We start from the raw sequence: 72,089 nt of genomic DNA, 5'->3' as shown, positions 1-72,089 counted from the left end.
TCCATGCATGCACAACTGAAAAATATTCATCCTACCAATGCACTCCATTTTCTGATAGTGCTCCTTCAAAAAAAGTGTCCATCAACACAAGAAGTAGGGACTTATTGTGATGAATTTAATGAAATGTCTATTAACAGACTCACTGAAGCTTCATGCTAGCAGAGTTGGGAGTTAAATATATTGCTTTGAGAGAGACATAGCCACAGCTTGCTACCTCAAGTCATCCTGGACTTAATCATACAATATGTATTTCAGCTTTAAGACGAGCAAAATGTTGTTCATATCACACCTTCAAATGTCAAAGATGTTAGTTGTGTCAGAGCGGTTCAGGCATAACCTGACACACCAGATAGACTGTTATATCAATTACATGGATATATTTTATGTTAATCTGGAAAGCTGCCCATACAAAGCATTCAGGAAGGACTTTTTCCAAAAATTCTTGGCAGATAGTTAGAGTGGAGTGCTCTGTCTGTCACATTCATTACGGGACAATCAGAGCGACAAGATAAATGAGGTAGTAGGCATGTGCAGCTCTGGTAAGTAATGTGAACTCGAAGTCAGTAGGCATGCGCTGTCATAGATTATGAATGGTGGAGTTTGTTGGTGGATAAAACCCCATGCCAAGGCTGGTCAGGAGAAGTACAAAATCATTGTTTCTGCCAAGAAACACTTTGGGTTTGGTTCTTGGCTCCTGTTTTAACTCTCTGAGCCCTATTTTTCAGCCATTGTGGCTTGTCTAGACTTTTTGTCTTAAAACACTTGTAAGACATCAATTCTGTAGTACACAGTCGAGCTCTAAACATCCTTTTATTTAGGACAACCTGGGCTTTAAGAATATGTGTGCTGCAGTAATGTCACTTAAATTTATAAAAAGTGATGGGACTATTAATACAAAAGAAAAAATCTAATCAGAAATTAAAACACAAAGATTTTTATGTATTAAACATAGGAAACATTAATGACTACACAAACTTGTTTTCCATCTCTTTGGGACCAAAGATTTAGAAAATAATCATTCTGTGACAAAAGTCCTCAAAATATTCTCATTTTTACATAAAAAAGTCCTTGCATTTTTAGGACTTTCAGTCATTATTTGAATCAGATCCTGTCTGCAGTGACACTGAGGGCCACATAATAGCCTCTCTATATTGCGTGACAATGGAACAGCCTGCCATTGGTTGCCACAGCCCAGTCACAATGCATTCTGGAGTACTGGCAGACAATATGGCGGTGGGCTAACCTTCTAGCTGTTTAAACGATCGAAAAATGAATTACAAATGGATTAAAAGACATCCAATATCAGAGTTACTGGTATGGATTTAATCTTTAAATACCCCAGAAATATGGCCAAGTTCTGGGCTCACTGGAAAAAATGTTCTATAAATGCTATGAAGGTTTGGATATTGTCATTCAAACAGCACAACTTAAGTTTTCAGAGGAATAGCAGGTAAAGTTATTTAATTTTGAATAACACGTCTCTTCTTGTCATACATGACAATGTCGGTCTCAAACAGCTAATTACAAAATGTGGCCCAGCTCAGATAAAACTTAACCTGACACGCCAAACGGATTTGTTTCACATGTCCATCTGGGAAAGCTTCAATAGGAAACGTTTGAGAAAAGGCAGAGGCTTTTAAAAAAACTTGGAGTGTGATTGGATGAACGTTCTGTCTGTCACATCTCTACGGGCCAATAAGAGCAACAAAACATGTGACGTAGCTGCTATCGAGCTCCGTGTGCGCAGCTAGTGAGGAATAATGCAAAACATGGTGACTATAGACATGTAAGTACTCAACTTTTGTCATTTTTTAAAAAAAACAACTCGCTGCTGTTCTTTGTTCTTCTTTTAACAAAAACATGTTGTCAAGTTCTGATAAAACTGGCGCTTTAGCAGCATCCACGCTGATCTCTTCCTCCATAACTGCACCAGCTCTTGCTGCTGTTTGTTTACGTAACAACACATAGTTCAGATGGGAGCTTAACAAGATGGATTCGCCAGTGAAAAACAAGGAAACGGGCGAATCCATCTGCTTTGCAAGGTTAGATAAAACTGCCACTTTACAATAGCTAGATCCGAGCTAATTGCTACACTGGCGGCAACCATTGCTATCGGCTTCCAGTACAACGAAACCCTAACTGTGGCGACCGTCTCGTTCTCCTCAAATGACACTGATAGGTCGGTCTGTTCTCAGACCTGGCACAGGCTCTAGCTTTGCAAGATGGATCTGCTTGGTGACAGACATGGAATCTGACCAATCCATCTGCTTTGCAAGGAAAGGAGAGACAGTAGTTCAGGATTAAAGTCACTTTGTCACAAATCCCCTGTTATGTTAGTTTTCATAACCTCCCCGCCATTGAAGCAGGTAGGTTGAGTAAAGTCACCTGACACTGAACAAAAACACAGCATGTGTTTGAGAGCTGATTTCCGACTCTGGCATGAAAATACAGTTGGCAAACCAAACAGTGGACCTTATGATAATTAAGAGTTCAGTGCTTTATGTCATTGTAGCAGTAGGAAGCGGTGTAATGCAGTTGTGGCACCAGTACGTCACTGAGCAACACACTCACCCCAAAAGTGGAGGAAACCATTCTAAGAGTCTAAAGTCATAATTCAGTCACATATACAGTAGCTCCAAATCTTTCCATTCTTACAACTTTATTCCAATATACAGTTGAAACCAGAAGTTTACATACACTATATAAAAAGGCACATCAACTTTTTTTCTCACCGTCTAACATTAAATCAGATGAAACTTTTCCTGTTTTGGTCAATTAGGATTACCAAAATTATTTCTACTTGCTAAATGCCAGAATAATGAGAAAAGGATTTTTTTTAGACAATTTTTATTACTTTCTTCAAAGTCAGAAGTTTACATACACTAAGATTAGTATGCCTTTAAACAATTTGGAAAAGCCCAGGTGATGATGTCATGTCTTTGGAAGCCTCTGATAGGTTTATTGACAACATTTGAGTTAATCAGAGGCACACCTGTGGATGTATTTTAAGGCACACTTGAAACACACTGCTTCTTTGTGTAACATCATGGGAAAATCAAAAGAAATCAGCCAAGATATCAGGAAGAGAATTGTGGACTTGCACAACTCTGGTTCATCCTTGGGTGCAATTTCCAGATGCCTGAAGGTGCCACGTTCATCTGTTCAAACAGTTATACGCAAGTATAAACACCATGGGAATGTCCAGCCATCATACTGCTCAGGAAGGAGACAGGTTCTGTGTCCCAGAGATGAACGTGCTTTGGTCCGAAAAGTGCATCTCAACCCAAGAACAAAAGCAAAAGACCTTGTGAAGATGCTGGCTGAAGCTGGTAAGAGTGTGTCATGATCAACAGTCAAACGAGTCCTGTACCGACATGGGCTGAAAGGCCACTCTCCCAGGAAGAAGCCATTACTCCAAATGAAACATAAAAAAGCCAGATTACAGTTTTCAAATGCACACAGGGACAAAGACCTTAATTTTTGGAGACATGCTCTGTGGTCTGATGAAACTAAAATTGAACTTTTTGGCCATAATGACCATCGTTACATTTGGAGAGAAAAGGGGGAAGCTTGCAAGCCTGAGAACACCATCCCAACTGTGAAACATGGGGGTGGCAGCATCATATTGTGGGGTTGTTTTGCTGCAGGTGGGACTGGTGCACTTCACAAAATAGATGGCATCATGAGGAAAGAACATTATGTGGAAATACTGAAGCAACATCTCAAGACATCAGCCAGGAAGTTAAAGCTTGGGCGCAAATGGGTTTTCCAAATGGACAGTGACCCTAAGCATACTGCCAAACTGGTTACAAAGTGGCTTAAGGATAACAAAGTCAATGTTTTGGAGTGGCCATCGCAAAGCCCTGATCTCAATCCCATTGAAAATTTATGGGCAGAGCTGAAAAGGCATGTGCGAGCAAGGCGGCCTACAAATTTGGCTCAGTTACACCAGTTCAGCCAGGAGGAATGGGCCAAAATTCTTGCAAACTATTGTGTGAAACTTGTCGAAGCATATCCCAAACGTTTGACCCAAGTCATACAGTTTAAAGGTAATGCTACTAAATACTAATGAAATGTATGTAAACTTCTGACTCTCAAGAAAATAATAAAAAAATGTCTAAAAAATGATCTCTCATTATTCTGGCATTTAGCAAATAGAAATAATTTTGGTAATCCTAATTGACCAAAAACAGGAAAAGTTTCATCTGATTTAATGTTAGACGATGAGAAAAAAAAGTTGATGTGCCTTTTTATATAGTGTATGTAAACTTCTGGTTTCAACTGTATCTGATGTGTTTAGAGATTAATTTCTGTTTTTTTTGTGCATGCACTTTAATTTTCTATTACTGCCATTAAAAATGGCCCTGACTTGACTTTATAGTGCAGTTATCATGCACATGCTTTATAAACAGTAGAAAAGCTCTCATTATAGAGGCACCGATAATGATTGATGGCCTTTATGTGAAAAACTGTGTTTCTCCACTCAGACTCTTTCATGGGATGTTGCTTTCAGTGCTGCTGTTCACCCCTCACAACAGCTGACATTGTTTATTTATCAGATAAAGCAGCTGGGTCAGCTCGTCGATTAAATCCCGTGACCCTCCTGAGCTCTTCACACAGCAATGCCTCGGTGTCACCACTTCCCACTGACCCCGCTGATCAGCTAACCGGCTCGGTCAAGCTTCCTGCCCCGCTCTCCATTAATTCTTCCACAGCTTTTCTTCTTATACTGCAACAAACTGTATATTCAGGCTGGCCTTCCCTGTTTTCTTTCCTCACAGTGTGAACTTAAGGAGATATACCAGCTGATAAATGACTATATCCCAGTATTGCTCCACTGTGGTCTGCTGAGTTATTATTTCAAAGGGACTAGCATTTAAACTGAAGAAAATAAATCACCTGTTTAGAGATTTTACACCAGCACAAGAATGAGGTACATTTCTGAGTGATGTAATCTCTGTTTACAGATTCTACATGGAGGAATAGAATCTGCACACATTGGTCTGGATTGTCTGAATCACATCAGAAATCATCGATCAGGTACCCATTCAACAATCAATTTAATTTGACAAAGCTGACATACTTGTTTCAGGCCTGCATCACGAACTTGTTCAGCAAATGTAATTCCACTTAATTTCAAATAAATGATGAGATTTTTTGGCTAATATTAATACTGAAATGAAGCAGACTGCTGTGTAACTGATTTTACTGCTGAACTGAGGCTTATCACTGTTGTCAAAAGTGTATTGTCTATGGATATCCTGGTTAAAGTAAATTAAATAAACAGAAGAAAGGGTGTTACACACTGCAGACCCTAAAACTATATGGGAAGTTTTACCTGAAAGTCTTTTAACACTACATCTAGCTTTAAAGGGATTACATCGATATCATATCTAGTCATATGTAATCTATTATATGATGGCAGACTATAGCCCAAAACACACTGACAACAACTGACACGCGTCAGAATGATTGCCTTCTTTTTTTTTTTTTTTTCTGTGAACAAACCTACACCACCCGTGGCCATGGACACACCATGGCACTTTACACTGTACTGCTCTATTCTCCAAGGCTGGCGGAGTGTTTTCCTATGAGAACAGCTTTGTTGTCCTTCTCGGCTGCTGTAGTGGCAGCTCTGTTTGAGAAGGGCTTTGCATTTGTTGGATGAGCAGCAGAGCTGAGTGTGTGTGTTGAAGAAAAATGTGCTTAATCTTCTGTGCTAATGCCAGACAGGTTATTTTGCTGTTGCTACTGACACTTGTTTTGAGCTTCTGCTGATTTTCAATCAGGTGCCAGATTGTCAATCCCATATCTCCACAGTCTAAGCCTCCAAGATGACAACACTCACCTCCCACGGAGCGAGGTTTATCAGGGACTACCTCCAGAATTTAGGAGTGGAGGATGGCCTGTTTCAAATATCCATTGCATAGATATATATTTCACATCCATCTGGGAAAGATCTCATAGAAGGCATTCAGGAAGGGTAGGACTTTTCAAAAAGTTCTCCTAAGATGATTGTAGGAACATTCTGTCACAGTCATGATGAGCCAATCAGAGCAACAAGACAAAATGACATTGTTCGCATTCTGCCGCTTCTGTAGATTGTTAATGGCGGAGCTTCTCTGTGAACAAAATTAACCAAGGCTAGTCGGGGGGGGCATGAAAAAACATCTTCGCTACCAAGACGAGCTTTCGTTGAGGTTCATTGGGCTTGTTTTAAAAAGAAATGTGGACCAGTTCTGGTTAAACTACCGCTTTCCTACAGCTAACAGCTACCGCAGTAACAGCCATTGGCTATGACAGAGATGGTGTTTGGCAAATCCATCTGCTTTTCTATTTTACTTGACCTCAGCCACCATTGACCCCTTGTAGGACCAGCTTTGGTGTGCTGTTCATGCCAGAGTGACAAACACAAACACACTGGCTGACTTGAAGAACGGGATGCCATTTCACAGCAGTGTGTGACCAGGCTGGTGACCAGCATAAGGTGGAGGTGCCAGGCTGTTGTGGTTGTGTATGGTGTTCCACCCTCTACTGAGGCCCCTGTTTGTTAAAAGAATAAATTGTCAAATTGACAATCCGTCTTGTTTCTTTAGACTTCAATCATTCGATCAACCAAACAAGAGTCAATGGCAGAATCATCTGTTAGGCAGTGGAAGAGAAAATTTGGCAAATTTTTAATGGGTGCAACCCACATACTCAGCTCTTCTGCTCATCCCACAAATGCATGCTCTTTATAAATCTGGCACTATTTGAAAGGGAAATGAATTATACAACAGTATATAATTTATTGCCAAGAAGCATTGTTACAATAAAGAATTAATCTATGAAACACAAATATCCTTACTTTTTGTGCTGGGTTTAGTCAAATGTCTGATCAATTAACAAGCATATATGCAGTATTATAAATGTTTCTCCACATGGTGTTCATTACCCACTGAGACAAACTTAATTGGAGTAAGTGGACTGGGCAGCCATTGGCTAATCATTCCATTTCTTAGCAGAAAACCTTCTGTACCATGCAAGCAGGTTTGCAATTGGTTATCCTGCAGTTCTTAAAGGTTTACAATTTAGCATTCCTACATTAAACAATGTTAATAGTGTAGTGTGTTTTAACATGTTTAGCATTTAATCAAAAAATACACGCCACCAGATAAATGTGCTGTTTTCTTAATGGCACTGAAGATTTTTTTTGGCTGTTTTCAGGGTTAAGAAGTCAACGGATCTGTTGACTTCTTAACATCTTTCAGTAGCTCCAATACATGAGACTTATTTTGTTAGGATGAAAAGACATGAAGGGTATTCACTGGAACAAAAGATAATGAATTTGGCTTTGGTACATTTATCGTCTTCATGTACTGTGTTACCTCGACTAAGTTATGTTAGATAGATTTAAATCATCCAAGGTGATTTTTGAACAAAGAAAACAAAAACTACCACCATCTCATCCTACTTCACTTTGTACTCTAGTCAAGCCTTCTACCCATGCCTTTGATTAAGACACCCATCAAGCTGAAATTATATACCATGCTTGACAGGTAAAGAAAGAAAGTGGTATTGATCTTCCCATTTAACTCTCCAAAAAATATTTGTCCCAAAATGTCAAACTTTAGCTTAAAGCGTCAATCGATAGCCTTTATTTATACTACATTTTCCTCCTTTTGTGCACCGCTTGCACAACTTAAACACTGCTGCTTTTCTTCAGGGCACCTTCATGAGATGTTATAAGAAATGCTGTGAGAGAGATCACCGTTTCTCATCCTGCTCATGGATTTTCCATCATGAATGTTGGAGGTCAAACTTTCAGTCAGAAACCAGGTCAGACTGCAGCCTCTTCCACCATCCTCTCCTCAAGGGAGCTTTAATGGATAATAAGCACGTTTTAAGAGAAGCTGAATAAAAAATGACAATTCAAAGTCAGATGACTATTAAATTGAATTAGATAATATTACATAACTAAATAAGGTGTAAAAGAGAATTGCACCGTGACAGGGGTTTTGGTCACAGTAATCATCTGCAGCTGGATAATAGTACTTTTATTCATTTTAATGATACAGTCCTGCCTTTTTATGAGCACGTTTTCACTGGCTCTTAGATAAGTTAATTGAAATATAGTGGAGTGGTGATAGCAGCACTCAGAATGGAAAAATAACCACTCTCACATTTATCAATCACGACAGGTTTACAACCAGGTCGAGTGAAGGGTGATAAACTGCAGTGTGTTTTTCACATTGATCAGCAGTTCTTTTAAAATCCTTGGACAGGAAATTTAAGGTCATAATGAATGGATGGTGACAAATGCATTAAGAAAGGTACTTCTTCCTGTCAGCAGTATGACCACATTTCCAAACCCCCAAATCAACACACTTTGATTTTGCCTAATTCATTTTTGAAGTAGAAGTGAACACAAAACACAGGGATTGCATCAGTTTTAAAGAGCATGTTTGTTCATTGAGTTGGTTGTTTTGCAGGTGGTGCAGTGCACTTAGTCCTGCTACCTCACACCAGTCAAACAGCAATATCTCTGTGGAGTTTGCATGTTCTCCGTGGATTTTTTTCAGGTTCTCTTCCTTCCTCCCACAGTCCAGCCATGCTTGTAAGGTTAATTGATGAGTCTAAATTGCTCGTAGGTGTGAGTGTAAGTGTAAGTGTAATTGTTGTCTCTGTTTAGCATCCCTTTGATGGACAGGCAACCAGTCCAGGGTGTATCCGGGGTGGGGGTGGGGGTCAGTTTTGCAAAGTGCTTTGTAGCCTCAAAAACACTATGCTAAAAGATGTAAATGAAACAAAAAAAAAAATAATGCAGATAAATGACTCATTAAAACACAATCAATGTGAGCATTAAAACACGTATCAAAATGTCAAGCACAAATACATGAGTCTTCAGCATGGATTTAAAGTAATCCAATAGATTGAGCAGCTCTAATGTACTACTGCCTTACTACTTTAAATATGGATCTTCATGTTGACATTTCCACCATAAGTGTCTGTAAAATAGACATTTGCAGTGTGTAAGAAACAGCTTATTTTTGCCTGGTACTTCTGGAGGGAAGCTGAACCTCTCCTGCAGACCTGTAGAAAATGTTGAATCTCTTTATGGCATGGAAGCTGGCTCACCCTATGTTATGTTTCTGTCAGTATGATAGGCTGGGCAAGCTGAAAGCAGCAGCCACTTTTTGAGATTGACATGTACAGAAAGATAAAAGGCTGGAAAAGTAAGCAGTACTACTGAAAAACAACTGTAGAGTTTTTTTTTTTTTTGTTGTTGTTTTTTAACTAGTTAGGTTAATTGGCAACAGGTCAGTAACATGACTGGGTCTAAAAGAAGCATTTAGGAGAGGTTGAGTCTAGAGTCAGATGGGCAGAGGTTTATCAATCTGCAAAAAAATACGTCAGAAAATTATGCAAGAAATTCAAAAACATGTCTCTTAATGTAAAATTGTGAAGACATTGAATTGAGGATTTCTGCACTGCATGGGTAGAGAATGAAGTGTTCTGAGACCTGGACTTACATGCTCACATTTGACGGCCCTGGTCATATCAGGACATGTGGTCGCCCTGAACTGTAGGTTTGTAGATAATCTGTTCAAAAGGCTTGGTTATTAAATGCAACCACTATGTCATTGTGTTCAAGCTGATAAATATCTTTAACAGAATGAATCAGCTGATATATAAAAGTCAGAGTTAACTGTCCCAGATATGCAGAGTATAATATGAATCTCTGAATTATCTAGAGTGTTGAGCTCTTTTTCTGCTGCTTATTTAGTGCCTGATTTTCATATTTTTGCATATTTTGATGGTCCTTTTTTGGTTTAATGTCACCTTCAAATAGAACCATCAGAATTTAACTTTGATGAAAGCCTTTGTGGAGTTGTCAGCTGGAGCCAGAGCTCCTGCAGGGTTTACTCATGGGGGCTGAGATTGGACTTCAGAGCGCAGAGGAAAAAAAGATGAGCAACACAGGCAGAGCTAAGGTTACACATTCACCTCAGCCATGTGTGCCTTTTTCACTTTTACTGTTGCCCTGTGTGTCTTTAAAGATCTGGATGCCAGCAGTCAATGCAAAAAAATGTGGACACAAGCAAAGAAACTCACAAATGGTATGTGACACCTTTTCTTCCACTGTGACACATGTTTCCTTGTATTGTCTCCCTGCAGACGCTGTCATGTGCTGCTGCAGAGCATGAAAGTCTGTCAATCACCTGCTACATCAGAGGAAATGTCACAGGGAAAAAAACTGGTAAAATATTTCTTGAAAAACATTCCTCATGATTCAGAATGACATTTTGATAACAATAATAGAATTTGCACAAATTATCTACCTAAAGGATGCTTAAAAGGGAAATTAGGAAATGGGCATGCTGAAATATTAGAAAAACAGCAAACTTATTTCTACAAAATTCATAATAGTCATCTTAAAATCCGTAGTTACTGAATAAAACTCTTAAGGGGCCAGCAGGACAGCAGGAGGAACAAGTGGAGCAGTATTAAGGATTGAACTTGCTGTTCAGACTTGCACATTAAACCCTGCATGCATCCTGTTGTCTGTCTGCTCTATGCTGCCCCCCTTGGTCATTTTGGATTCAGCACCCACTAAGGCAGTGGTTCCCAGACTTTTTTCTTCAAGGCCCCCCTTAGGTAGATAAAAAAATATATGTCAAAGTTACCACCCGTTGGCTGCAGCGGGTGCACAGTCTTTCCTCTTTAGGGATCCAGCTCTGTCTCCCTCTGGCGTCCTCGAATAATCTGGTAATCTTGGTTTATGTTACTTTGTACATGGCACTTGGGGTGGAGGCATGATGGGGCACCCCACCCCCCTCCAATGTCCAAATATTAATAAAAGTGCAATGAAAAGGCCTTTTTAGATGTCTTTTTGGTAGATAAAATGGTGTGCCTTCTTTGGTGACCTCTGAGTTGACAAAATCTGACAAAGTACCCTATGGTGCCTTCTGAGTGGGGAAAAAAATCAACAATGTGCCCTCTTAGGTGCCCTCTTAGTAGACTTGATAGTACAAAAGGCCTTCTTTACCCTGTAAGTGGACAAATTTGAAAATTGCCCTCTTTGATGCCCTGTAAAAGGACACATTTGACAAAGGGCCCACTTTGGTGACCTCTGAGTGGACAAAATCTGATAAAGGGCCCTCTGGTGCCTTCCGATTGGGGAAATGTTCGACAATGTGCCCTCTTAGGTGCCCTCCAAGTAGACGTGATATTACAAAGGGCCCTATTTACCCTGTAAGTGGACAAATTTGACAACGTGCCCTCTTTGATGCCCTGTTAGTGGACAAATTTGACAAAGGGCCCTCTTTGGCCCATTTACAGGTCTAAGTGAATAAACACAAAAACTAGCCATTTGTTTCTTTGCGTTGTGTTAACATTGTTACAACTGTATTACAGCCTTTTTTGGGTGCCCATCACATGCAGTAGGTGCTCTTTTTTATTATTTTTGCCCCTGTCCCTCAAACATCTTGAGTCTACCATGGCATATGCTCTGTTAGATAGTAAGACAGAATACTACCAGTGCTTTTACTAGCATGCATTCAGTAACCAGGGATTCAATCTTAGTTTTCAGTAGTACTATTATGTTGTTGTTGTTTTTTTCCTTAATTAGTAGCTGATAGAAAAAATCTGATCCAGCTGCATTCATATCTGCTTGATTCATAATGTTCATGTAATGATAATAATGAGATGCGTATTTGATTCCACATCACCATCATATGCTTTTAGCTCACTCCATTACCCAGAGTGACTTGCAGCACAATGACTTAAAGGGCTAAATTAGCCTAAATGTCGTCATCTTCAACATCACAGGTGGTGAAGAAGAAGTAGTCTCAAAGGTGAGAGTCAGGGTGCCCTGATAAAAGAGAGAACAAAATATTACCCAGCCCTAAAAGTGATCATGAATAATCACCTTGTTGTTGTCTGGCTCTCACACACTTCACACACGTAGCTCCAACCTTTTGAAGTTTAATGTATGAAAATGACTTTCTGCAGCAGCCCTTATCTCGCTCTGTGTTTTGTTTATCTGCTTTCCATTTATCAGCTGCTCTGGCGTTCCCGTTAAAGGCTCCCCGCTGCTCGTCTCTCGACAATGATGGACACAGGTGGTCAGGCCGAGTGTCCATATGGCTGAGACCAGAGCGCTGTCCTGGGGCTCTGGCGCTGGCCTCCAAGGCTTATCATCTCTCCACAGAAGTGCTCTTTCATGCTTTTGATCTCGTGTAAATTAGTTTCTCTGGCTTTCTGTTAAAGCAATTTTCTTCCCCGCCCCTGTCACCGGGAATCCCAGTGGCGATGGGTACGATCAGAAACTTATGGGAGTGTCATTTCTGCGGCTCACGTGTCTGAGAATGTGAATTTCACTGAGAATCTTAAGGAGGGAAAACCATGATAAAGCATCAAAACCATCAATAAGAAAAGTATTTTTAAAAAATAACAATTTAGTCATTAAATGAGTTCAATCCGCCACCATTTAACTTTCAGCTGTTTATTTGAATATAATTTAAATTACCTTTTTTATATCCTCCTGAGACCTGAGATCTAGCTTGAAATGCATTTTCAGTTTTTTTTCCACTTGTTTGGGATAAATAGAACCTGTTTAGTTAAAAACCTCAGCCGAGTCTTTGCACAGGATTTCTTTTAAATAAAAAATGATGTCTGAAAATCTCTGGAGGGTTCTTTCTCTGCAGAAAACAAAGCATCAGATAGAGGGGCATGGTGTTGTGATTTTTCTTGTTATTTTGATGATGGATCACAACAACATGAACGAAATTTCCTCTAATGAGGTCCAGAATTTCCCTCAAAATTTCCTTTCCAAGATCCAAGTAAATCACTGAAAGTTTCTGTGAAAAATTTTCAACTGATTTTTTAATGTATCCTGTAAAAATCACCCTAAAATTTCTTGGAATTTTCCCAAAATGTTTCAGGGAAATTCTATCATAAACATTACAAAATAAATTCCCTAGAAAACATCCATAAAACTTGATGAAAATTTTTTGAACAAAGTCACACATAAAATTCGCATTAAATACACCCTAAATTTTCTAATCAAATACCTCAAACTATATGAATATATTCACCATAATTCCATGAAAATGATGGGGAAATTCCCTCAAACATCCAAACAAGTTCCCTACATTTCTGCAAAATTTTTTGAAAACTTTAAAGAAAATCAACCTGAAATTTTCTTATTACATACCCCTATTTTTTTTTTTTAAATCAAATACCTTCTAAATTTTCTTTTTGAAATCCTATTGAAGTCATGGGGAAATTCCACCAACCATCCAAACAAATTCCCAAGATTTCTATGAAAATTTAGAAAATTTCGAAGAAAATTCACCATAGATTTTCTCATCAAATTCCCACCATTTACAAATGTATTCCCCAAATTTCCTTTTAATTGATAAGATAATTACACCCCCCCCCCCCCCCACAGCTAATTCCCTGAAATTTCAATGAAAATTTTTGAAAATTGTAAACACTCACCCTTTTTTTAAATCATTTTTAGAAATCAAATTACCCTAAATATCAGAACAAAAATATTCCCCAAAATTTTATATAAATACTAGGGGAATTCCCTCCAACATCACAAATTCCCTGAAATTTCCATAAAATTCCCAAAAATAACAAATACATCTTCCTTTAGTTGAAAATGCTTGGAATTAAAGAAAATATTACCTAATCATCCAAAAAAAAAAAAAAAAAAAAAAAAATTGAAATTTTCATGAAAATTCCTGAAAATTTGAAGGAAATTACCATAAACTAAACTTTCTAATTCTGTGAAATTTCCATAAAGTTCTTGAAAATTTCAAAGCAAGTTCTGGCCCCATGAATTACGAGTGCATTATCTGAATTTCCTTAGAAACAAAATATAAATTCTTTTTAAACATCCAAACAACTTTCCCATATTCACATGAAAATGCCTAAAATTTTCAAAGCGAATTTTCCCCAAAACTTCCAGTTAAACTGTCCAAAGTATACAAACATGTCCCTTAAATTTCCATGAAAAAATCTGAAAATTTTAAAGCAAATTCTCCCCCAAAATTTCTGATTGAATTCCTAAAATTACAAATACATCTCACAAATTTCTATGAAAACACAAAACAAATTAAAAAAGGAGATCCCTAAAACAACTATGCAGATTTCCCAAATCCTCATGAAAATGCCAAAAAAATCAAAGCAAATTTTCCCCAAAATGTCAAATGAAACTCTCCAAAATATGCAAACCTTTCTCCCACAATCACATAAAAATACTTCCAGACATGTCCCCTGGTGTGACTTAAACTTCTAGGAAAATTCCAGACAATTATCTCAAAATTCTAAAAGCAGAAATTATGAGTAACCTGCAAAAGATTCCTTAAAATAGGTTTTAATGTTTGAGGAACTCTTTAAAGCAGGTTTAAGAAAGTTCACCTTTAGACCAGACCAACTGAGCCACAGTCACCTCAATCATGAAGAACCACTTAATTCACCATTTCTCATCCAAAATGTGAAGGATTGCACTCATCTGCAGCAGTTTAGATGAATTATGCATTAAAAATATGAGATCTCAAGAGAGTCTGAAAATTTTACTGGAATTATTAGTTTGTTGCTGCTTTGTTTATCCATCCATCCAACATGACTATAAAACACTGAAATTAATTTATTCAGGCCTGTGGAGACAAGTTAGTGCTGCCAACATAAACAGGTTAATTTTATTTAATAAAAGAACGAATCACACAGTAAGAAATGTTTGCAGATTACTGTCAGATTGCACTCAGACATCATGACATAGATGCCAAAAATTCACAGTGCTGTTAATTTCTACCATTTTTTCAAGAGATCAGTTCAACCCTTGATCAATTAAGGGAAGAGTCTGCCCATGGCATTTCTTCATGCCTTGCTTGTCTTGAGAAAAGCACATGTTCCCCTAAAGACAGAGAGATGCTGAGTTCATTCAAACTAGAAATACCTCTAATTACAGGTGATCTCTCCATTGAATATAAATGTAATATTTAGATTTCATTCTTGTATTCAGTCTGAGAGCTATGGTGGATCCCCTATGCTCCCCTAAACCATCGCCAGCAAACATTTCACTTTACTTTCTCAAAGAGTCATCCTAGTATCTAATACATGAATAATTGTCAAATTGTATTCTGATTGGTCATTGCTCCACTGTCAACCCTGAGAGCTTTCCAGACTCACATAAATTAAGTTGACTTGACTTGATAGTCAAGTATAGATTCATATTTTTAGGTTTGATCAAGTAATGTTTAATTGCAGAGTGCCAGAAACCATTTAACTGTTGTTTCAAGTGAAGTCAACGTAAAGTAAAAACGTTTCAAATCACTGTCCAGCAGGTGGTGGTAACCAGGTTAAAGCATCACTCTAACAAGCAGAGCTATCTGAGTGTGCCAAAGCTGTGTACAGAAGCGAGGACAATAGAAAATTCCAGTGTTTCTAACTTTTGTGCAGCTCTATTGATGTTTTTGAAATTTTATCGTAAGGCCTAGGTACTGTAAGACGTAGAACTGTATATTTGCTCTGATTCTAAGAAGTCTGCTGCTTTGTAATATGTTCAAATCCTAAAAAATGCATTTATCTTTGCACACTTTTATATGGAGGACTGAAGGTGCCAAAATGAAATATATAAATATATAAATATATAAATATATAATCTGGTCACTTTCTAACCGGGCCCAAACTGTTCAAATTGGAGCTTTGCAAGATGGATTCACCTGTGAGAAACACGGAAACGGGTGTATCCATCTGCTTTGCAAGGTTAGTTTTGAGTTGGATTTTTAAGTGGAGTAAAGTTTCCACAGTATAATTTAGTTAAGTTAACCCATCATAAATGTACAAGTAAAACTAATTGATATAACTAGAAATGGCTAAGTACCTGCTATAAGTTGATTTTACTTGAAGTGCCTACTAGTATGAAATGGTTATTGCCTGTTTTCTTCACTTGGTCATTTGGACATCTTACTTAATTTATCAAGTGTTAATTACAAAGTAACTTCAGTTACGTAACATCAAATGCGCAACGCTAAAAAAGCTTTTGCAAACGTGATATCTAGTTTACTGAGGTCAAAAAGTTATTTGTACTTAGCTTCTTTAAGGCCATCAGTTTGCATGATTTTGTTGAGTAAGGTTTACTAATTTGATTTTACAGTGTAGTGAAATTAACTGTCTTGCATTTTCATGTGCAGTGAATTATATTTTTCCATATTTTTTCCTACAACCACACAGCACCTGAGTCCCTTATAGGGTGTCTTCTTTACATGAAGGATCAACCTCCAAAGGCCCAAAACAGAAACATATCCTTATCCATATCCCAAACCGTTCACCTCATTACTTCGGAGAATCTACACGGTTACATTTAAATTTACCATAACAAACTATTTAGTGTTTAAACTTGCGTGTGATTGACTTGACAGGAAATACTGACAAAGGAAGGCATTTTATTAAACACAAATCCTCGTGGATGATGCAGTTATCATGAGAGCTGATGCAATCATGTCAGGACACATTGCTTCCATCCAAAAATTAGTCACTGGTACAATACAAAAGAGTTGTCTCTTATTAAGAAGCAATGATTGAGTGGTTCACCTTGCTCTACAGCAGGAACTGCAGAGGAATGATGTGTGGTTCAGTTTAATAAGATGCACTTTTAAATCAAAACAAATTCGAATTGGCACAGGCTCAGTTAGTTTAACAAAGGTTGGATTAGTTAAAAAGTCAAACACTGATTGATTTTATTACCTTTAAGTGACTTGTAATTGTCTCTGTCCTGCATGTGAAAGAGGATAATCCAATCCATTTCTGTCTGAGGCCGTGATGAGGTAAAAGCTCTGTGTGTGACAGAGACTTTTATTACAGGAGAAATAAAATGGAGACCTTAAAGTAAATCTAATTCCTGCTTGATGCACTGATGTGAAAAAGAAGCTGGATATTTAACTGTTCTGCCTCTGTGCTCTCTCCCTTCAGGCCAGAAATGTTATCTCCTATTCATTATTACTTCTGTCTTAGGATATGATTTACAAGACACAAAAGGAAGACTTCCAAATTATGTGAGCCAGTTTGCAAAACTCCAGTCTCACTATCAATAAACTTCAGCCAAAGTCAGCTTACTGGAGCAGCTCCAGACAATATGTGATTAGGAGGAGTATAAGCTTTAGGTGTGATGTATAGCAGGTGGGATGATGTTTATTGGTTTGGGGCCACAGAGAGGAAAAGGCCCATCTCCCTTTGCTGGGGAGTGTCACATGGAATTTGTTTCTATTTGTGCAAGGCAGAGAATCAATCAGTTTCATCTTTGTTTCTCTTTTTGTTTCCATGCATCCAAATGAGACTAACACAATACTAAAATAGAGTAGAAAGAAGGTGAATAAAGTCCAATCTGAGCTTCTGTCTCCACTTCCTGTCCCTGTTCAAGTATTATGACTTTTTGTTAGATGATTTTTAAAATCTGTATTTTTTTTTTTTCAGGGGTCACCAATCTAAACATCATTTTTGCAAAATGGCAGCTGACATGGGCTGAAAGCAGCCAAAGGAGAAAAATGGCTAATGATGCATGCTGTGTTTTCTCATGCCCCCGAGACTTTCATCCCTCCATCCATTATCTACACTGCTTATCCAATTCAGGGTTGCCGGAGGCTACCGGGCCAGGGTGAACCGGCCTCTTGCCCAGTGGCAGCTGAGAATATCTCCAGGCCAAGTCTTTAGATTGTTAATAACACTGTAACTCTGTTACCCCTCTGTCAGCCTCACTGACTGAACCAACTAACAAACAAATAAACTGTCATCATAACCAAAGGAAGATAACCAGTGCCAAGGCATCATCATGTCTGTATGTGTTAAATTATAATCTAATAAATCTCTGTTTACAGATTCTGCATAGAGATCACCTGGCCATAGACCCCCCCCCCCCCCCCCCAATCTTGAGGGAGTGACCCACCATTTTCTGGCAGAGAACCATGGCCTTGGACTTGGAGGTGCTGACCCTCATCCCAACCGCCACAAACTGTCCCAGTGCCTGCTGGAGGTCCCAGCTTAAGGGGCCAAAAGAACCACATCATCTGCAAAAAGCAGAGATGGAATTCTGAGGTCACCCTGTTGAAAACCCTCCTGTCACTGGCTGCGCCTTGAGAAAGGGTCTTTGCCCCAAGTGAAGGAGTTCAAGTATCTTGGGGTGTTGTTCACAGGTTAGGGACTACGAGACTAACAGGTAGACTGGTGCAGCATCTGCAGTATTGCAGATGTTGTACCGCACCGTCATGGTGAAGAGGGACCTGAGCTGGAAGGCATAACTCTCAATTTACTGGTAGATTTCGTACTCTGGGTAATGACCGAAAGAATAAGATCATGGGTTCAAGCGATCAAAATGAGATTCCTCAGAGGGTGGCTGGGCTCAGCCTTGGGGATAGGGAGAGGAGCTTGGACATCCAAAGGGATCTTGAAGTAGAACTGCAGCTACTTTGCTTAAAAAGAAGCCAGTTGAGGTGGTTCGGGCATCTGATAAGGATGCTTCCTGGTCACCCCCATGTGGAGGTCTTCCAGACACATCCTACTAGAAGAAGACCCCGGGGTAGACCCAGAACTCACTGGAGGCATTAAATATCTCATCTGGACTGGGAACGCCTTGGAATCCCTCAAGAGGAGCTGGAAAATGTTTCTGGGGAGAGGGCGGTCTGGGTTGAGTTGCTTAGCCTGCTGCCACCACGACCTGATGCCGGATAAGCAGAAGACAATGGATGGATGGATAGAGATGTAGAATCTGTAGCTGTTATAGTAAAATGTAATGGGGTCAGGATTTTCACTGTTTAGCCCTCCTGTTTAACCCTAATTCTTGCTTACAACATAGCAGTACACCTGACAACTCTTTATTACTGCTTACCACGAGAGAGGAGTTAGTAAGAGGTCTACTTATAGCTTTCAAATGCTATATATGACAAAAGATTGACTACAGTGCATTTAGAAAGTTTAGCAGTCTGATGCTACAGTAAACAAATCATTTTTATTCTTATTAATTGGAAAAAAAGTACTAGATTTTTTCCAGTTGAAAAAAAAACTGAATTATCACATTGACACAAGTGTATACATTATGCAACAACTCTTGAAATTCAGCTTTGGCTCCTCCCATTTCCCTTGGAGTCCAATTAATTAATTGGACATGAATTGGAAAGGCTCAGGGGTCTGAATGTCATATTTCAGTTTTTTATTTTTAATTAGTTTCCAACATTTTTGAAAATTCTGTTTTCATGTTGTCATTATGGGGTACCAAGTTTGGTTTAATGAGAAAAAAAATGAATTTATCAACTGCAGCAGCAGGGCAACATAAGAAAATTAAAATTAGTAAAAAGGTCTGATTCAGAAATTTTCCTATGTGTATATTTACTTATATGGTTAAATGTTCATTTAAATTACATTTAACTGACTAGTCTAAAGAAAAGACAAATGCTTTGAAAACAGTCAAATTCATGGACATGGTTACTGTGTTAGCCACACTGTACATAGTATCAGGCTTGTATCACACCCGCTAACATTAGCCGCTAGCGCCGTCAGCCTTAGTTCCTGTTTGCAGATTGTCATGCTTTGAAATGTGGCCTTTTCACTTCAGCTGAGTAGTTACATGTGAGTTCAACCCTTGACTACACTATGATAACACTTCATTTCCATTTATAACACAAAACTATCATCACATGCAGTTCCTACTACATGCTGACTGCCAAGCTTCTCATATTTATGTCCGTTGAAATGTGGGGGGGAAAGGTCTGATAGGAAGGCAGCGGCCATTCACTGAAGCTACAGCGGCCTCTAGTGGTGGGAGGTTCATCACAGCTTAAAAGAGCATTATAGACCTGGATTTTAAACCCATGTTTATAAAAATTATAGGTAATTAGTCTAACTGTCTCGTAAATCTCACATTGGCTAATTTGATAAACGAATTTAACTGTTTGACCGTTTAACCGCAGTGCATCCCTTGTCTGAATTCTTGCAGAATGCATTGTAAATCCAGTTGGCACCTATGAACCATTAAAAAACTGAATCAGATACCATCCCAGCCCTAGCATCTACCATGTGATACATTAGCAGTCCACACACGCTGGCACACAGAGCAAAACAGATGCATTTAATATGCTCGTCTGAAAGGTCAAGTGTTCAAAGGAAATTGCTTCATCCAACTTATTGGAGAATGTAATGAGAAGGAATTGTTTATGCATCCGCTAAACACTTGTCACAATTGATGCTTTTTCCCTGCTTGTTCTAATACAGAGCAGAAAATGAGAAATCACTTCAGGTTCCTTTAATATGCTCCTGGTCACTCCTGCCTTTGATTCTCTGTGTGACAGAGATCCTCTAAAGCCTACACACGCACACTGGCTGTCTGCAGCTTGGCTGTAATTGGTCGTAGAAATGCTGTAGGTGAGTCGCTGACTCCCTTACAGCATGCAGGATTACGGCTTTGCTCGTTGCTATGCCAACTTGTGTGGGAAGCTTTTTAGCCTTTTTATTTATTTACAGGGACGCAGGAGGAGGGGAAAATATCTGAAGCTTATTCAATATTACACAATCCAATTCAATGGGCTGCAATTTCAAGTCTTTATGGGGCTCCTAATGTTTCACAGAGGGGTTGAATCAGCACTCCAGCACAGAGACTCCTGTTGTGAGTTTGTGGAACTGTTGCAAAAGTTGCATCATGTTTTACAAAAGCTTTTCATGCCAGAACAAAAAGCATGTCCATATGAAGTAAATAAACACTTTTCCTGAAGAGCAACAGCTATTTCTTGTGGATTCCTGGAGGTTTACTATGAGTGTCAAAGATCTACTCCCACCCACGCTGAGGGTATCTCCCTCTGTATAGTTTAAGAATGAATCTCAGTGTTTTAGGGGAAGGCATAAAGTTGTTTATTGTTGTTTATTTGTTTGGATCCAAATTAACTGTACCCTAGAGCACAGCTAGTCTACCTGGGCTCCACAGGAAGTATATACCTGTGAATCTTGGCACCTGTACTTGGATTCTTCTTCTGTTATCACCTTCTTATTGTGTGATGAGAACAAAAGACTGCAGTTAGAAGTGAAGGTCAGCATGTGAAGTATCTGATTGTGGCACTGCTCTTATGATACTTCTGATACACTATATTGCCAAAAGTATTCCCTCACCTGCCTTGACTTGCATATGAACTTAAGTGACATCTCATTCTTAATCCATAGGGCCAAATATGACATCGGTCCACCCTTTGCAGCTATAACAGCTTCAACTCTTCTGGGAAGGCTTTCCACAAGGTTTAGGAGTGTGTTTATGGGATTTTTTGACCATTCTTCCAGAAGTGCATTTGTGAGGTCACACACTAATGTTTGATAAGAAGGCCTGGCTCTCAGTCGCTCTAATTCATCCCAAAGGTGTTCTATTGGGTTGAGGTCAGGACTCTGTGCAGGCCAGTCAAGTTCATCCACACCAAACTCTCTCATCCATGTCTTTATGGACCTTGCTTTGTGCGCTGGTGCACAGTCATGTTGGAACAGGAAGGCGCCATGAGAGCATGGGATTGTCCAAAATCTCTTGGTATGCTGAAGCCTTCAGAGTTCCTTTCACTGGAACTAAGGGGCCAAGCCCAGCTCCTGAAAAACAACACCACACCATAATCCCCCCTCCACCAAACTTTACACTTGGCACAGTGCAGTCAGACCAGTACTATTCTCCTGGTAACCGCCAAACCCAGACTTGTCCATCAGATTGCCAGATGGAGAAGCGCGATTCATCACTCTAGAGAACACATCTCCACTGCTCTAGAGTCCAGTGGCGGTGTGCTTTACACCACTGCATCCGACGATTTGCATTGCACTTGGTGATGTATGGCTTGGATGCAGCTGCTCGGCCATGGAAACCCATTCCATGAAGCTCTCTACCCACTGTTCTTGAGCTAATCTGAAGGCCACATGAAGCTTGGAGGTCTGTAGAGATTGACTCTGCAGAAAGTTGGTGACCTCTGCGCACCATGCCCTTCAGCTTCAGCTCGCCCCGCTCCAACATTTTATGTGGCCTACCACTTCGTGGCTGAGTTGCTGTCGTTCCCACTTGCTTCCACTTTGTTATAACACCACTGACAGTTGACTGTGGAATGTTTAGGAGCGAGGAAATTTCATGACTGGACTTGTTGCTCAGTTGGCATCCTATCACAGTACCACGCTGGAAATCACTGAGCTCCTGAGAGCGACCCATTCTTTCACAAATGTTTGTAGAAACAGTCTGCAAGCCTAGGTCCTTGATTTTATGCACGTGTGGCCATGGAAATGATTGGAACACCTGATTTCAATTATTTGGATGGGTGAGTGAATACTTTTGGCAATGTAGTGTAACTAAACCCTCATCTAATTTTATAGAGGCACATACTGTATTAAAGTCCAAGGCTAGCATTGCTAAGTCAACGGACTGCCCAGATTCCATGTCTGTCAACAAGCAATCTGAAACATTGGGGCCCAATCTGAAAAAATTCTGGACCAATCAGAGTTGTTTAAGAAGAACAAGGTAGTAACCATGTGTGTGCTTAATTAAACTGCAAACAGGTAAACAATGGCTGCCACTGCAGAATTTAAAAGGTTCTGCACTTCCTAAAAATTTTCTATGGGTTCTTGCCCTAATGGATGTTAAACAGGACAATTACTATAGGAAATGGTCTGTCAGGTATGCCAGGTTAGTAGAGTACCATTCGCACAGGACTAATATTACCTGTGTACCTCTGGTAATTTGTGAATGACCCACTGATGTCAGTGTTTGGTGCAGAGCATTTGCACAGGATAAGCGAAGTCTGTGATGTACTCAATTTTACAGACATTTCTGAAGGAAAACATGAAGCTGCTGCAGGAATGAAAACACTGAATTCTATTTGTAAAATTAATTTTCAAAAAGTAATGTTGTGCACATCGTGTTCTGCAGGTGGCATTTCCTGCATGTGTCCTATATATACTGTTAACCGGTATTTCCTACAGACAACATGCGCTTAAGTGTTTTTTTTTTTTTTTCATCTTTCTTCATATTTATATTAACATTTTTTACATCTGTAGCAAGCTGTCCATGAGTAATAAACTAGTGAAATGTTTCCCCTAGCTCTTCTGTTAAGCATCAAGGTCACACAAGTCACCTGTGCATATGTGCAGCTGCTCAGACAGATGAAGAGAAAGAAAGTTGAGCATCCCTCCTGTTAATGAATAAGAAAGGGAGATGACTAATGTTAAATGTAAACCTCCCCTGTCATTTTTGACAGTTTTATGCAATTGAAATTGTTTATGCTGTTCTTTGCTCTGCAAATTCAGGATCATTACACATCTACACCACTGTTTGCAACAGATTTCAAATCATAAATTATGTTCTGCATGAGATTACAACTATTAACAATACTGATTTGAGACTAGGCACTTGCAAAGAGAACCTTTATGAAGCAAAGCAGAAGTGCTGTGCATATTAAGAGATCAGCTGTGCACATTTGGACAGAAGAGTTTGATTAAATAAGTTCAGTAAAATAAAGTCTTGTTTACGCAAATGCTGAAAGTAATCAAAAGAAAAGCACTACTCAGCAACTATACATGTCAAAGCTTTGTTAATCTCCTCCTCTATTATTTTTTTGATCCCAAAAAGAGCCAAAAAAGCCACATGGTGTTTAAAAATAAATGACTACCCTAAATTACTGAGATGCTGATTTGCAATGGATTAGTTTTACCTGTGAAGCTCTGCGTGTGAACCAAAATAAGGATGGTTATTTGCCATTTAATTTTTACTATGCAAAGTACAGACATGTCCAATTCACATGGAATTAGAAACACAAACGTCCTGTGCATATTTAGAAATTACCAGAGGTTCCTAGGTAATACTAACCCTGTGTGAATAGGGCAAACATCTAATATTCTGCAAAATGGTCAGCACTTGAGTCACATTGTATATCAGATTCTGTAGCTTCACTTATAAACCTTGTTTCAGCAAAATATGTCTGAGTGTCAGAAAATGAAGCAGATATTCAGTCTCTTGAATCACTGAATGATGGGTGACATGAAAATATTCTTAATTATATAACAGCTGTGTGCCCTCCAGAGAAAAACTAAAAACTATACAGTTGTGATGCTGGCACTCTGTAGTGTCCACTAAAGGATCTTTCACTGCAACTGAAAACAAACCAGGCTAGACCCACAAAATGATTTCACTGCTTTTACATCCACTAAACCTGTGAAAATCAGAAAAAGATAGTATCTGATCCACTGGGGAAAATGGACACAAACTGCTCTGCCAAGCAAACAGCATCCTGGGTGGTTACTATCCTGGTTGTGCACCTGTCTCAGTAGAGAGTGCAGTAAAAGTGGTGCAGTTTATCACCATGCAAACTCATGCATTAATCTACAATATTTCTCTCTTTTTCTGTCTCCCTCTTCATTTGCAGTTTCCACTATATATCATTAGATAAACTTTTTAATGACAACCATGGACTGCAAACTGGTAGGACCCCAATGTGAACTTTTGACTACATGTGCTTAAAAACAGTAAGTATGTTATTATCCAACTGCTGCCCTGTGTGCCCCCCACCTCATGTAAGAAAGCCAAGCATATTGATTAGTCTGCTAATAATGTGTTTGCTGTTTTATTTAATCCCAGTCTGTGGTCACTGCATATTTTTCGTGTCAGGAGGTCTGCATGTATCTATCATTGATTTTCCACTTGGCTGCTGGCAAAACATGCACAAAGTGAGCAGAGCTAGTAAACTTTGTGGTTATGTTAGTGCTAGATTATACTTAGCCAAATGCTTACTGACTCTATCAAAGTGTGCAATAAGTACTTTGGGGATCTGTCCCACTCACTAGTTTTCTTCTTGCACCGCCACTGAGTTTTTGAGGATCCATCCCCAGACCTACAGTATACTTTTTGATAACCTTTCTCTGAGTTGCTTGGAGAGTTCTTTTGTCTTCATGGCACAATGGTAGGCAGGAAACCAGATTAACCAGTGACTGGACCTTCCAGACGCAGGTGTCTTTATACTACTCAACCACTCGAGACACATTCACTGCACTCAAGTGATCCCTATTTCTTTAACTGAGTAGGTCTGTCACTTTAAAGGGGCTTAATATTCATGCAATCACTTACTTATATTGCATATTTTCATTTGATTGACTTTTTTGTAGAAATCAGTTTTCAACTTTACATCAGAGTTTTTATTTTATTGTCAAAAAGCCAAACTATATTGTTCATAATTGATTTATAAAATCAATGAAAGTGTAAAACATCCAAGGGGTGAATACTTTTTATAAGTACTGTTGCACATAGGCTACTGAATGCACTTTGTAATAACTGAAATATATGAGAGATGCTAAATCTGCTGTAAAACTGCTGGAGTTTGCAGCATTTAGAATTTAATGCACAGTGCAGAAGTTCCTGATATATTAGACATTTTCGAATTATTAAATCAGAAGCATGGATTTAATACAGTAAACATGCAAAGCCTCATAGGTATTAATACTTAAACATACAGCAGATAAATGATCTGAGAACTTGCTCTGACCTAATGTCATTCTGTAATTGGTCTTATAGAAGCCTGTGTTACTGAGATGTCTGTTACCCAGATATTAGAAAGACAAAGCAAATCAGGGACAAGCGAGAGAGGAGCAGAGCGACGGTTACATAAAAGTGACACACAGGATTTGTTCCAGGAGACTTCACCCAATCCAATCAAGTGGGCTTTTCTGGATGACTTCTCAAGCAATTCTTGCATCTCTGAGGAGAAGGCACTCGAGTTAACCTGTCCTTCAGTAATGAGGAAATGAGACATTTTTTTGGTTCAAATATGATATTCTGCAGGATCCTGTAGGCTGTAGTCCTCACACGGATAGACAACATCTCTGCATGTTTGAACAGAGTGTGGGAGAGGAGATCACGCTGGGAGATGTTGTCATGGCATTTCTTACTCTCTGACAATTTTCAACCTTTTTCTCTGTATCTACACGCAACCTTTCAGGTAGTCAATAGTTAACTCATTTAATTCTGCCAAATGTCCTCAGTGTAACTGCTGTTTGCTGCAGAAATGTCTTGTTTTTCATGAGAAAAAGTAAGACAGACCTATTTAGATCTTTATTAAATATATAGGCTATTTATAAAATGTCTGTGTGCAGTGTCAGATCAGTCAAGCCTATAATAATGCAAAATGCTTTATACAATCATGAGGGATGAGAAGTGAATAGAAAACCACCTCCAACATTGTACTGTGAACATGTAGGTTTCAGTAACTTTGTACACTGAGGAACACAAAAATTGACAGTTACAAGGTGCTAAATAAGTGACTGCTAGTTCACCAACGATGAAATAAGTGTATTATTGCTAGAGATCCAAATCAAGTATGAGTAATGACCTGCTAGTTCACTGGCTAAACAGGAATGAGTCACTGTCAGCACAAAAGGAATTAACTCATCATCTACCAGGTAAAGAATCTAACTACTACACCGATAAAATATCCAGCCCAATCTACTTAGAAAAACCTTGGCAACGTTTTGCATCATTTTTATGTAGATTAGCTAGATTAATCTTTGTAAAAACTACTACTCTGTTTTAGTTCAAGAACAAAAAAATCGAAGTGAAATTTAACCACACTTTCAATTGGATTCAACAAGACTAATCATTGTTTAACTTCATTTTTTTCTTTGAAATACATGTAATTTCAGTTATTCTCAGCTTGTAAAAATGACTCCTGCTTTGAATGCAGTCTAACACAATAATATGAATAGTATAATTTATGATTTTCTCCCACTAGTGGTATTCATCAGAAACATCTGTAACAATGCTTGCACAGGAAGTATCTGCATTTGTTTCCACACCTTCTTTATTTTCCCTCATCAATGAAATTATCAGAGAATGGGGAATTTTTACTACAAATTTAAGTCAGACAGTCAAGCTCATTTTCAGGAAGTACTCTTTTCACTCATGGTGCAAAAGTGTTGACCATCAAAAATAACAATAATCCATCAGAAAGAAGAACAAAGGAATCCCAGCAGTGATTTCTGTACAACATTCAACATCTAAACTCACCTGATCACATTTAAACAGATCTAAACATGTAGATCTGGGAAAATTCTGCCTACAGATCATCACTATCATCACTGCCATGTCTTTAGTTGGCAGTTCATCTATTCCTGACAGTGAGAAAAAACATTTATCACTAATTTGAAATAACCACAATGCATCATCAACAATAGTTTTTTGTAGTTTTGAAACACAGAATGAAACTGAGTAAAGGTATCAAAGTCAGGCTTAGTTATGTGGATAAACTTTAAAAGATTGGCTTACATTACCTAAATTATTCCTGTTTAAGAAAAAATGTGCAGTGTCTAGGGTTTTTAACAGAACAAACTGACAACAAAATGAGATTTACTTATGGCAAGCTAAAAACTTGGATTTTATTGTTGATATCAGATATTAAATTAAGTTAAATTTACTTTTGCCCAGATTCATTTTTCTCAGTGTAACATTTAGAGACAGAAAGGGTATCTAACTGCTGGTTAACCAGTGGAAGAATGAGTAAGTTACTGCTAGTAAACCAAAGAAAGCATAAGTCTATAACTTAAAGTTAATCAGGGAACCAAAAGAGAATCTAACTGCTAGATAACCAGGAAAAAAATAAGTAACCTTCTTCATATTTGCCAGTGAAAGAATGAGGACAAACCCTTAGTTAATCAAATTGAGTAACTTACTGAAATTTAACAAAGAAAAAAAGCTATTTCAGTCAGGGAGACTCTTGTCATTTTACCATTTTATTGCAAAATGGTGGAGAAGGCTCTGCTCAAAAAAAGCTCCCTGGGTTACTAAAGCAGCATATTTTGACTGTCCTGGAAGTACATAGATACATTTATGATAATGCAGTTTATCATTTTAAAAGCAATTAATCCATAGTAGCATGAATCTGAATATGAGGCTGCAACATGAGGCTGCAACCCCAGCTGCCTCCTTTAGGAGGCAGCTGGGGTGGGGGCAGTGGAGTTAGCTACAAGCTGACTGCTGCTGGGGGTATGACTTCCGTGAACTAATGCTGAGCTTCATGAATATTAAAGATAGAATGAACTGGTTATTTTTGCTCATATTGCAAATTACCAAATACCAATTGCTTTAATGAAGGGGATTAGCATGCTTATGCAACTCATTTTGACTAAAACAAAACACACAAAACACCAAAAGGAGGATTTCTACTAACCATTTAAAAAAAAACTGAGACTTAAATGTCTGCATAATGTGCATAATTGCTGCTGCCACAAGAGCATGAATGTATTAAACCACTGTTTTGACACATTTCAAGTTCAAGGAATATTACAACCTCTGCAATTTGTAAATTACAGTAGGCCATATTGTGATTTCATCTAATTTGCGATTAATTTCCCAGCCCTAACAGCTACTAGTGTAGTTTAGTTTGTAAGGCACAAGTTATGTTGTCACATGACCTCCAGCTGTCTCTGTTAGTCTGAAAAAAGGATTCAAACAAACCATTTTCCTGATGTTCCCCTGGCCAGCTACACTGCCTTGAATGTATTTATCATGAAGTGCCATGGAGCTTCAATGTGTAACTGTGCTTTATGAGACAGGTCTTTTACTCCATGTGTTTATTTTTCTGAAGAGCTTATGTAAGGTACTCAAAGATTATAATGTCCTTTGTACCTGAACCACTCAGTGGCCATAAATGTAGTCGAACTTGAGCAGATTTAAGAGTACATGGCTAGATAGATACATTTATGATAATGCAATTTATTAGTTTAAAAGCAATTAATCCATCATAGCATGAATCTGGATGAGGGTGCAACAAGCTTCATGCTATAAAAGAGGAGGCTGGGGTGGAGGAGGTTAAGCTATGCTAACAGCAGCGTGGTGCATCAGCATTAATGAAAGCAGAGAATAGTGAGACGTACGTCAAATTTAAATATGCCACTGTGATTAAAGAAAGAGCTGTGATTGGCTGTGACAGCTGAGAGGCGATAATTAGGATCAGGTGGGGGTCAGCTGATCATGGCTGGGTGTATGACTGCCGTGTCCTGCATAAACTAACTCCAAGCTTCATTTAAGCAGGGAATTAATGAGACGCTGGTAAATTAAGGACTAACTGCTTTCTTACCAGCTAAGGAATAAATAATTAACCCCTAGTTAACCAGGGAAGAATGAGAAATCAACCCAGAGTAAATCAAGGAGAGAAGAAGTAATTGCAGGTAAACTGGGGAAAGGCAGAGACATTAACCTTAGTTAACCAGGGGAAAAAAATGAGATATTACTCATTCAGAATTGCTTATTGATGAATATCAAGTGAAGGAATTTGTAACTGACTGTTAACCCATTAAGAGTAGCAGTCACTCACTACTGAATATTTATCAATGAGTTCATCATTTTGTTCTTTCTCAGGTATACCAGGTATTTTTGTCATTTATTGTGGCGTATTACCTTATTTGTCATAAAACTGTCATTCTAATATGTGAGTTTGGGTCTTAAGCAGCAGTAGGAATAAGTGGACTCTTCAGGATCTGCAGCTTGACTTCACACTTTATTCATGGAGGTTTATGCTTAGTTCAAACAAGGTTCACAAACCCATGTGTGACACCAAGGCTGCTCTGTACAATGAAATGCTGTTCTGTGCATGTGTCATGATTTCTAATACTCATCTTCCTATCAGTATGGAAATAGGCTAGTAAACATTTTTAGACTGCAGATCACATCGATATAAGCTTATACATGTCTTTTAGAGAAAATTGCTGAATAATTGATGTTGTTTACCACATTTTCTGTATGTTGGTTATTATTTGTGAGATCTGCAGCCTCAGCGACAGGCACAGCTGCACACAGTGTTTACCTGGAGAGAGGCAGACCTCATGTTGTTGTGGGTCACTGCTGCACATTTTGTTCCTTACAGTAACCAACAGGAGGGCACAAAAATAAACCACAACATTTGAAGGTGATTTATTTTTCAGGTGAATCTCTTCAAGATGAATTTTAAACATCACGGCGTGAAAATTCAACATGTTGGGAGAAGGAGGTTGGAAGTTGCAGTGAAGTGAGGCTGCTTTTGTTAGAGTTAGCAGCAGAGACAGTGTTCACTTTCTTTGCTACGCCTTTATTTTGATGAGTTGCTCACACTCTGTGTGGGTGTTTCTGAATGTGCACTGTGCTGACTTACTGGCTCTCTGAATTCTCACTGAATGAATTCACTTCTGATAAAACTGCCTCAGCGCTCACAGCTCGTGGCTGTACGTTATGTTCCTCTGTATCAGTTACTATAAGTATTCCCCAGAGGTTCATAGCTTGAAAATATTTCCCTTCAGCTTGAAGGCTACATTCTATAAATCCACTATCTCCTTATGCAACAAATGGCATCTAGATTTGGAGTAGAGATCTCAATGTTTTAACAGCTTTGTGACTCCCAAAGAATGGTAAATGGTTTAAAAGAAAAAACATTCAGCTTAGCCTGAAGTATTGCTGAGAGTCGCTGCAGGGAGACAAGGACACCATGCTGAGTTATTTAGGATGAAGCTAACACTGTCGAGCTCAGTGACTCTATAATATGAGTGAACACTGTATGAAGATATGGTGGGGTTTTATTTGTTAAAAATGCTTTCTGTAAGTAAAACTGCAGTTGGGACTTTTGTACAGGGAAGAGGCCTGCCCACAGAAATGGCCGGGCCCCTAAAAACCACTTCAAATTTGTGTCAGGAAGGACTAAAGAAGTGGATTTAGCTTTGTGAAAAATAAAATTGATTTTTTGTCAGAGGGCGTGGCCTCAGCAGGGCGACAAAGTCAAGAGTCGCCATTTTGTCTTGCCAAAAATGTTGAAACAGTCATAACTCTAGTATACATGGTCATATCTGAGATAAATTTCAAGTGCTTGATAGCAGTCCAGGCCAGAACACATACATACTTGAAATTTTGAAAAACTGTGCAGCACCACCCTCTGGCAACAGAAAGTCACTACTCCTGTAGTGACTACTCGTAAAATATCTTCAACACATAATGTCAGCTATCTGATATCCGTGGTCGAGGCACCATTATCAGAGCTAAGCAATGTTTGCCCTGTTGCTTCTGCTCTAAAAAGCGTCCCAATCAATACACATTACACATTACACACATAAAAAGACAATTAAATTGGTCAATGCTGCACTTAGTCGATAAGTTGTTCATTCATAGAAATGGTCGCGAAAATATCATCCTTTTTTAATAGCCTTTGTGCCGTGTCCACACTAGAGGTCCAAATATGCTTAATTCATTTTCATTTTTAGTTCGTGGAACTTTTAAGTGTTACCTCACTTACCTCCTCTGTATACACGATGCCGGTAAATCACCTTGGCCTGCGTGTGTATCAGCTAATAAACTGGAGACTCGTTCATGAGCAAGAAGCGTGCTGTCGTGGATGAGCAACACAATGTTGCAATGTTGTCTGCCTTTTTTTTTTTTTTTTTTGTGGTCAAGAAGCAGAACATTTAGCATGATTATCACTACAGCCATTTTCACACAAAAAATATCCTCTGAGAACAGAATCCCTTTTCTTCTTTGTTTTTTTTTTTTTTGTTTGTTTGTTGTTTTTTTGTTTGTTTGTTTTTTGTTTTTTTATGGTTTGGTGTTTAAATGTCAATCAGATCCACTAATGTGCCTGAAACTGCTGTAGTATGCATGCCAGGCCAGTAGTTGGCAGTGTGACTGATAATAGAGCACATGCATGCACACCTTTTCTTCCTCCTGGTGGTGTCAACAGACAAACATGGCTGACACACAAATGTTTGTGTGGACAGATGAAGTCAGGCTGCTTCCTAGTGACAATCAACCACAAAATAAATAGATATTTAAAAAATGGGAACATATACACGTTGGCAGGAAGTGAGCAGCACAAACAAACAGCACATTTTTGTTTGGTCTGTGCAGCACCAGGCCAAGATCAAGTCTCTGACGGACTACATGCAGAACATGGAGCAGAAGAAGAGACGGCTGGAGGAGAGCCAGGACGCTCTGACTGAGGAGCTCACCAAGCTGCAGGCTCACGTTTCGCACATTTATATTAACCATTAAAACATCTTAGCACAAGTAAAAACAGGTTAACTTGATGGAATTTTCCTCTTTGTTTCCACGAGATGTCAGAAGAGGAGAAGGAGAGGGAGGACAACAGCAGACATGATGGGGACGGGGATAAAAAGGTGATGAGGAAACGTCACTGAGAATCTCTGTTACAGAAATGTCAAATAGCTGAATGTTTTTGTGTCTCTGGGGCACAGAAAACTCTGGAGGAGCAGCTAGAGACCCACAGAGAGGCTCACCACAAACAGCTGAGCCGACCGAGAGACGAGATCGAAGACGAGCAGAGGATGCTGAACAAGCTCACAGAGTAAGTCTGACTGTTTTAAATCCAACTACATTTTTAAAGACGTTAGAGAGCACAGACATAAGAAGAAACATATGGCACGAGATATTTGAATCAAAGTCTGCAGTAAAATAAGTAAACTAATTATTTGTTACTGAAAACTACTCAAACAAAGAGCCAAATTGTTGAAAAATACCTCTGCAATAGCCATATTTAAAGTGGTGAAAAGTGGCAAAAATGGATTAAAGAGACATGAATGGTCCAAAAGCAGGAAAAAAATGGTATAAAGGTTCGAAATTGGAATAAAATGGCAAAAATTTGGTGAAAAATGTCAAAAAAGGAGTTACAGATAACAAGTGGTCAGAAAGCAGCAAAAAATGTGCTGAAAATAGTGAAAAGGGACTAAAATGGCCAAAAAGCGGAAATAGAATTAGTGAAAAGGCAAAAATTAGGCACTAAATGGCAACAACTAGGTGACAAGTAGCAAAAATTGGGGAAAAGTGATATAAAAAAAGGAGTTATGGATGATAAAAATAGTCAGAAGCTGCAAAAATATGGTAAAAAAATAGTAACAAGTGACTAAAACGGGCAAAAGGTGGCAAAAATATGGTACAAAATTAGTGAAAAGTGACTAAAATGATCAAAAAACTGCAAAAATGTGGTATAAAATGATGGAAAGTGACTAAAATGGCAAAAAGCTGAAAAAATGTGGTTAAAAATAGTTGATGGTGACTAAAATGGGCAAAAAGATGCAGTAATATGGTAAAAATGAATGAATATTGATTAAAACTACCTAAAGCAGCAAAAAATGGTGAGAAGGTGCAAAAATTGAATATAATGGCAAAAAACGGGTGTAAAGTGGCAAAATGGGTGAGAAGTGACATTAAAAAAGGAGTTACAGATGGAAAAAATGGTCAGAAAGTGGAAAAAATATAGTAAAAATGAATGAAAAGTGATTTAAATGGTCAAAAAGCAGCAAAAATGTGGTAAAAATAGTGAGAAGTGACTGAAAAGGTCAAAAAGCAGCAAAAAAAAACTGGTGAGAAGGTGCAAAATTGGAATCAAATGGCAAAAAATGGGTGAGAAGTGACATAAAAAAGGAGTTACAGATGACAAAAATGGTCAGAAAGTGGAAAAAATGCGGAAAAATTGTGAAAAGTAACTAAAATGGGCATAAAGATGCAAAAATGAATGAAAAGTGACTAAAACAGCTAAAAGCAGCAAAAAATGGTGAAGGGGCTAAACTATGTGAACAGTAGCAACAATGGGTGAGAAGTAACATACAGAAGGAGTTAGAGATGAAAAAATGGTCAGAAAGTGGCAAAAATGCGGTAAAATAATGGTGAAAAGTGACTGAAAGGGGCAAAAAGTGGCAAAGTGGGCTAAAAAATTTATGTGAAAAGTGACTTAAATTGCAAAAAGCGACAAAAATGTGGTATAAAAATGGTGAAAATTGAGTTAAGGAGAAGTTGCACAAATGGGCTAAAAGAGGCAAAAATTAATTTAAAGGGTCAAAAAAAGGAAAAAAAAAGGGAGAAGAATTAGAAATAAGGGTAATAAAAAAAAACTAAGAGAAAAAATAAAGGTTGACAATTAAAGCCTCCTGTATAAGAGTGGGAAACAAACCGATTAATGTCACTTGATATGGATCATTTCTGAGGGGAACCTTTTTTTAAGGGTTTTTCTGGGGAAAAACGAAGACATAAAAGTGCCACAAACCATCCCAATGAAGCCACACGCTGAGTTTTACTCATTTAGACTAATAACTGTTTGTGACAAGACTTGAACTGGATCTGGAATTTAGTCTAAAACTGTCTAAACTGGGCCTAAAATTTTGACTTCAAGTCCACAGAGACGAATGAAGCAGTAGAAAAATCAACAAACCTATTCATGTTTGTTGTTTTTTTAGATCTAGGATATTTCCACAGATTTGATTGGTTCTCTTTTACCACTTTATGCTGGTTTAAATGATCCTAAAGTTTGTTTTTTATTGTTTTTTCTAACCAAAGTAGTGACAGTCATTATGACTGTCCACTGTGTGTGATCCTCATGAGGAAGGATGTAAAATCCTCATACCACTCCTTTTTACTGAGTCAGCAACTTTTAGCTGCATACAACTGTAGTCTGGCTTAATACTGGCTCTGAAACTCTGCACAGACCTGTTACATTGTTGTCATGAGAAGGTTCCCTAGGCACCCCTAGGGGGGCGCCTATAATGAACTTTTATTTATAGAGTCATGATTGAAAATGTAAGGCAAGAGGAAGTATTAGAGTCCTCTAAAAGGTCTAACAAAATAAAGAGGATCTGTACATTTCTTGGAAAAAGGTGACATTTAAAAGTACATTTTTGAGATGATAAAGTTGTATTTTTTCAAGAACCTGAACTCAGAATTTTCTAGTTCAAAAGTCCTAAATTATTACATCATGCACTTTAAAATTTCAAGTTTGTAATGTCAGAATTGAACATTTTAAACTAGTGAATTTACAAGGATCCAAACTGAAAACTGTGAACAGAAATGTCTCTTCAGAGTCTGGGGAATAATGATAATGTGATCATTCTTGGATCATTTCCTCACTGATCAATCCTACTAAGGAAAATCTCCTGATTAGGCGATCAACTGTAGGACTTATGGAAGGAAAACAGCTTATTCTCTTGTCATATTCTTTTTCCATGGCTCTTTTGGATTTTATAATGACAAAAAATTCTACCTTTTAGTTGACATAAATTTCCAGTTTTCTTTTTCTGATAAATTCATGACTTGTTAAATTAGAAATGTTTGAGATTTTACTTAAAAATTGACTGAACCTTCTCATTTTGGTATTAGTATGGTGGCTCTACATGCCGTTGTAATGATGGATAGTTTATAGGCAGATATTTATGAAGAACTCTTTTATGCAGGCCTGTTATGCTGGGATTTAGTCAATAAAACAATTAAAAATGATGAAAAATAAAAGGTTAGGACCCACTGATGTAAAGGTCTATCATTTCAGAAATGTTCTGCCTTGTACCATTTTTGAAGCCACATAACTGTTTGGAGAAATTTCCAGAAACCAGATGAACAAAATGAATATATGTTGATGTGGTTTGTTGACATTTCTCCAGACAGTTACTCTGCCGTTAAAAAGCAGCCAATCAGAACTTAGCAAGCATCTCCTCTCAGTTTGAACCAGGGTCTGCTGCTGGAGCAGGAGAGACTGATGTCAGACTACGACAAACTGAAGAGTGAAAAGCAGGAGAAGGACGCCAAGCTGCAGAAACTCATGTGAGTAAAGGACTCATCCATACTTTTATTTATGTGGAATGTGAGTTCATGTGGTTTTTGTTTGCAGGCTGCTGAATGAGCAGAAGGAGCATGCCAGAGAGGACCTGAAGGGCCTGGAGGGTCAGGGTCAGGGTACCAAAGTATCCTTTATTTTGAAAGGGCATTTGACCGTACGGAAATCAAGAAAACGGACAACTTCACTCGTTTTTCGATTCTGGGCACAAATTGAAAAACGAGTGAAGTTGTCCGTTTTCTTGATTTCCGTACGGTCAAATGCCCTTTCAAAATAAATGGTGCTTTGGTACCCTGACCCTGGAGGAGAGTGTGGTAAGTATTTCCTGTTTCTACAGCGGAGGAGATGAAGTCCCCGTGTGTGCAAGCAAATAAAGACTGCATCCTGTAAAACTCCTGCTGTGTCTGCGTTTTTGTTGCATAACCCCCTACTTACATCTCTGACGGCTCCCCAGGGGGGCGCCGCGCCGCGTCCCCCCTTCTCCATCAGGCATGCCTTGATCCAGGTACCGGCCACAGTGGGGTTTGAACCCCAGCATCCCCTGCAGAACTGGTCTAGTCCAGTCCTCTGTGCTACTGCCGCCATACCTATCACACTGCCACCTCTTCTCCTGGCGTATTTATCCTCTCTGTTCAGGATGTGGCTTTAAAATTCACTGAGACCAAGATAGGAGTCGAACCTGGAACCTCCAGACTCTGAGTCAGTCCACTATCTCTTCAGGCTACAGATCCAGACATGCAGCAGAGCCTCAGAGGGACTTTTCCTTCTTTATTTGGACTCAAATCTTGAAAACTTAAAGACATTGGTTAGATTTGAAAGGCCAACCCCTGCAGGTCTCCTGAAGTCTATATTTGGTCTCAGACTTTTAAAATAGATGAACCCATGGTAAGATTTGAACCTGTGAACTCCTGATTCACAGTCAGTTGGCTTTTCCACTAATCCACTGAGACACACACCTGCTCATGTTTCTCAGAGGATCTGATCTCTGCTTTTGGGAACTGGACTTGAAAATGCACCAAGAATCAAACCCACAACCTTCCAACTCTATGGCAGTCCTCTTTACTTCTGAGTCAGCAATTTACACCAGCAGCTTCAAAAATCCACAGAAGATTTGAACCATCAACCTCATGACTCCAGGGCAGTTACCTGTCCAACTGAGCTAGCACATAAGCTAAAGCTAGCGGCACTTTCTCTGAGACTTTACATCTGGAGTAGAACATCTCTACGATCAACAATCTTTGCTGCTGGAGACCATTTTCACATCTTGAGTTGTTAAAGAGGTGTTAAAGAGACAGCAGCAAAAAAGAAGCACTTCAAATGGAGGTTAAAATAAGGGTTTTTCAGGACGATAGTATGAGAAACATGAGGAGTTTTTTGAGCTGTAAACCATGTGAAGCAACGACATGGGTATAAGAGAGATGGTGTAAAGCCTTGAAAAAAAGGCATAATACCCCCACTTTAAAGCTTGTTGCACCCTCATATTCAGATTTATGCTACTATGGATTAATTGCTTCTGAAATAATTTGTTTCCAATATACATTGTCATTTCTGTATCCAGCCATGAGGGGGCTTCTAGCCATGCGCTCCCTGGAAAGTCAAAACTAGCTGTTTGACTAACCCAGGAAGCATCTTCAGAGTAGAGCCTTCTCCACAAAGTAAAACTGCAAATTAACGGGTCATGCCGGTAGTCGAGTGGTTAAGATGCGCACCATGCACGCAGGCAACCCAGGCTCGAATCCAGCCTGTAGCACCATCACCCGCATGTCTCTCCCTGTTTCCAACTCTATCCACTGTCCTCTCTCTAATAAAGGCACGAAAAGCCCAAAAATAAATCTTTTAAAAAAACTGCAAATTAATTTTGCAATAAAAGTTTAAATGTATGATGAGTGTTCCTGACTGAATGTAGGTTATAATATAGAATGATTCATTGCTTAAATTTGTTGAAAAATGCCTAAGTTGAGAAACTTAATAATAATGGCATATTAAATCGCAATCGCAATATTGGGGGAAAACAATTGCAATTTGATTATGTTTGCTAATTATTCAGCCCTAGTAGCTGTGAAGACAACTGGAGTGTCTCACCCAGGTTTTACAAGATTTCAGCATAATCAATAACATTTAAAGGGATATTTTTGTATTTTTGAAGTTGCGTTGTACAGGGTACTTGCCGATAGTAATGGTTTTAGCCTCTAGTGATTCCAGAGTGTTTCCTCTTTAAACAGGTTTAGGCTTTGGGCTAGGCCGTTCGAGTCTGCAGGCCTCTTTATTTCGGCTCAGTTTTCCAAATCAACAGCTGTCACATTGTTTTCAGAGGGTTAACATAACATGCTAACTGTAGCTTGTCTTGATTTCAGATAGAAGAATACAGCCACAGCCATTAACTTACTGAGATCAAAGATTACAATTCAGCTCTCCGGCCGGGTTTGGTTTCTTCAATTTATTTCCAGAAAGTTGATGAAGGTTGGTAAAACACCGGCATTCAGTAAGGCAGGGAACTCTGGATAGGGAGTGATGCAGGCTGCAGGCGTCTGTGAGCCGCCATCTTTGATCAGAATCAGAAATGTACTCGGGAAGTGTTGTGAAGTCCCACTCATGACAACAGATGCTCTCCAGGTTTGTGGACATGAGTTTCAAGACCTGCACCCAAAGCTCGCATTGTGAAATAGTGCCAAACACAGAAGCTTTCTGGGTGAAAAAGAAAGCATGTCAAATATTTTTCATTACAGCATGCAATTGAGCCAAGTTTGGGGTTTTTTTGGCCCATTTTTTTCATCATCTTTAATTCACTAAATTACTGAAGAACTGCACCTGTCTGTAGCGCTCTATAGCCTAGCTTAGAGCGCGAATGACCTGTTTAAGAGGAAACACTCACTGAATTCACTGGAGGCTAGTGCCACTACTATTGCCAATAACTTTTTACAACCCAGCTTCAAAAATACCAAAATATCCCTTTAAGTTTATCGATACAGCTCGTGGTTCTTGTAATGAGACATTATATCTCAAATCAGGTGGTGCTGCAAGTATCACTGCCTCTCCCTCTGCCATAGCCTCTACCCCGCTGTCTGCTGTATTAAGTCCCTTTACCATCTTATTAGAATGCACACATTCACATAAGAGTCAGTTAGAGACAGATAAACAGCAGAGGAGAGTGACAGCATTGTGTCCTGGTCCTTAAAAATGTTCTTTAAATCCCAACCTGGGATTATTTTAATGTAAATATAAATTGCACTCTGTTAGCATGTTACACCACAGAGATGCATGATTATCAGTTCTGAGTCAGTTGTTATTTTACTGCAAGATAGTGAGGTTAAAATCATGTATTTTTTTGCAAACGGATTATTATGTTAATTCTTCAGTTCATCTGAACTACCAGGAGGGTGCAATAAGGATGCCATCACTAATTTCATTGATCTGGAGATGACATGCATGTTTGTAGTAAAAGTGTCATTTCAGTTGAACATTTTTTTCTTGTTTGGCTGCAGCCCTACAGGTCACATCTTTCAAATCAGATGACCAGTTCACAAACCATTTTCTAATAAAGTTTGTGAATATAAGCCAATAATATAACACACACTAATATTGTGCAATAAATTCAACTGAGTGCAGTTTAATGAAACCGCAAACTGAATGATTTGCAGAATTTGGCTAATAGCAGCACTGCTAGCACTGCCACTCTGCAGTCTTCTTGCAGGTTAATGTTCACATTCCTGAGCTGAATATCATCACTCAATACTTTGGTTATATGTGAGCATAACCTGACACAGCCTACCTACAGCTCTATCCCGATTTTTTAGATTTAGCAGTGTCAAACTGTACTGTTTCTTTAAGATGCTATCAGCACTATTAGTTCGCCGTTGTCTACCTTAGGGTAAAAGAGCATTAGGCAACATGGAAGTAGCTATTATGCATTCTTGTCAAAAGCATATTCAAGACCCGTAAATCTTATTTTAATGCAGCTCAAGCCAGAGTTCAAGTTCATGTTTTTATATGAAGGAAGCCAAAGGCAAAAACAAGCTTAGTTAGTTTTCTTTGACTTTTTCTTTTATTTCTGATTTTAGAAATCAACTTTCACTGCTATAAAAAGACAAAATTTTCCTAATGCTTAATTGACTGGAAGATAAACATTTTGTACATTTGGTTTGAAAATTTGAAGTTGATGTTCCTTGAAGCTTTCAGAAGTTCAAACTGAGAATTTTTCCAGAGGTTTTCTTAAATTTTGTTTATGGCTGTTTATAGTAAAGCCTCTCTCAAGGCAGAAAGTCTTTCACATGGAGTCTGACTGTGTCCAGTTGTGATCCTGGGGGCTTGCTTTAGGCTACGCACTCTCTGGCAGACGGACTGCAACTCCTCTGGCTTTGGCCAACAACAGCTTGTTACAGCTGATTTAACTTTCAGAGTTATGAGTTGAAAAGTGGGATTATATGTGACAGTTTTTGTATAGATTTAGCCCAAGAATATATCCTTCGGGCTGATATGTGATTAACTTGCAAGCTAGGAGTAGCTTGTAGATGCATGCCATCTGTAATCCTGTTGAATTTCTCTGATAATTCTTTCTCAGTGGTTCTGACTCCATGGTGTTAAAATGTGCTGTATGAGAAAATGTTTTGTACTTTACCTGTCCATCACCAAACACAGGGGAGACGAAGCTTGGTGCAAAGATTCTTGTTGTGATTGTGCTCTGATCCATTAAGTCAACAGTGCTGCCAGTGTTGCTCTATGAGAGGTGGATGTGTCCAGAAGCAAATATATATGTGTGTGTATACTCTTTATTTGTAAGGAAATGTCAGTGTTGGGGGCCGGACAATTGAAGTAAACCGTTTGGCTATTGATGCCAGGCCTCATAGCCATGCCATGTCTTGCATAAAAGTAGAAGGAACTGAGAAAACTTCTTGGAAAACATCTGAACCAAAAAATAACTTGGAGCCAGGAAGCGAACACCAAGGCTATTGATCCAACACAAATGTTAGTAATAGTTAATCACATTGGGAGAGAGCCTTTCTGGGGCCCAGACTTTTCTGCGGACAGGATTGGCTTTAAGCATACTCTTTTGAATACTGATTACTGCCAGCAATTTGGTTTGCTCTGTTGCAAAATGGAATATGAAAAAGAATGAGTATGGGCTCATTTATGCTCTACATAGATCTGTGCCTTTTTAATGTTACAACTGTCTCTGCCCTCATACATAAGCACGTCTGGTACATTGAAGTAGATATTGAAAAGAGGCTGCTGTCTCTCACGGGGCAACACAACTCCTTTTTGCTGTCCCCTCTGCCCCATCAACTGTATAAAGAATCGAGATAGTCAGGCCACCAACTGTAGATCTAAGACAAAGCCTCTTGCAGCCGTTTATCTGAGACGCTGCCTCTGAAGAAAGGCCTGAGTTTACGTACGATGAAATTCCAGTTCAAAGGTGTTTTATTCATAAATCAAGTCTGGCAGTTACATTCATGAAATAACCACATTGCAAATATTTCAGACTAAGCAACATATCATAAATAAGTTAGCTTTAGCAATGTGAGCTTTAGCTAATGTATGTACAGTGGATTTGTAAGCTACGTATGTAATGTAGCTTACGTAGCTAACATAGCTAGCTTTACCTTTGTAGATTAATTAGTATAGACATTATGAGCTTCATGAGCATTAACTTTAACTATGTAGCTGATGCTACATAGCTGGTGCTAGGCTACAAAAGCTACATTTGCTACCTTAGGATGTTGTCATCAGGGACAAGCTCTTTTCCTTTAAGCAGATTGCTGACTTGACTTTATTGAATGTTTAGTACTTTAGTTTAGCAGGTCAGGTTTTTTAACTTTTGGTATCCTAGCCCTTACCTTAATCCTGACCCTTGCATTGTACTCAGGACCACACTATCAGAGACCAAGACTTACCTTAGACCAGAGTGCACTGAGACCAAGACAAGACCAAAACTTTTGGGGGTCAAGCAGTGGCAGCTGGTCAATAGGGAGCGCTAGGGCGCTGCCCCCCCATGACTCTACACAAAGAGAGGACAGATCTCAAGTTAATTGAATAATTTTTTTAACATTTACATTAAATATCAATACATTTTTATGAATAAAGATAAACTCCATAATGCACTGCATAAAGATGATTCATTAAGAGATTTAAATGTATAATGTGCAATAAATCAGTAGATCGTGAACGTTTGCCTTTACTTCCTGTACACTTATTTCCTCCCTGAGGTGCAGGCCTCTTGCGCCTGGAGCCTTCCATTCACTGCCATTTTAAGGCTGCCCGTGCGCATTCGCTCCTCTTCTGTACAAGAGATAGGAGCCCTCTGGGCGCAACATGATAGCGATCTGAAGGGGTTATCACTAACCACTCGCCAGGTGCCAGCAGGTGGCAGCAGAGAGATATGCTTCGTAATTTGAGACACACAGAAGAAGTCATGCACTGTCTAGGTAAATACCAAGCGGCAACCTCTGGTCCTAAAAAATGAAGCCAATGCGGAAGTGCCAAAAATTGCTATACCGCGAGTGTCCACTTGAGGCTGGCTGCAGGAAAACCGGAAGTTCCGTCTGCACACATGTTAAACAGCCGGTTTTGACACACAAAATAAACTGGTTTACAGCCTGATTCAAAACATCAAACGTGTCTCATTAGCTAGTGTCTTATTGTGCTCCCACTGTACAGGGGGTGAATTTTTTGTACCACGATTATTTGGATTATATTTAGGATAAACCTCACTTCACGGTGATTGGCGCGTCTCATTTGATTGACAGATAGCTCAGCAGGCAGAGGCTCCGTTCCTGTCAACCGGAATGCTAGCTAGCAGGCTGACAGGAAGTTGCGCTTAGTGGGCGGGCTGTTAGGTTGATCCAAAGTTCGGTTGAGACTGTGATTTCAATATGGAAGCATCCACGGATTGGCTTCAAAAGCCGTTTTACTCCGTCTATTGTAAGCGAACGACTGACATCACACGGGGTTTGTCCAATTCTTTCTACAGTCTATGGTAAATACTGGCTTTCTGCCAGGTATTGCGCCTGCGTTCGTTGGTTAGCTCATGGAGAGGAGCTAGGAAGACAGTGAAATGCAATAAGAAAACTCAGTTGAGTGTTTAAGAATAAGGCGTTTTGAGAGGAGGACAAAGAAGAGCTTGGACCTGACAGGCCAGATGTCAGGATGAAGCAACTAAGCTGTGACTAATATTAAGAAGTAAGTAAATCAGTCAATCAATGATAGTTTTTGCTGCATTCAGGTGTGGTATATATATTTTTTACTCAGCCAGTCACTATTGAAGCAGTGACTACTGGCACCTTATGCCTGATAAGTTAAAAATTTAAGTTGACTGTGATCAGAGTTAGTTACTTGTAGCTGCTGATGACCGTTATTATAGCCAACTTATTTTAATATTTGTTCACCAACCAAACAAATGCAGTTGTACAAAGAGCATATTACTATAACTTAACTCTCATTGTAGTAACATCTTTTGATGTATCCAACATACATGACATATCAAATTGGGATTTTGTTGTAGCCCCCCCTGAAAAAAATGCACAAGCCGACACCGGGGTCAAGACCAAGTCAAGACTGAAACTGAGACAAGACAAGACCAAGACCATAAAAATCAATTTTAAAAACCAGGACAAGGCTGAACAGTTAAAGGGCATTCTCTCTTTAATTTTAGTTTTCTTTCCAATAAATTAGACAGACACAAGGTGTCCGCAACTCTTTCACAGCACAGCATGCAAACATCTTAAATCTTAACATCTTTGTTCAACAAACTTCTTGTAAAAAAAAAAAAAAACTATTTAAAGTATCTGAAAATGAGATGTTTATCTAGATTTGTCAGGTGAATGAGGCCTAAAGTAAGTGTTCAGAGGTATTTCTGACTAGAAATAAGATGGACTGATGTCCAAATTTTTGCAGGTGTAGTTATTTGTTGTTTTAGCAAGTGCTGCTCCTTATTATCACATTAATGAATTCGAAGAATAGCCGATCAGTGCTGGTCTCAACCGGTCTTGATGGAAAATCCAGAGTCTGGCAAGTCCAAGACTGAGACAAGACTGAGTAAAAATGCTCTCGAGTCTGAGACAAGACCAAGACATTCAAAATATAGTCTTGAGGCCAGTCTCAAGACCAAAACCGTTCTCGAGTACTACAACACTACCTGACCCTAACCAAACCAAAATTTTAAGTGATTTTACTTTGAAAGTTTCAGCATATTTATCTGTTCTGAAGCTCATTTATGCTCCATGTTTGAACCACATACGGATACAGACAGGGACGGACCTTTCCGTCCACTCTCTGCATTCATTTCTTCCATTTTCCGCCCATTTTCTTAAAGCTTATGGACACAGATCAAACATTGCAATACTGCCGCCAATCGTAGGGGCAGTTTTGACCAATGCAGTCAACAGCTTAACCCAGAGCAGCAAAACACACCAAAGAAGAAACATTTAAAAGAACTCAGTCGAGTTGTCTGAGAAAATATAAACAAATAATGAGTAAGTTATTAGAAAATACAAACATTTCAGTGATGTCAACTTACCTGGGCACCCTGCTGGACAGATACAAAAGCACAGCTGAGCACAAGACAGATGTTCATTTTATTTACTCTAATGGACGAATGGAGCAGCATCAAAGTAGCTCAGTGAGAGCTGGTGACCTCTTGTGGATTTGTATTTTAATGTTTACTCCAACATAATAGATGCACATCACTATTAGGCCTTTCAGACTGTCAGGGCTCCGTGCTGGTTCCAGTTCCTGAGTGACCTAATTCTTAACTGGCCGGCACATAACCCTAACCGAAAAAAAAAAAAAAAAAAAAAGAAAAAGGTTCTGAACCTGAAAAGTTCGCTCTCAGCTGCTACCAATAATAGTTGTTTTTTTGTTGGGAACCGTGACATCATCAGTGGGCGTATCAGATTTTAGGTTGTAAAGACAAGCAGAAAATGAAGAAACAGTGGTCTGCTGGGGACACAAAACGTTTGGTTTTGATCTGGGCATTGACGGAATTCCAGGTGAAGCTGGAGAGTAGAACAGGCAGGTGCAAGTTATATGCCAAACTTGCGGAAGAGCGAAGGTTGGAGTCACCCGAACACCAGACCAAATAATTAATAAACTCAAGAAACTGAAGAAGGAATACCAGGACAGCAAGAAAGACTTTGGCAAAAGTAGCACTGGCACTGGACGTGGTGATACATGTCCATCATGTCCTCCCCATTTGGTTCTGCTTAAACTGGTGTGACCGCAGTCTGGTTCGCCAAAAAGCACCAAGGTTCTGAGACTCCAGAATGGAGACCAAACCAGAACTGTGTCTCTGAAAGCACTGTATGAGGGCAATGATGGTTGTAAAGTTCAAAAATGCACAGATCTATGTTCATGCATGTGTAGAGCATAAATGAGCCTTTAGAGTGATGATCTGTGAGAGGGTCTCTCTCACAAAATGTTGCAAAGCAACTGTACCCATCTGTAGCACTATATAGCCTAGCTTCTCCAGTGTCCTGTTTGAATGCTCTCTGACATCACTGGAGGCTAATTGCCAAGTACCTAATACAACCCACCATCAAAAATACTGAAATATCCCTTTAACTAGACTTGTGGCTTGTTTAAATGACTTTAACTTTAGACAAATAAGACAAGCATACATGAGCTGATAGCAGTCACAAAGAATACATTACAACGGGTAGTTTGTGAAGTTTAATGTTAAACTGCATGACTTATTTTTTCACACATCAGATACATTGTTAATATTTACATCAAACATAATCCAAATAAAAAAAAAACAGGTTAAAATGTTTCACATTACTTCAGCCTGGGTAACAAAAAGATCTCACAACCCAAATTAATATGTATTCAGGCATTATCCTTCCACAAAATGTACAATAAATGTCAAAAGAAATGTGCTGTTTGTCTATATATATGTATATGTTTAAAAAAATAAAAACTAAAATGTTACAGTCTTACAAAACACAAAACAACAAGGTTTCGGGTGAAAACAAACATGGCAATAACCTTCAGGACATTCAAAATAATCAAATGTGACTGAAAATGTAAGGATTCATTAGTGTAAATAAATACATGTAAATGCCACTTTAAGCATACTTTGCAGCAGGTTGTGGCACTTACTATAACAGTTATAATAATAATAATATATAATTATTTAATAAATATGAAAAGGAAGGATCTCATGAATAGTAAATGTGTCACAAAAAGACAAAGTAGTGTTTCAGTGTTTTTTCGCACATCAGGTACAGCAATATCAAACTCCTTCAGCGGTTGGTCGCCGCTTCTTAAACTAAATGCTAGCACACAAATCGAGCCATTGCAAGACAACAAGGTGAGCACAGGAGAAAGTCTCACAAGTTTTACTCTATCCCATTAACCACCATTAAGAGTAAACACTAAATTACCTTCAACACCTCAAGGTTTTTTTTTCACAATTATCACAAACACAAGTATTTTCTTTATTTTTTTTTTGTCCAAACATACATCTGACATGGCAAAAAATGTGAACTTTCAGTTTATGCAAATTAGCTGTGTCTAGAGGGCTTGTGTGTCGAGGCAGTATCCTGAAATAGGCTCGTCAAGCGCGTTAGCTTATGTATGGTCAAAAACAACAGTCTGAGTGTGAAAATAAGTGAAGTGCTATCGTATATATCTACGCAGTCTCTAAAAAAATACAGTTGCAAGCTTTTCTCTTCAGCGTTTCTATAACTGAGTTGAAACTCTTGAGTCTATATTAGTACAAATCCTACTCAAAAAAATATTTAAATATGTTAGAAGTGTGGGCTGTCCTCGAAAAAGTCTTTCCCTTTTAGTGTAGGTAAATCAACTTCAATGTTAATTCTTTTTTTTTTTTCCCAGGACAACCCAGGTATGTGATTGTCTTCACCTATTGCACCCGCATAAAGAACTACTCCTGCTGGTTGATACCCCCGCACAAACACAAAGCAAGGACGCATGATGCAATGAGCCTCAAATGATGCAGTTCCACAGGTGGTACTGGTTTAACTCGGCTCGACTCTACTCAGATTTGGTACCAGGCACTTCAGTTTCCATTACAGTAAATACTTTGATAGTACCTCCTCAGCATGGACAGGGAAATCATAGCTTATACTGTTGTGAAAAGTATTTATCCTATTACTTAAATCCTATTTTTTCCGCATATTTGTCACACTTAAATGTTTGAGATCTTCAAATGTATTTAATATTAGATAAAGAAATTCTGAGTAAACACAATATGCCATTTTTCAATGATGATTTCATTTATTAAGGGGAAAAGCCATCCAAACCTACCTAGCCCTATATGAAAAAGTTATAGTGACCTTGTTACATCATGAATTAGCTGTGATTAACAGTGTTTTTTGGAGAGCTGAGTTCAGTCTCACTAGCCACATCCAGCCCTGATTACTGGCAGACTTACTGAATCAAGAAATCCTGTAGAAAGGACCTGTCTGACAAAGTAAATTAGGCTAAAAGATCTCAAAAAGTAACACATTATGCAGCAATATGAAGAAATTCAAGAACAGCTAAAAACAAAGTCACTGACATCTGTCAGTCTTGGAAGGGTTACAAAGCCATTTCTAAGGTTTTGGGACTCCAGTGAACCATAGCGAGAGCCATTATCCACAAAGGGGGAAACATGGAACAGTGGGGAACCTTCCCAGGAATAGCCAGCCTTCCAAAAGTACTCCAAGAGGTCACAAAAGAACCCAGAACATCTAAAGACCTGCAGGCCTCATTTGACTCAGTTAAGGTCAGTGTTGATGATTCAACAATCAGAAAGACCCTGGGCAAAAATGGCATCCATTGGAGAGTTCCAAGGTCACAACCACGGCTGACCAAAGAGAACACATAGGCATCCTGATGGTCCCCAAGACTTTTGGGAAAATATTCTGTACACTGGTAAGACAAAAGTTGCAAAAAGGAGTAGGCCAAAATTCCTCCACAGTAATGTGAAAGACTCATTGCCAACTCCTCCCACATTTCCTGAAACATCTTGATGATCTCCAAGACTTCTTGGGGAAAATATTCTCTGGACTGATGAGACAAAAGTTGAACTTTTTGGAATGTGTCAGTCCTGTTACATCTGGAGTAAAACTAACAAAGGATTATCATGCCAACAGTCAAACATGGTGGTGGCAAAACTGTTTGGGGCTGGTTTGCTGCTTCAGGACCTGAACCACTTGACATGATTGATGGAACCATGAATTCAGCTCTCTAACAGGAAATCTTGAAGGAGAACGTCAGGCCATCAGTTTGAGACATCAAGCTCAAGCACACTTGGGTTATGCAGCAGGACTATGATCTGAAACACATCAGCAGGTCCAGCTCTGAATGGCTTAAAAAAACATTATTAAGATTTTGGAGTGGATCTCCTTAATAAGTGAAATCATCGTTAGAAAATTGCCTTTTGTATTAACTCAAGTTATCTTTGTCTAATGTTAAAAATTGTTTGTTTATCTGAAACTTCAGTGTGACAAACACGCCATGTAGCAACTCATAATGTAATACCAGCTTATAATGTAATACCAGCTCATAATGTAATAACGGCTCTAAAGTAATAACTTAAATGTAATAAAAGTTCATAATGTAATAATCAGCCTATAATGTAATAAAATCATGAACACATAACATAAACAGCTTTGCACATAATGTAATAGCGTATTACATTATTAGCCTTATAAAAGTTCATAATGTAATAATCGGCCCATAATGTAATAAATTGTTATATTATTACATTATGCACAAAGACGTTATTACGTTATGCGTTCATGATTTTATTACATTATGAGCCATTATTATTACATTATGAGTTGCTACACGCCAAAAAATAAGAAATCAGGAAGGGGGCAAAAGACTGCTGTGACCTGTCTTCCCCTACTCTTTCTCTCCATTTTTGATGTCTCTTTTCAATTGACCTATCAAAATAAGGGCATAATCTTTAAACAGCACTCTTAAAGAGAGCAGGAGAGTTTGGGATATTGATGACAAGAGTGGTTTGATCCCCACTCGCCCCACTCATGACGCTCCTAGTGATGCTACTCTCTGACCACTCAGTGGTCGGCAGTGTCATTTTAGAGTCCGATCAGCTTGCTTGAAACCTCACCAGAGGTGATACCAAAAAAAAAAAAAAAGTACCAGGTACCAGGTACGATCACTACAGGAAAATTTAAAAGAAGAAGAAAAAACTGAGTAGAGTCGAGACGAGTGGCGCCACTGCCAGGCAGTAGAAAAGCACCAGAATCAACCTCCATGAGGAACTCAAAATTTTCACATACAGATATGGAAAATACGGCACGTGGCAGGAAAAATGTAAACCAGGAAAATGTAGCACATTGCCAATCAGCTTAGTTTATTCCTGTCAACAATGATTAAATGTAAACATTGGCTTGAATGCAAATAGACAAAATGGAATGAACTATACGTCTTTGGCAACTACTGGTAGATAATTATAATAAAAGCAATAAAAATCATCATAATAGTACGGATAATGGATGGATGCTAGTACATGGAGGGACAGAAGAAAGTAATACTGCTGGATCTCAAGCCCTTTTTTTCTTAGTGCTAATGAGGATAACATTCGCTTCTAATAGTCCGAAATATCCAGTCAACTCTGAACATAATGAAAGTTTTAGTTAGGAGACTGCCAATTCACATTTCAAGAACAACTCTGTCATTAACTGTCATTAAAGGGGTAGTCCACGTCATTATAAATTGATAATTAGATTTACAAATCATATGGCATTAGTTTTTTTTTTTCACCAAAACACACCCGATCACACGTACAGTACAGTATATTACTTTCAAAGAAGCAAGCATATGATCAACAGACAAACAGAAAGAAACAAAAGAAGCACAATGCTAGAAAAGGTCACTACCACTGTGGGAAATGTAAAAAAGGAAGAAAAAAATAACATCTTGAGTGATACATGGCATATTCTGTACACGATTTCAGACAGCTGGTAATAAAGCAAAAATATTCAAAGGTGGGGAGGCAATCATAAAACAAATAGGATGTGTGGGCACGTGGAGGTGGGGGCAGCAGGTGGAGGAGAGTTTGTGTTGGCTACGCTAGCATCACAAGGTGAGCGGGGTCCTACAGAAGCCTCAGAGTAGTGCACGATACACAGAGGGGGTTCAGGGCCACATATTACAGACACTTTCATCATGTCAGGGGGAGAAGCCCACACGTGGTTTTTTTGAGCGTACAGGGTAAACAGAAGCGAGGTGGGAATGGATGCACATCCCTTCAGCAGAGCGTTATTTTCCATGAGGCGTTTTGCGGCACTATCATGTCGCCTCCTGCAGAGCTAAAAGTTATGTGGCATGTCACACGGATTGCTCCTTGGGGAACGTGTACGGAGCGTGAGGGCCGGGGGCCGGGGCCGGATAGCTGGTGTTGGAGTACATGGGCTCGCTGGGTGGCTGCTGCGTGTAGGGGTGCTGAGGCAAGAAGGTAACAGGAGGATAGGCTGGAGCGGGTTGAGACTCGGGGAATTGTTCCATGTTGCAGACGCGCTGGTAGCTCATGTATTCAGCCGGGTTCAACAGCTCTTCTGGACGCCTCCCAGAGTCCTGCAGGGAGAGCACAAAAGAGGAAGAAAGGAGATCATTCTGCAGGGTCACAAGGTTGACTGAACATCACAACAGTACATCCTGCACACAGCAGACACCAAGTGGTTTTTAAAACTATTTTGCAATGTCACAGTTCAGCTACAAACTCATATTTTAGCACAGTGATTATAAATATTCATGCATGTGCCTCTACTCTGAGCTTCCAGCAGGGTTAATACCAATAAGTCCTCTGTTTGTGCCTTACAGTGCTGCTTTGAGTTCTTCAAACAGGATTGTTTTGTGTCTGCTTGTCATAACATCAGCATTAATTTGTCAGACTGTAAAAATATGGACTTTTATATCACATTTGTACTTTTATGTTGACAGTAATGGGAAATATTTGAGCAGTGAATTTATTACAGCTCCAGATGTGGCGTTCAATCTGCCATAACAGCGTAACTGCCCACTAACATTTTACACTGAGGGCCTGCTTTGATGAATGAGAGGTGCAGGTACAGATGGTGGTGCAGACTGCTTTAAACCAGCTGCTGAGCACTTATGAGAGGGTTTGGATGCAGAAAAAGGTAACTCGTTAAAGTCAGCCTTGTAACACTCAACTGATTTATTATTAAATTGCATTTGGTTTAATTTTCTAGCTCCTTACAGTAGTGATAAGTTGAGGACTTTGAGTAAAACAGCGTAAATTTAAAGTAAGTGATTGCATAAATAGTCACCCCCTTTAAAGTGACTGACCTAATTCAACAGAGGTCCAGCCAAATGGTGCTGGTCGTCTCACAATTAGTGAAATGGGGCTCATCTCAGTGCAGTGAATGTGTCTCAAGTGATTGCAGTGTGAAGACACTTGTGTCTGGAAGGTCCATTCACTAGTTAATCAGTATTCCTGGCTACCATTATTCCACGAAGACAAAGGAACACCCAAGCAACTCAGAGAAAAGGTTATTGAAAAGTATAAGTCAGGAGATGGATATAAAAAAAAATCTGTGGCACTGAACACCTCCTGGAGTTCAGTTAAATCCATCATCAAAAAATGGAAGCATTTATGGCACATGTGTAAACCTGCCTAGATCAGGCAAACTGAGTGACCATGCAGGAAGGAGACTAGCGAGAGGCCACCAAGACACCTGTGACTGCTCTGAGATGGGAGAGACTCAGCATACAACAACTGTTGTCCGGATTCTTCACCAGTCAAAGCTTTATGGGAGAGTGGCAAAGAGAATGCTACTGGTGCAGAACACTCATTAAATCTCCACTAGGGTTTGCCAAATGGCATGTGGGAGACTCCATGGTCACATGGGAGGGAGTTGGTCTGATGAGACCAAAATGGTTCTTTCTGGCCATCAGATAAGATGTTATGTTTGGCGGACACCAAACACTGCACATTACAACAAGTACACCATGAAGCACAGGGAAGGCAGCACCATACTGTGGGGATGCTTCTCAGCAGCTGGCCCTGGAAGGCTTGTAAAGGAGAGGGTAGAAACATGCATTAATATTTTCTACTTTTTGGCTTAAGTTTTTCATGCATCTCCAGTTCTGATCAAAACTACAAAATATTGAATTATATTCAAGATTTTAGCCCTTTAAATGCCAGTTTGAATACATGGTATTTCTGTTTTATATGAAAATAACACAAAGATGAGTTATTTTAATATAATACAAGATGGGGGCAGGGGTATTTTTTAAATCATAGTCTTGGATGTGTTGAATATTTGCTAGTTTTGCTGTAATATTTTTAGAGCAGTTTTCATAAGCAGAAATTTTCATCCATGAATGGCTTATAGGGAGTAAAGTTTTAAATTGGACTATACTCAAAAAACAGTAATGCATCAAAAACAATTTTGTTGATTATCTTTGATTTATCCAGGACTATGCCTTTAAATCCCACAGTCACCAGACAGTTGTTTTTATACAGTAACTCTTTTTCTGTGATTTTTTTTTTTTTTTAAGTCAAAAACTACCATGACTTGCAGTCAAACTGGCATTATAAAGGGTTAAAATAATTAATAATTAGTATTTTTGTTCAGGACTGAGGTTGGTGAAAAGAATTACTTTTTAAAAAAATGGGAAAACACTTTAATATTTATTTTTCAATTTAATTTTTTTCCACAGTGGATATATTTTATCACAAATGACTTATTTGGGTTTGAGCTTATAAATGATACCAGAGGGTTAAGTTAGAATTACATCCACTGCACTGCTAAATCCACCAGCCTGTAAATGGAAATTTACATTATGTGTCAGCGTCAAGCAAAATAATGACACGGGATTCACATTAATTAAAAAAAGCACAATCTCGATAAGTGCTTGAACACTTATTAGTTCTAGGTCAATACATTACAGAATTTAGCTGATTTAATGAAGCCGAAAGGGTACGAAAGGAAAACTGTAAGGAAGCTTCAAGAGCCGGATTTCTGAGCAGATAAATGATCTGGATCATTAAAAAGAGCCATAAAAACCACCACTACTCTGTAAGAAAATGAGTCGATGGTGGCTTTTGAATAACAATTTTGCTTGATATGCACTTCTTAGTGTAATAGAGTGCTTCTAGCTGTTAAGGTGATTTTGTAAGCTAACACCTTCCTGTTATTATCATATATGTTTTATCAAAGATTCAGGCGGGTTTGAGTAAAGCTCTTCACAGCAAATGTTCTTGTTTTCTTTCATAACTGAACCAAAACAACTGCAGCTGTAATTCTGCTGTTTGTGTTACATCATCATGTATAAAGCAGCCATTGTCTGACTCTTTTCTATTAGAATTCAAAACACCATGCAGCTTGTTCCTTCACACTCAAACTTTATAATGACTTTAAGATCTTTAATGGAGCTGCGAACACTTTGTCCTCAGGTTGTCAGCCACCGCGCTGACGTCTCTGTGTAAACTGGTTACTCAGCTGTAACTCTGAGTACAGAGTTTGGAGTCAACACTACTGGAATGTGAAGGTTTGTATATTTAGTTTGCATCATTCACTGCTGGCTGTGTTAGTTTTTAATCAAGGTACTGGCACTGGAAGAGGAAGTCAGGGTTCTGTTGTGATTTGTGAGGTAACATCCACTCAACTCATTCCCTTATGCAACGCCTGCACTGTTTATCAGGCATTACTGTGCTGACATGTGTAAAGGTGGAGGGAGACTGACCGTCTGAACACCACAGTTGTCTTTTGCAGTTAAAATTGTACACTAACCGGCATGCTCGCTGATCACTCTAAAAGTCATGGCACATCCACTGCAGTTATAGAAATACTACAGAATGAATGACATGAACTGCAAAGTTGCTGATTTTTTTTTTTTTTTTTTTTTCCAATGTACAAATGTGACAGTAGGGACTTCATCCTGGAGTTAAATCACATTAGTTTTATCTTTGGTGAAAAAAGTCTGGCTTTAAAGATATTGCAAATGATCAAGAATATTTTTCCCAGACTTGAATTTGATTATTGAATGTCCTAACCACTCATATTAAAAGAATGAAAAGGCATTAACTTAGCTGTCACAGTTTTGAATTTGTATCACAGTGTCTCTCTAAATGAAAAATGACATGGGAAATTGGATGATCAACAGAAAAAGTCACAGGAGAACAACTAAGCCAAAAAACCCTTAAACCAATCAAAGAACTGTTGAATTTGTTACTGAAATTATGAATTTGTTATCATAGTGCTTATTCCACTTATGGGACAGCCATCCAGGTGTACTAGATCATATTGACTAGATCATATTGTACTGTATGGTGTTGTACTAGATCATATTGTACTAGATTGTATTGTAATAGATCATATTGTACTAGATTGTATTGTAATAGATCATATTGTACTAGATTGTATTGTACTAGATTATATTGTACTAGATTGTATTGTAATAGATCATATTGTACTAGATTGTATTGTAATAGATCATATTGTACTAGATTGTATTGTACTAGATTATATTGTACTAGATTGTATTGTAATAGATCATATTGTACTAGATTGTATTGTAATAGATCATATTGTACTAGATTGTATTGTACTAGATTATATTGTACTAGATTGTATTGTAATAGATCATATTGTACTAGATTGTATTGTACTAGATTATATTGTACTAGATTGTATTGTACTAGATCATATTGTACTAGATTGTATTGTAATAGATCATATTGTACTAGATTGTATTGTAATAGATCATATTGTACTAGATTGTATTGTAATAGATCATATTGTACTAGATCATATTGTACTAGATTGTATTGTAATAGATCCTATTGTAGTAGATCATATTGTACTAGATTATTTTGTACTATATGGTGTTTTACTGGATCATATTGTACTAGATTGTATTGTAATAGATCATATTGTAGTAGATCATATTGTACTAGATTGTATTGTACTAGATTATATTGTACTATATGGTGTTTTACTGGATCATATTGTACTAGATTGTATTGAACTAGCTTGTATTGTACTAGATTGTATTGTTCTAGATCATAATGTACTAGATAGTATTGTACTAGATCATATTGTACTATATGGTGTTGTACTGGATCATATTATACTAGATCGTATTTTACTAGATCGTATTGTACTAGATCGTATTGTACTGTATGGTGTTGTACTAGATCATAATGTACTTGATTATAGTGCATTGTATTGTGTTGTATAATATTGCTTTCGTTTACTATTGTATAGTATGGTGTTTTACCAGATCATAACGTACATTACTGTGTTGTATGGCATTAACCATTCAGTATCTTATTGTAGCCTATCATAACAGATCCTATCTTTATACCATACAAGGTTTCAAGATAAAACACATTATGTCTTTTTAGTTTTCCATATCAGAGCAGTTAGAAGTTCTGTTAAAACCAAAAGTGGAACTGAGTTAGTAAAAGGCCCAATGATTCTTTTCTAAATATAATATTACCTTCATGTAAATGAGATGCCCTTGATTATATTAACAAGATTTCTGACAACATGAACATTTGGAGATAAAAGAAACATAACAAAAGCCAAAATAACAGGCTCAGAATTAAAATGACTCTGGGAGGAATGAATGGGGAAATAACACGGTGAATCTCAGGGAGACAAAGGGTGGTGATTGTGTGTGAAGGTGAATCAGTGTTTTCACCGCAGACGACGTGAGAGTAAACCTCTCCCGACACACGCTGGAGACATTGACAGAATCGTCTGAATTTCTTATTTGTTTCAGGTCAGTATCAAGGACCTCAGACAGCTGAAGAAAAAGTTCTGCTTTGTTAGAAATGTCTTTTCTTCCTGACATAACTTTGGTCATTGCAGGGAAAATACAAAGCAATCAAGTAAGGAGCACTATGTCTCTAGACACATTCAGACCTGAAACTTAAGCAAACTAGTGCAAACACAAGTTTGACAGACGATAAAGTGTCACCCTGATGAAAATACAATCAGGTAAGAAATGCTTTTCCACGGAAATTCTCAGACCAGAGAAAACAACATGTCAGGTTTTGTCATTTAAATATCTAGACAATTTTTTCAAAGAAATAGTTTGACAGGTTGGGAAATACTTTTTTTATTTTCTTTCCTCCTCAGAGTGTCTGTTGTAAATATAAATGAAGCAGAGGGAAACAGCTAGCCTGGATCTTTTAAAGGTATCACAGTCTGCCAATCTGACTTTACAACTAGATTATGTCAGTGATTAAACAAAATAAACGTGCTTTGGGTTTCCAGATATGTTGGCTATATTCAAAGTGATCTTAAAAAGTGTTTTTGCAAGCTCTTCCCTCTTTCAGATATATGCTAGCCAGCTAATAAGCTAACCAGGTAAGTATCAATAATTAAGCAGACTGGTTACATGAATGGTTGGAACAGACTGTATATAAAAATATATGTAGTCTTAGTGATGTCACCTAGTGGCTTCTTAAGCATGACTTTTGAAGTCTTTTAGTGGCAGCTCTCATATTGGTAAATGCTGGCATAACATCTGGTCAAACAGGCAATGAGGTGGAGCTGAGCTGGAGCTGAGGTGGGCCTTATGCCTCCTGACAAACCCCAACAATATGCCCGCCAGTCCATCAACTCAGCCACCTCCCTCCTTATGAATATTTTTTATTCTTACAAAAACTACCGTATGTTTTATACAAGGACTAATCCCAATACAGTGGGAAACAAGAAATGATCTATTCAGACCAAATAAGGCTGTAAAATGTTTATTTGTATGGCAAAAATGGATGTACAGGATTGTGCATATGTTTTAGGCATGCAGGTTGCTAGGGATTTATCAAGGGTCCCATTGTGCCACAACCCAGGGCTGGGGAGTGGAGGGGGTACCAAGCTGTCAGGTTTAGTTGGGTTCAGTATTGTGCACAAATGTTTGCATTCTGACAGTCAGAGTTGGGAAAAGTGGCAAAATAACGGGTCCACATCATCCTGATCTTTTAGCATCCTCCTTTTGGGCTACTAAGTGTACATATCCAACCCCAAAGACAGGAGCTGGACTCACTGTAGTCTTTTGATTGGTTCATGAATCTTGTCTTCACCCATGACAGCGGTAAAAATGTTCAAGCTATGCCTGTCATACAATTAACATATTTCATCAAAATAATTGTTAGAATTTCTACAGTTGATTTTGTTTTATATAGTTTTCAAATTCCTCTTTTTATCAATTAAAACAGTAACAAAATGTAATAATACTGTATCATTCGTCTAAAACTTTTTATCCTGAGTTACAGTCAACCAGGGCTCTTTGTGACTTTTTTCATTTAAACTGTTTTGTTTAATTTCTGATTTCTGTACTGTCTTAAACTAAGCTTAATTGACTTCCTGTTTGGATAAAGATCTGCTTTCTATGTTGAAAGAAAGTAAAAAACTTCAGGTAAAGCAAAAATAATGACATTGAATTAACTTTGTAGAATGGCACTTGTTATGGATTGATTAGGAAAATGAGGCAATGTAAAAAAAAGCTGAAGGTTTGATATCACAAGGTGCATATTACTTTAGACTTGTGCACTTAGCTGTCTGAGTTTTTTATGTGAACTGTGATTAATTGAGTTAATGGTGGTTAATTAAGGTCAACATTAGTTCACTATTTTCCCATAATTGTGTTTGACCGCATGCTTTATTGTCCCTTTCAGCACGCTTTGGTTAAGGCCTGACAGCTTCTCCATGCAGCCACAGCGATGTAAAATAAGTCCACCACTGCTCCTTAATATGCCATTTACTTTCAATCCATAACAGGTTCCTTTTTCCATTCAATCCATCGCTTAAAGCAGGTCTGAAATGGGAAGTCAATTACTCTTAGTTTAAGACAGTAGAAAAATGCTAAATGACAAAACAATTTGGAATGCAAAACAGTGGAGTTTTAAAAGGGGATAAAACAGTGCAGTTAATTGTGATTAACTAGTGCAATTCTGTGATCTTTTGACACAGAGACATTAAGGATTATTGGTTTATCAGAGATTTGTAGTCTCTGAATCCAGGGAAATTTGCAGAAACTGAGCAGAAAAAAATATTTTTCTAGACAAAAGACAGATACAGTTGATAAGACTTGGAGCATGCTGTAAGTTTAGTTATTGGTTCACTATAGCATGGTTTATTTATTAGGCTACAGTGTATCTGATGTGAGTGATGTGATGTCATTTATTATTTATGAAGGACATGGCCGGTGAGAAAGAACGAGTCAAAGTTGCATGTATAGAACAGAGGAGCGAGGAGGATTTATGTGGATTTGTTTACATCATGGATGTTGATGTGGTCAAAAAGACTTCGAGGAGGTTCCTTAGAGCATCCTGAGCTGCAGACAGATCTTTATACCTGCTGAGAGCAAAACACCCGCAGAAGTGACAGCACACCTACACTCCGCTTTACATTTATGGGATGGCAGCTCAAACTGTCTTTTACACAAATATAAGTGCTGTCAGAAAATAAAACATTTCTGCATCGCTGTGAGCCATAGTTCCTTTGTTTGTTCTTTATCTATTGGAGCTTAGATTCCTCCAAACACGTTCACTATCTGTCAATCCAAGGAAAGTTTCAGCTCTATTTCTTCTTTGCTTTTAGGAACGATCAGCCTGTTTGGATTTTCACACAAAGAGAATTTTTAGATTATTTTTATTCATGACTTGAGCCCCGGTGCAGCCTTCTAACTGGTTTAACCTTTAACTTTTGTTAATCAATGCATTTTTCATGACTGAAATCTCCTCCACCTTTGGGTGATCTTCAGCAGGAGTCAAACTGAACATTTCTTTTTAGTTTCTAAGACTTTCAGCATTAGACTCCGGGCGCTGGGCCAGAGATTTGGATGATTTAGGATAATAGCTGAATGGAAGACGCATGCCTACTTTTAAAGGGAAACTCAATGTTTAGTCAGCCATTAAAGAAAAAGGTTCTGTCAGACTTAAAGCATTAAAGCAGCCCCAGATGACGGTTTCATGTAAAATTAAACTCATCTGCCTCAGTCCAAAAAAATAAGGGAGCAACAAGGGATGTTTCTTAATTCTCTAGTTTTTCATTTATGTTTGAAGCAAAGTCAGGACTGCAGATCATTTAAAACACTCTGATAGGGAAATAACTTATTTTTTTAACTGACGTTTCTCAGAGATGTCAGCCACTGTCAGTGGGATGCTCTCCTTAGATCCTCCTGTTTGCTGCTCGGTGTAAACAGTAAGTTTACATACATGATAAAGTCGAGCCAGTGGTATGGTGTCTGCAAAAGTGCTTCCCTTTTAGAGCAGCTCATCCAGGGAGGGATAAACGGCCTGTGTTGTAGCCTGCTCATGCATCGTTAGTACATAATATATGGGCCTTTTTGCACTCAACATTACTTGCTTGACTCCAAGTATTACGATGAATATGAATTTAATGATGAGGAGAGCAAGCTGATTGCCACCAGCTCAGTTTGTTCACTAGATGTCCCAAAAAGACTGCCTCTGATTGGCTAACCCTAATCAACCAACCAGTGAAGGAAATTATTAAGTTTTATCCAACTAGAGGCAGAGTAAGGCATGCCATGCCATCCCAATCCCAAGAAAAACACAATATACTACTGAGTGATATGCAACAGAAGGGACTAAGAAGAGAACACTCAATGGAGACTAAAAAATATGCTGAAAAAAACTCTATATACCCATAAAACATAAATCATATAAATATGTTGCAGCCTGACACTAAAATCAAAAAATGCCTTTCCATTATAAAAAAAAAAAGAAAAGAGAATTTTAGAATTTTTTGAAAATCTATTAAAAGAAACTGAAATACCATATTCACATAAAATTTCTTACCCTTTGCAAAAGCACTTAAAATTTGGCTCTGGCTCCTCCCATTTCTCTAAATCTTTTGCTGAGATGTTTCCACACCTTGGTTGGAGTCCACCTGTGTAAATTAAACTGATTGGGCATGGTTTGGAGAGGCTCACACCTCTCTATTGAAGGCCTCAGAGTAGAGCGAGAACCAAGCCATGAGGTCAAAGGAACTGCTTGCAGAGCTCAGAGACAGGATTGGTGCAAGGCACAGATCTTCAAAAAAATAATTCCCTTGCACTGAAGGTCCCCAAGAGCACTGTGGTCTCCATAATTCTCCAATGGCAGAAGTTTGGCACAACCAGGACTCTTCAAGAGCTGGCCACCCAGCCAAACTGAGCAATCAGGAGAGAAGGGCCTTAGTAAGAGAGGTGACCAAGAACCCGATGGACACTGACTGAGCTCTAGAGATCCTGTGTGGGACACAGTATCCTGAAGAACCATCAAGGCAGCCCTCCACCAGCCTGGGCTTTATGGCAGAGTGGTGAGACAGAAACCTCTCCTCAATTCAAAACACATGGAGGTCTTTCATGCAGTCTTTCACATGTTCTGCACTGAGGAGAAGCTTCAGTCTAGCCACTCTGCAGTAAAGTCCTTCCATCTAAGAATTATGGATGCCACTGTGCTCTTGAAAAACCTTTAGTGCGAGAGAATTATTTCTTTGTAGCTTTGCAACAATCCTGTCTCTGAGCTCCGCAGGTAGTCCCTTTGAACACAAGGCTTGGTTTTTGCTCTGATATGTTTTGTCAGCTGTAAGGCCTTCTATAGAGAGGTGTGAGCCTTTCCAAACCATGCCCAATCAGTTTAATTTACACAGGTGGACTCCAATCAAGGTGTGGAAACATCTCAGCAACAATGAGGAGAAATGGAGGAACGTGAGCTAAATTTCAAGCATTGTTGCGAAGGGTCTGAACACTTGTCAATGGTAATATGGTGCTGTTATTAGATCCTCTACCTTTTGGTCTTGCTAACAAGTGAGCAAGAGGTAAACTGTTTGTATGTTAAACTGTTGGAGCAATTTTTACTGCTCTGTATGTTTAGTAGACCTTGAATTTTGGCATAAATGCATGTGATCCTTCCAAATTATGGTGATATCTTAAGGCAAATGACAGCATGATTTCTTCTATGCATAGCATTTCTGTTTATCAAATTCTGGGTCAAAGTGGGCATGAAAGCTGTGGAGCATCTGCAGAATGCCTTCTCCAGTGTGGTCTGATTTAGCTACCATGCAAGGGAATAACAATCTTTAACCATATTATTGACATATTGTAGTCCAACTAGAAATAGCTTAAAAGAAATAGTGTTGCTTTAATAACGCTGGTGTAAAATAGCACCATTTTCACTGTGTTAGTTAGCTTTGGCATTTATAATTAGGTGCTATTTGCATATTTAAACAGAAAGTGAGCAATTCTGCACTAAATTCTTGAATGTTCCATAATTTAAATGCATGCAATGAGATAGTCGCACCCATGCTATTGTTTGCTTTGCAGAGCAGTCTGCATTGATTTCCCCTTTGTGCATTCTCTGTGGATAGAAGCCTATCTTTTTCTGTCATTTAAACAGGTTCAGCACACACAAAAAGCAATGCAATCCCTTTGTTTATCTGGCTCATAGCTTTCTCCTTACAGGAAGCTGTCATGGACTGAAGCTGCAGCCTGGTGTTCATGTTTGATTTCATTCAACAACAAAGATTTTATTGAGCAGTGTGTGACCCCATGACTGCAGCCAGTCAGGACTGAGCTTAATGCTTATTACAAACAAGTAGAGTTAACAGGCTTTTCCCAGTGGGGCTTTTATGTTGAAAACCTTCCCTTGCCACAGTAAAACATCAATTACCGAGCTGCTGATTGAACACCTTGTGAAAGCTGACATGCTGAAAAATGCTCGTTAATTTGTTTTCTGTGTCTCACTACTGTGTGATCTGGTGGTTTTACATGTTTTAGACCAGATATTTTATTTCCTGGTTCTGACTGTTGAGGGGAAATAATCAAGTGGAATTTATTTTTAACAATTACAAAATGGTTGCTTAAATATTTTTTTTTAAATCAAGCAGATGAAGATGATAGTTCCTATTTCAATTTAATTTAACTTCAAACACTCTGACATTTGAAATCAGAATGTGATCTGAGATTGCAGCCTGGTGTCCATGTTTGATTTCATTTAATTGGTATTAAATTGATTAAAGACCATTATTATGTTGGTAAACCAATTTGTTATGATCATTAATGGTAAATTCTGTTCCTTTTGTTTACACGAAAACAGTAAGACGCAAATCATTGGATATGTCCTTGCATTTTCTATCTGTCACAGCATTTTAGCTTTCAGTGAGTTTGAAAAAAATAATTTAATAAAGTATGTTACATATTCTACTATTGCTACTATACAACAGGATATGATACAGTATGATGTAATAGGGTAACATGTGAAACAATATATGAGGCAAATTTTGCAATATGACGTGGTGTGATATGATGTGTCACATTAGATAGGATACATTAGGATGCATTAATATACCATACATGCTGTGCAAAATCTAAGACAGTGTAATACATTCAATATGATAAAATATGATACGATACAATATGACCCAATACAATACGATACTAAACAGTTCTACACGACACGTTACGATATGATAACCTCACACCCCAGATGGATGTGTTTCACACATCCATCTGGGAAAGCTTCAAACGGAAATGTCTGAGAAAAGGCAGAGGCTTTGAAAAAAACTGTGATTGTGTGATTGGGTGAACGTTCTGTCTGTCACATCTCCACGGGCCAATCAGAGGAACAAAACACGTAGCTGCTATCGAGCTGCGCGTGCGCAGCTACTGAGGAATAACACCAAACATGGCGACTATAGACATGTCAGTACTCGACTTTTGTCGTTTTTGAAAAGAAAAGAAAAGGAAAGAAAATACGGTACGATATGAGGCAAATTAGCCAACATGATACAGTGTGAAACAAGATGATACCTTACAATAGGATAGGATAGGATATGATTTTTGATACTATACGTTATGGTTTGTATGATCAGATCAGATGATAGGATACACTAAGATATTAAACTTAATGTGCAAAATGTATGATTCAGTGTGGTACCTTTGACTCTATAAGAAACAGTACGTATGAGTTGATATGATACAGTGAAATGCATATGATGATATGATATACTGTAGATAAATAATAATATTAAACAGTAGGATTGGTACAATGGAAGATGTTACAGTAAAAAATATTATGCTAATTAATACTATATGAAGTCACACAAACATATTTTATTTTTCCTCATTGGAACATTTTTGGACCTCATATTAGATACATGCTGATAGATAGATAAATGCTGAACCCCTTTAGCCCATATAAATATATTCCCTTAGAGCCATGATGGGTTTAGCCTTGCTGCACTTTTTCTTAGGAAGCATTTGTACTTTGAAATGCAATTTAGTGATTCTGCATTAGACAGCCTGAGCATTCATTTAGTGTTTCTTTAAGGATCAGTGTTTCAATCACCTAGTTGATAGGTTTTGGACTTACGGGCCTGATTTCATCATGGAGTGCTCTAGGTTAGTTAACTTCTCAACAGTTACACGAGACAACATTTGAATGAGTGTAGCAGAAATCTTGAACTTGAAAATTGTCCTGACAAGTTACAGGACTGAAAATCCATGCTGTTTATCACTAAAATGGCTGATTTATTTTCAGAATCAAACCACTCATTGCATTTTTATTAGCAGAGTCTGAGGAGACAGACAAGAGCACAACTAACGCTGGAGGGAAATCATTTAAGGCGTTCATATTTTAAAGTTCATGGCCATTGATCAAGCAGCTGTATTTGACAATTTGTTGTGGGAGTTTGTTGGGAAACGACATGCTGCTATAAGGTCATGACTGCAGTAAAGGCCTGCCGCTGAAGTTCAGAAACTCCTTACAGCGCTGACCAGAGGTTGTTTCTGCCACTGTGTTTCATTTTGTGTCAGGTCAACATACTCTTTTGTTACTAAAATAAAACTTTCTTTCAAACTTTGCTGAGAATCTACAGCAGAATGATAAAGAAGGAACATTAAAACTGAAGTTTATCTAAATGAAATCTGGCTCACCTTGAAGTCTTTCTAAAGCACCTGCATGTTGTACAGATAGCACAATGTGGAGAAATATGGCCTAGAATACATTGTTAAATCTAATTATTATACCTCTGGTTATAAATGTAGCAATGAAATAAAATCAGGTTGTGATGAACAGATTTGTTGAACAGATTACCTTCAAGTCACTGACCAAGGGTGAGCTAAAGGGCCTTTGTTCTACTAATAGAATAAAAAGAGGGATTTCAGGATCAATCTGTAGCTAAACAAACAAAGATTTTATTGAATTTTGCGACCTCATGACTGCAGCCAGTCAGAATGAAGCTTAATGCTTAATACAAACAAGTAGAGTTAACAGGCTTTTCCCAGGGGGGCTTTTATGTTGAAAACCTTCCTGTGCAACAGTAAAACATCAGGTGCTTTGCTGCTGAACACCCTGAGAAAGCTGACATAACAGCTGAGAAAATGTTCACTCATTTCTCTAAAAACTGACGCTTTGATTTGTTTTCAGGTCAGATTTTTAACATTCTGTGGAGGGAATATATTCAAACAAGCCACCACATTTTCAAGTGGATTTTGTTAGAGGTAATCAGTGTGAATGAGGGTTTTTAAAATGTTAAAAATGGCCAGCAAATGAAGATAATATTTCCATTTTTAATTCAATTTAACCTGTGCCAGCGATGACCTAAAAACAGCCTGATATTTCAAAAGAGCCTGCTCTGCCCTCCACAGAGATAACATTCACTCTTAGCTTTATTTCATGAGAAATGATGATAGTGTAATGAAGATTTTTAAGACCCTCTTCCAGAATAAATTAAGTTTTACTGGATATTTTTGGAATACTTTGAGGAGCTTCTTCCCACATGCAGCTGCCAGAGATCTAATACCAAAGATAAATCTGGGATGTTAATGCACACTGCAGCACATGGTTATGAGTTAAAAATGATGTTTTTTTATGCAAAAATATTAAAATCTGGTAATTTCTCCAGTCTAAGTCACAAGGGGAAGCAAAAGAAACAAGACTATCTTCCCCTGTAGCTGAAATACTTTCCAATTCTCTGTAAAGTTATCCTCCTTCATGTTTTTTTTTTTTTTTTTAATCAGGATACTTGTGTTGAGCATGTCTAAATAATCAGGCTGAATGTGTGGTTTGACTTGTAAAATTGAGATGGTAAAGACTTGCTTCAGCACACTGACAAACGGGCTCACACATTTGATTTCCTCTTTCAGCTCACTATTTTTTGTACAGGCTGTGAAAAGTCTGCTGCTGCTACACTAGTCGTCTGCTCATGTGTAAAACTGCTGTAAACACTGTCCTTCTTCTCCGACCGCTGCATGAAGGGGGGAACATGGGATTTTGAATTCATAAGCTCACTCAAGGAGGAAATGTGAGAACAGGCCCGATATTTAATGTCTTTTCCTGGAATTAAACCCTTTACCATGCAGCATCTTCAGCAACCAAAACTGGATTAATCTGCTAAAGTATAATCAGCCCATGGTTTAAGTGAGGAAAGATTGAGATTTGGGTGAAATATATACAATGTTAACATTGATGTAAAGCACAGTTTTTCTGGTAATTTTGTTGACACTTAAAATTTGACGTTTTTGAGTGTTAATGTTGACTAAACCATCGGTTCCCAAGCTGGGGTCAAGTTGCCAGAGATCTCAAGGGGGGTATTAGGCTTGGTCTGAGTTTGCCAAAATTAGACTGGCATTACTCAACAAAGATCAAGTCAAAACTCGACTTAGCCCCCTAAGACCCACTATGCACATATGAGGGCATTGCAAGTAATTTCTGCTATCAATTTTTGTCCAGAATGTCCATAAACATTGGGTAACATTCCTTTTTTGGAGATTTAGGGGAATTTGCTTGGAAATTAGCAGGTATTTTCATGGAAATTTAGAATAGTTTCATTGTAAGATATGTAGAGAATTGCTTAAATTTTGGCATTTTCATGGGAATTTGGGAAATGTAATTTTACATTTTGGAAATTGCATTGGGAATTTTTGGATAGAGGTTGTCCTTTAAAACTTTCAAGAATTTTCATGGAAACTCCAGGGAATTTATTTGGACATTTGGATTTTTCCATCATTTTGCGAAATTTTGGGGAATGGATTTGTAATTTACTATTTTTTTTTTTTTTTTTTTTTTTTTTTTTTTTAGGGGGAGTTTTCTTTGACATTTGGGGAATTTGCTTAACAATGTTTAGGAATTTGCATGGAATTTTGGGAGGGATAATTTATTGGAATATTTAAGCTCTATAATAAAAATTCTCTGAAAGATTTGAGGAGTATTCAAAACAATTTTAAGTTATTTTTCATGGGAATTTGTTTGGATTTTGGAAAGGATTTCTTTTCTAAGGAATTCCAGCCTGATGTTTTAACTTATCAGACTCTACTCATCCCAAATAAATGGGGAAAAAAAAATGCTTTCCAAACAAAAGCTCAGGTCTCAGGAGAATAAATAGTTTACACAGATGTCTATGAAACACATCCATCTGGTGTGTCAGGTTAGTTAAATACTGTTTTACACAGAAAAATGTGCAGGAGTGCATGTACAAAATGACTCACTGAAGTCTAGTGACCTTCGGCTAATGTGGCAGCATTTAAACTTTTCAGGACTTCACATTTAGATGCCTTTTTTGTGCGAGTAGCCCAGCCAACTTTATCTATTAAGCCAAGAAACAGTTTTTTAATGCTTTTACTTTGTAGTTAACTGTAGTGTCTTAACCAAAAATAACTTCCTGTCCAAATAAAGGAAAAAAGAACTTGCTCTGGACCAAAAACTGAATGAAAATAGCTGAAGAGAAAAGTCAAAAGTGAAATGCTTGATATCACAGATTCGTTTTGGCTTGTCCAGTGAAATTTTTCAGTGAAATGTGGCATTCAAAGGCACAACAGTGTCTGTTTTTTTCATCATTGTCAGAGCAGGAAGTTGCTACTGTGAGAAGCAGCAGCAACAGGCCTGCTATGAAGGCTTACCTACAGTACTCCTAAAAGGAAAATAGCATGTGATTTATGCAGTTTAAACATTATTTTCAGACCAAATCCCACCATGGTTAACACATTAACACTGGCAGCAAGAGTTATAGGTTAAATGAGGGAATCAGGGTGAAGCTTTTAGTCTTAGCTTTTGTTTTTATAACAGGGAAATGAATACCTGGCTTGTTTAAAATGGGATTTCAAGGTGACAGGGTTAAAGGAAAATTAACTTTTGAATCACTCGTGTCAAGAGACAAAATCAGGCTGCGGTTTTGTGCTGAATAACTGAAAGAGAGGCTTGTTGACAGAAACACCTGATTAATATTTATCATGCATGTTACTGAGTTTCTGAAGGCACTAGTTGTTATGCAAAAGTCTGTATTATTAACCATGCAGCAGAGACGTGCTAATTCATTGTCGTTGTCAGATTAGATCAACCAATCAGAGAGAAGCAGATAATAAAAACTGAAAAGAAAACAAACTGTGTCCTAAAAACAGGCTGCAGTATGGAGAGAAGGTTGGATTCATCACTTTTTGTCAGATTTTTTATTTCTTTTAAATGAGATGGCAGAGTTTTGGGCTTTCTACATTTGTCTGCAGCTTGCTGAAATTATGATTTCTGGCTTTTTATTTTGTTGGAACTCAGATGGACCCTCCTGCTGCCAGCTAGTGCTGCTGATGCGACTTTAAATTCTCTGCTGTTACACCTGAGAGTCCCCTCCATTAAGAACGAAAAGCTGCAATTCAAGATGACAAACAGAAATGATGTCTCTTCTGTCCACCTGTAACAACTCTGATGGTTTATTACACCATTTTAAAAAATATCAACAAATCATTCTCACTGTAGATTTGATTTTTAGAGCTTCATGCACAATAATGCATTTTACATATACATTTATGTCGCTGGAATGAAATTGGCTTTAAATGAGAGCAGAATTGCTGCCGGACTATTTCAATAACACACACTTTGCTGAGTGCCTCAGCAGGTCTCAGTGATTGCCTGAAGAAAGCTCCTGAACTGCCTGGAGAATAAGCTGCTTGAGGAATTGTCAGAGAAACCAGTTTAACCAGCCAAGCAGCATGGCCATTTGTGCCCCCTTATATCCCACTTTGCCGCATGTTTGTAATGATGGTCTCAAGTGTATTGCAGAGAGCTGTGTTTGTGTGAGATGGTGGAGATGAAAAATCGGAGCAGCATCTTGGAGATGAGAGCTTGTTTGTTTCCCTGCTAACCAATCAGGGCTGTCGAGTGAGGCATGATCAGCTGAGAAACACATTTTGTTTGCGTCTGTTCATGAAAATATTTTTACCTGGTCCATCTTCAGTATTTGACACTTTCATTTATGACGTACAAACAGCCTAAAGCACAGTGAAACTTTCTATTTCTAAATTCAATTTCACGGGTGGCGATTCAACATTCCTTGTCAATGTTCATGCAACGTACACATGCACCTAAAGCTCTGACATATTTGACATTAATACGAACTGTTCAACATTTACATGGCAGTTATACTATCTCTACAGACTTCTCTACGATCGGGATTCATGCATAAAATACTGATAGACAAGAATTAAGTTAGTCCCACTTTAAATGTTATCCAGTTGCAGCCCTGGATCAAAAGCCCCTGGTGTGATGGAAGTCTGACAGGTCTGGCACCTGAGCTTGTACGTGTTCTTGCAGAGCCAGGCCCCGCCTTGTCATCCTGTCGATAACAGTATTTAAAGGACTGAGCCTGATTCAAACATCAAAACAATTTTGAGAGTGAATAACAGAAATCTATACATATGAGACGTTAATCTGTCAAACAGAGTAGCATGTGTAATAGATGCGGCTTATCTAATTGTTTCTTATACACAGAGCAGTGAGGATGAGAAGTGGACGTGCCAACATTACCGTAAAATCTAGCGTATAACTGACACTTTTATTACCTATTCTTTCATGCAAGAAGTTGGCTCACTAGGGTGACTTTATAGGACCAGAATAAAGTCCTATGACACAATGCTAATATTGCAAGTGTATGCAGCTGCTGCTGTCTCACACTGCATGAAACCTAACACTGTCAAAAATTCCTCCCCATTCATTGTATAATGCAAGCAGCCGCTTTGGATTTACTGCTCAGAAAATGCTAGAATACATAACAAAACAAACCACAACGGTGTGGGTTGGCGCCACTTTTTAACTGCTGTCCTCCTTGTTAGGGCACAACCATTCAATTAAAGAAAGCAGGACGCTGGTTTGACTTACAACACTTCTTAGAAAGAACGACAGGTGATGGACAGAGGAGGGTGGAGCAATTGGAAGTGATGTGACTCTGTTTCATCACTGCAGTCTGAGAGCTCAACTACTGTATTACATCTAGTAGATGCACAGACTCCATACTGGGAACTCAAACGGTGCTTATAGCAACGCAGTCTGGCTGCAGACTGTAGAACTCAGACGTAGCGTCTTGCAGACTGTAAATGTGAGACGCCAGCTGTCAGAACAGAAGTGCTGTAATTTGTTGGTAAAATATATTTCCAGTTTCAATTTTTTATGTAACTTTATTCATAAACAAAGTCTGGCAGTTAAATTTATGAAATAGTTGCACTGCAAACATTAAAGACTAAACAACATCTCATAAATAGAACAGAGGAAGATCAGGGGTCTGATCAGATGGGTACATTTTTTATGGATCAGTTTTAGAAGTAGATCTGTGAACGGTGGCTATCTTTAGCTAAAGCTAATGTAGCTGTGTTAAATATGCTCTAAACATTACTATGTAAGCCAATGTATCAAAGTTAGCTTTCACAATGTAAGCTTTAGCAAACTAACACTAATATAGCTATGTAGGCTACATGAACTACATAGATTATGCAGCTACATTGCTTCAGTAGCCATGAAGCTGATTCTAGTTATGTAAGCTACATAGATAATGTAGCTACATGCTTAAGTAGCCATGTAGCTGATTCTAGCTACATAGGCTAAATAGATAATGTAGCTATATAGCTAACGTAGCCACGAAGCTGACTTTAGCTATGCAATGTACATAGATAATGTAGCTACATTGCTTATGTAGCCATGAAGCTAGTTCTCGCTACATAAGCTACATGGATAATGTAGCTACATAGCTTTAGTAGCCATGAAGCTGAAACTAGTTCTGTTAACTATGTAGCTAATGTAGCTACATAGCTTACAAAGCCATAAAGCTGACTGTAGCTATGTACGCTACATAGATAACTTAGCTACATTGCTTCAGTAGCCATGAGGCTGACTGTAGCTACATAAGCTACATAGATAATGTAGCTACATAGCTAAAGTAGCTGTTAAGCTAACTCTAGCTACATAAGCTACGTAGATAATGTAGCCTCATAGCCTATGTTGTTAGAGTTAGCTTCATAGCTTTGTTGGTGTAGCTCAGCATTTAGCCATATTATCTAATATACCTTTTTCCTGAACTCATCATCAGGTGTGAAAATGCATTAATGGGATTTAACTGAAATGGTCATTTTGTGAAATTAAGACATTTAAATTGTTTTTTTTATTGCTTTAGAGGTATACCTCCTCAGTCCTATTACTACATGAACCCCTCAGCAGTTATAGGACTGCAGAACGTATTTTTTATTGGTACATTTTACCATTTTATATTTTAACATGTATTTACACTCTGACGGATGCAGTGTCTCACAGTAATGGTCTGTGGGAGGGGGCGTCTGAGAGCAACGGTTTGCAGCCAGATCCCTCTCACTAGAAGAGCAACACAGCTGCAAAAACTTTGCAGAAATGAAATTTAAATTGTCACACAGGAGGACGGTTTAAACTTTTTTCCCCCTTTAGGACATTTTCAAAAACAGCCTGCAGCTTATATATCGAAGCAACTACACCAGATTATATGCTAATAAGTGCACATTGGATCCATTTGGAGAGCATCTTGCTGTTAACAGACTACAGTCTGTACTGTTGTTCACACACTTCAATGCTACACTGGATTACAGTTAATGTTAGCATTCAGACAATTCCTGTTTAGTATTTATATTTGTTTTTTATCATGTTTATTTTTATAACTCCTTATTTTAAGTAGGTTCTATTTAAAAGGTTTAAAGATATTTTTTTAATCACAGTTTTGCATACATCTTGATAATCTTCATACAGTCTAATTTCCAGATAAACCGTAACATGTGTCACTTCCGTCACACCAGGGGCTGGCACTCTGGGACTCCTGCTGGATGCTACTGAACACTTCAAATGACATTTTCTGAAAAATAAGCCCTTTTATGGCCGATCTTGTGATGGCTCACAATTCAGTGCAGACTAGATTCTGGATTGGTTGCCTCTCTGCATGTCTCTACCATAAACGTAGAAATGAGAGTCTGAAATAAATCCACCTCGAAGTTACGGCAGAGCAGCAAGGGGAAATCAAAAGATGGCCGGGACCAAAGAGGGAGGAAGACAAAGGAACCATGTGGAGAACATAAAGGGGAGATTTGTGCATGTGAAGGGAGGGGAGGAGTGCATCAGTCTGTGTACCTTGAGGCCAAAGTCTGAGGGGAAAGGCCTATAATGGCATGCGCTAGTGTGAGCTAGGCTGGATGGTTGCATACTCGACAAGATCCCCAGGGCCAGTGTGAGCAGAGCTTCGTGGGCTGGGAGAGGAGGCCAAGGCTGCAGTATCCAGCTCCGCATACTGGACATCACAGTCCTTGTGGCCAGAGTTCTGGAGACAAGAGAGGCGAGAGGTGTGTGAGGAGTGAGGCAGCCAAAAAAATATGAGAGAGTGAGAGAGACAGACTGAGTGGAAGAGAGAGGAGAGATGGGGAACACGTTGGCTGACGATCCGATGGTCACGGGGACATTTGGAGTTTGTGAGCAGCCGTGTTAGAGAGGAGAGCAAAGAAAATATGTGGAAGCATGGAACAAGTAAACAAAAATCAAACAAACAACATGAAGATGATAAGTAAAAATCATAAAAGTCAGACATAAATCAATAGAAGACCACAAAGAAAAGGTTAGAGATGGAGAAGGACTTCCGCCTCTGTTTGCATGCACGTCGTGATATTTTCCATGATTCTCATTCAGAGAATAGTGTTTGTTTTTCTGTTTGCATCATTCTGTCGCTCATGTGTACACTTCTCAGAAATGATGCAGAATTTATGGGGATGAAAACTGGATTTAAACCAAAACAATTGCTGTAAATAAACAAAACACGCACAGGGCGATGTTGCAACTCCAAAGCCTGGATTATAGTGAACGTGTGTCCGTGCAATCTGACAAAACTCCAAAAACAGAAACTTTTGCAGCCTGATTGGACTATAAAGTCACAGATAATGACTGAAAGGCAGTTAAAGTGCTGGAAGAGCTGATTTTATTCATGGAAAATATCATCTGCATATAAACACAGACAAAGACCTTCATTTATCCAGCGTCTGATCACAGCGCACGAACTCCCATGACTGACGCACTGTTCGACTGGATGAGAGATTGGCCATGTGGATGATTGAGTAAATGACCTGAATGGGTTAATCAATACATGACAATGAGGGCTTTCAGTGCTGTTTATTCTTTCCACAATACTTCTCAGACTGTTGTCTTTCTGCTTCACACGGGAGACTCAGGGGCACTGAGTCGATATTCATCTGAAAAATGATGACACTCACTGACAACACTAG

The sequence above is a fragment of the Cheilinus undulatus genome, linkage group 2, assembly GCF_018320785.1.
Source record: "Cheilinus undulatus linkage group 2, ASM1832078v1, whole genome shotgun sequence".
NCBI lineage: Eukaryota > Metazoa > Chordata > Actinopteri > Labriformes > Labridae > Cheilinus > Cheilinus undulatus.
This window is presented reverse-complemented; position numbering follows the sequence as displayed.